The 72,089-nt window shown below is 43.0% G+C and overlaps 1 protein-coding gene across 1 annotated transcript; it reads right to left on the reverse strand.

Annotated features, from left to right (window-relative positions):
- Positions 1-17,239: 17,239 nt before the first annotated feature.
- On the reverse strand, positions 17,240-33,257 carry SOX18 (SRY-box transcription factor 18). Its single transcript, XM_070744432.1, has 2 exons — positions 32,593-33,257; positions 17,240-24,449 (listed from the first exon to the last, which is right to left on the reverse strand). Exons 1-2 carry the CDS (start codon positions 33,071-33,073, stop codon positions 23,584-23,586), a joined length of 1,347 nt encoding a protein of 448 aa, XP_070600533.1. The 5' UTR covers positions 33,074-33,257; the 3' UTR covers positions 17,240-23,583.
- Between the last annotated feature and the right edge of the window lie 38,832 nt (positions 33,258-72,089).

The raw sequence follows: 72,089 nt of genomic DNA on the forward strand, positions 1-72,089 counted from the left end.
AAAATGAGGACCCAGATTGTTGGGGACAATAGGCTGACTCTGTAAACCATCTAGATAAGGCTGTAAAGCTGTTGTCTGTTCTATTCTGTTCTGCTCTGCTCTATTCCATTCCATTCCATTCCATTCCACTCCACTCCATCTCTTCTCTTCTCCTCTCCTCTCCTCTCCTCTCCCCCCTCCCCTCTCCTCTCTTCTTTGGTCCCACCCCACCCCACCCCACCCCTCTATTCTATTCTATTCTATTCTATTCTGTTCTGTTCTATTGTATTCTATTCTACTCTACTCTACTCTACTCTACTCTACTCTAACTCTACTCTACTCTACTCTACTCTACTCTACTCTATTGCCACGGTGGCACAGTGGTTAGAATACAGTATTGCAGACTCTGTAAACCACTTAGACAGCGCTACAATGCACTGTGAAGCAGTATATACATAGGTCTAAGTGCTATTTCTATTGCTATTTTTGCAATGCAATCTCTTTTTGTAATTTTATTCTGGAAATGCAGCATGTTTATATCCCTGAATATGATGCCGGAGGGAGGAAATAGGTAAAGATTAGGAATGGATAATTTTAAGAGCCTTGGTGGCACAGTGGTTAGAGTGCCATACTGCAAGCTTCATCTGCTGCATGCTGGCTGTAGTTCACCAGTTCAAATCTCACCAAGCTCAAGATTGACTCAGCCTTCCGTCCTTTCGGGGTGGGTAAAATGAGGACCCAGATGGTTGGGGGCGATATGCTGATAGTGTAAACTGCTTAGAGAAGGCTGCCTGTAAAGCACTGTGAAGTGGTATATAAGTCTAAGTGCTATTTCTATTGCTACTTAAACCACACAGTTGTTTGGATAATGATATGGGCAGCAGAATGAATGAATGAATGAGTGAGTAAGTGAGTGAGCAAACTGCATTTTGGAGTTCAAATTTTGTTTTAATTCAATCTACCAGGTCTGGGATGCAATATCGAGTTGACCACGTGAGGGCAGCAAAGAGTTCTCATCTGGATTTGCAATTCAGGTAAAGTTCAAGTTTTTAATTGCTGAATTATTCTGGGGCTTCATATCTTGGATTGCTTTACCTGTTTTATTGATCATTCTTGTTGCCCTTTTTTGTACCTTTCCCAGTTCCATTCTATCCTTCTTGAGGTGCAGTGACCAGAACTGTACACAGTACTGCAAAGGTGGTCTCACCATCGATTTGTACAGAGGCAATACAACATTTGCCGGCCTATTTTCGATTCCCTTCCATACAAAAGTATCTCATGACCTCTGATATGGCTTCATGTACCATCTGTGGCATGCGTGCCATGGGTTCACCATCATGGTCCTAGTCTCTTGGTGATTAGCCCAAAGTCACCCCACTGACTTTCATCTAAGGCGGGACTAGAATTCACTCTCTCCTGGCGATTGGCCCAAAGTCACCCAGCTGGTTTTCATGAATAAGGCGGGACTAGAACTCACTCTCTCCTGGTGATTGGCCCAAAGTCACCCAGCCTGCTTTCAGACTTAAGGTGGGACTAGAACTCACTCTCTCCTGGCGATTGGCCCAAAGTCACCCAGCTGGTTTTCATGAATAAGGCGGGACTAGAACTCACAATCTCCTGGCGATTGGCCCAAAATCCCCCAGACTGCTTTCAGACCTAAGGCGGGACTAGAATTCACTCTCTCCTGGCGATTGGCCCAAAATCCCCCAGCCTGCTTTCAGACCTAAGGCGGGACTAGAACTCACTCTCTCCTGGCGATTGGCCCAAAGTCACCCAGCTGGTTTTCATGAATAAGGAGGGATTAGAACTCACAATCTCCTGGCGATTGGCCCAAAGTCACCCAGCCTGCTTTCATATTTAAGGCAGGACTATAACTCCCAGCCTCCCAGTTTCTAGCCTGATCCATTTTCACCACTACACCAAACTGCCTCTGGGATAGAGCCATTTCTCTCCAAAGAAAGATGAAAAGAAAAATTCTTTTTGGACTCCGGATGGATGGCAAAGAGTTAATGCCTCTCCCTTAATGTTCCATTAATGCCAGACTGGCCCCCTTCCTCTTCTCCCTCCCCCGTTACATGCAATTTGCATGTTTAAACCCTGCACCTCAATTGGCAAAAAAAATAAAAAAATTAAAATTAGATCGAGCCACATAATCGAGAGCAGATGGCCGGGTGCAGTGGGCTCTGGCTGCGAGGGCACCCCACGTTTCGGTGTCCGCTCGGCCTTGGGTGGGAGGGGAAAGCAGGCACCCACCATCCCCGAGAGATCCTATTAAAATAATTGAATCTCCTCGTGCAATGCAGCCCACATGTGTGAGCGTGAGGGCTCGTGCGTTTTATTTCCAGCCCTGGCTAAATAGCTGGGAGGTCCTCATCAATTGGGAAGTGTAGGTTTCATGGAAAACCGGCTTTGCCAGATGCCGGAGTAATGGACTTCTAATTGACACGAGAGGAAGGGGAGGAGAAGAGGGTCTTGGGCTGGTGGAAGACTAATGAAGTCTCTACTTTCCCAGCAATTCCAAGCAGGAGGAGTTGTGGGGGGATATGCCAAGGCCACTACTCCCAACCTTCAGGACCGGGGGTCACTGCTCACAGTCACTCATGCCCTCATCACCTCGAGGTTTGACTACTGTACTACTACTCTACATGGGGCTACCTTTGAAAAGTGTTCGGAAACTCCAGATCGTGCAGAATGCAGCTGCGAGAGCAATCATGGGCTTCTCTAAGTATGCCCATGTTACACCAACACTCCGCAGTCTGCATTGGTTGCTGATCAGTTTCTGGTCACAATTCAAAGTGTTGGTTATGACCTATAAAGCCCTTCATGGCATCGGACCAGAATATCTCTGGGACCGCCTTCTGCCGCATGAATACCAGCGACCAGTCAGGTCCCACAGAGTGGGTCTTCTCTGGGTCCCGTCGACTAAACAATGTCGTCTGGCGGGACCCAGGGGAAGAGCCTTCTCTGTGGCGGCCCCGACCCTCTGGAACCAGCTCCCCCCAGAGATTAGGATTGCCCCCACCCTCCTTGCCTTTCGTAAACTTCTTAAAGTCCTTCCTTCCTTCCTTCTTCCTTGCTTGCTTCCTCCCTCCCTCCTTCCTTCCTTCCTTCCTCCTTCCTTGCTTGCTTCCTTCCTTCCTCCTTCCTTCCTCCCTTCCTCCTTCCTTGCTTCTTTGCTTCCTTGCTTCCTTGCTTCCTTGCTTCATTGTTTCCTTCCTTCCTCCTCCCTTCCTTCCTCCCTCCCTCCCTTCCTCCTTCCTTCCTTCCTTCCTCCTTCGTTCCTTCGTTCCTTCGTTCCTTCGTTCCTTCCTCCTTCCTTGCTTCCTTGCTTCTTTGCTTCCTTGCTTCCTTGCTTCTTTGCTTCCTTCTTCCTTCCTTCCTTCCTTCCTTCCTTCCTTCCTTCCTTCCTTCCTCCTTCCTTCCTTGCTTCTTTGCTTCTTTGCTTCCTTGCATCCTTCCTTCCTTCCTTCCTTCCTTCCTTCCTTCCTTCCTTCCTTCCTTCCTTCCTTCCTTCCTTTTAACCAATTATAAAAATTTCCCCATATTTTATAGTAGCCTGAATCCTCCTTCCCTTCTTCTTTTCTTGACAGCATATCCATCTCTGCACAATCCATCGCCTTTTTAATTACCATCCCCTCTCCTGGTATTTTTTCACTTTTCCAATGCTGGGCATACACTGTATGATACTTGCCGCTGGTTTTAATTGTGGAGGAAAAAAAATAAAAAAAATTATACTCGAAAAAAACTCCTTTGGGATAACCACGACCTGGATGACTGAGAATCTCTAGAGACTTTCAACAGAAGACAGTATACAATTCTGAAAGAGTAGTAGATGCTTGGAACAAAGTTCCAGCAGACATGGTTGTTAAGTGCACAGGCACTGAATTTAAACATGCGTGGGATAAACATATATCCATCCTAAGATAAAATACAGGAAATAGTATAAGGGCAGAATAGATGGGCCGTGAGGTCTTTTTCTGCTGTCAATCTTCTATGTTTCTATGTTTCTGGACAAATATCTGTAGTCCTTTCTTGGAAAGATATCTCCGGGACCGCCTTCTGCCGCATGAATCCCAGCGACCGATTAGGTCCCACAGAGTTGGCCTTCTCCGAGTCCCGTTGACTAAACAATGTTGTTTGGCAGGTCCCAGGGGAAGAGCCTTCTCTGTGGCGGCCCCGACCCACTGGAACCAGCTCCCACCCTGAGATTAGAACTGCCCCTACCCTCCTCGTCTTTCGTAAACTCCTTAAAACCCACCTCTGCCATCAGGCATGGGGGAACTGAGATAACTTCCCCAGGCCTATACTGTTTATGTATGGTATGTTGTGTGCATGTTTTTAAATTATGGGTTTCTAATTATTGAATTTGTATTATATATTGTTTTCTGTTGCTGTGAGCTGCCCCGAGTCTGCGGAGAGGGGCGGCATACAAAATAAGTAAGTAAGTAAGTAAGTAAGTAAGTAAGTAAGTAAGTAAGTAAGTAAGTAAGTAAGTAAGTAAGTAAGGAAGGAAGGAAGTAAATAAGTAAGTAAGTAAGTAAGTAAGGAAGTAAGTAAGTAAGTAAGTAAGTAAGTAAGTAAGTAAGTAAACAAGTAAACAAATAAACACACAAACACACAAACACACAAATAACTAACTAACTTAATTAATTAATTAATGAAAAAACAAATTAACAAATTAACAAATTAACAAATTAACAAATTAACAAATTAACAAATTAACAAATTAACAAATTAACAAATTAACAAATTAACAAATCAACAAATCAACAAATCAACAAATCAACAAATTAACAAATTAACAAATTAACAAATTAACAAATTAAAGATACAGTTGGTGTCAAGAGTTTGGAGACCGACGCTCCGGTGGCATCCTCACATGGTCCAGGGTGCCTTTTGGAAACAGAACCCGTTGCACAGCCTCAATGATGAGATCATGTCATGAGCTCCAGAGGGGAGAATGAGAGGCTTTGAGCGAGTGGAAATGTCAGCTACCACACACAAAAGGCTACACGGGAGCAGAACATCCTGTTCCCTAAAGCAAACAGGAAGTGCTGCTCTTCAAACCTGACATAGCATCCTTTATAGGTTAACCAAACCCAGAAGGGAACTCGCAATCTCTCTCCAGGGGCCAATCAAAGCGATTATGAGCTGATTATATCGAAGACACTCGGAGAATATGGTGGAATATTTAATTTAATTCAATTTATTCGACTTCTTTGCCGCCCAATCCCATAGGACAATGTTTCCCAACCTTGGCAACTTGAGGATATTTGGACTTCAACTCCCAGAATTCCCCAACCACGAATGCTGGCTGGGGAATTCTGGGAGTTGAAGTCCAGATATCTTCAAGTTGCCAAGGTTGGGAAACACTGCCATAGGACTCAGGGAGGCTTACAACAATTAAAACAATACAATGATAAAAAAGTAGTCGAACAACTACAGTAAATAAAACTCCATGACCTTAAGAACCCATTATAAAAACCCCAAAATACCAAACAAACATAATTTGGGCACATCTGATGTTAAACTTCACAGCCGCAAGGCCTATCGACAAAGCCAGGTTTTAATAGCTTTTTGAAAAGCCAGTAGAGTGGGAGCAGTGCGAACATCAGAGGGGAGTTGGTTCCATAGAGCCGGGGCAGCCACAGAAAAGGCCCTGTCCTGCGGTCTCACCCACTTACATTGTTTAGTCGACGGGACCAGAAGGAGGCCATTTCTGTGCAATCTAATAGGCCCCTGGGAGGTATATGGCAGGAGATGGTCCCGTACATAGTCTGGTCCTAAGCCATATAGGGCTTTATAGGTGATAACCAACTTTATAGGTCTGCCACACTCTCCTCCTCCCTGTCACTCATGTCTTCTTGGTCAGAGGAGCCTTCATCATCAGATTCCACCGGGGGCAAAACAGGCCTGCAGCATGTGGGTGTCTCCCCCACACCCACAGTCCTTGGGGCAGGAGCTGGGCCAGAGCTAACCACAACAGTTTGTGGGAACAAGGCAACCGAAGGCTCCTTCTTCATCTCCAAGTTAGCAAATATCCAGGGACCGACCAGCGATTCCGTTCCTGGATCGGGAGCTTAACGGGGAGTCCTGAATGGTGGCTGCTAGCACCAACTTTGGCTCAGAGGAAGACCTGACACAAAACAGGTTCACCTCTGGGGTTGGCGCTTAAAAAGTTAAATAGGAAATAAAAGGGTGAGAAAGGTCTTTTTCTGTCTGTAACTTTAGAGAGGTATTTCCAGCTGGGATAGACTGTTCATGGATGGACAAACCAGAATGTGGAATAAAGCCGTTTCCTATGCTTGTTGATGTTTGCGCCTGGCTTTGGTCTTTGCCTGGAAATCTCTGGGGTTGGAAACGGGGACCTCTTTCGTGGTTACGGCCGTCCTCGGTGTAATGGCCGCTTATTTAAGGATGGTTCAAAGTTACAGTGGCCTTGGGAAATCTGTCTTACTATTGGTACTTGTGCTTTTAACCGTTCCATCACACTCACGGTCAAAGGATGGCAATAATATAATATTCCATTTTCTATCATATCCTGTTCTGTCCTATCCTAATTTCTATTCTGTTCTGTTCTGTTCCGTTCCATTCCCTATCCTATCTCCTATGCTATTTTATCCTATATTCTATTATATTCTATTCTGTTTTCTATTCTATTTTTCATTCTATTCTATGCTGCGCTACACTATTCTATTCCTTTCCATTCTGTTCTGTGCCATTCCATTCCATTCCCTGTCCTAACTCATCCTATCCTATCCTATCCTCTATTCCAGTGTTTCCCAACCTTGGCAGCTTGAAGATATCTGGACTTCAATTCCCAGAATTCCCCAGCCAGCATTCGCTGTCTGGGGAATTCTGGGAGTTGAAGTCCAAATATGTTCAAGTTCCCAAGGTTGGGAAACACTGCTCTATTCTATTCTATTCTATTCTATTCTATTCTGTGCTGTGCTGTGCTGAGCTGTGCTGTGCTGTGCTATGCTATGCTATTCTATGCTATGCTATGCTACGCTAAATTATGCTATGCTATGCCATTCCATTCTGTTCCCTTCCCTTCCCTGTCCTATCCCATCCCATCCCATTCCCTATCCTATCCTCTATTCTATTCCATTCCATTCCATTTCATCCCATCCTATCCTATCCTATTCCTATTCCTATTATTCCTATTATTCCTATTATTCCTATTCCCATTCCTATCCTATCCTATCCTAATTCAGATCAAATCCAGAGCCCCATCATTGGCAGTGTTCACAGAACACATGTAACCAGTACAATATTGTTGGCTGCTTAGTGCAATGGTTGGAACCTGATTCATGTTAACTTTGGTGGTTCCCTTTTGTGGTTTCGCCTGATTTGAGAACACGGACTATTTGATTAGTTTAGTATTGTGCAAACCTAGAAAACGAAGCTAATGATTTGTATTCAAGGAGCCCCCACCCCCCTTCTTTCAAGCTGATTCAAGCTGAGCTTTGTATAGAAACATAGAAACCGAGTCGCCCCGAGTCTTCGGAGAGGGGCGGCATACAAATCCAAATAATAAATAAATAAATAAACATAGAAGACTGACAGCAGAAAAAGACCTCATGATCCATCTAGTCTGCCCTTACACTATTTCCTGTATTTTATCTTAGGATGGATCTATGTTTATCCCAGGCATGTTTAAATTCAGGTACTGTGGATTTACCAATGGAAGTTTGTTCCAAGGATCTACTACTCTTTCAGTAAAATAATATTTGCTCATGTTGCTTTTGATCTTTCCCCCAACTAACTTCAGATTGTGTCCCCTTGTTCTTGTGTTCACTTTCCTATTAAAAACACTTCCCTCCTGGACCTTATTTAGCCATTTAACATATTTAAATGTTTCAATCATGTCCCCTCTTTTCCTTCTGTCCTCCAGACTAAGGAAAAGGGGAGATATGATTGAAACATTTAAATAAGTATAATTGCGGATTCCCTGAATCCCTGAATCTCTGGATCATATCCAAGATCATCTTTTAGATACAGAATCCACTGTGTGTGGTGCTCAATGTCCCCAGATTTTATGTCTCTGCTAAGTATTTTTTTCAGGAGCCTTGCCTCCTAAATCTGAAGAATATTTGATTTATGTATTTAATTTTTCTCTTGCCTTATAAGTTACAAAAGGTGATGAAAATACTTATGTCATAGTCATTCCTCCTCCTATTTTCCCTACAGCAACAACCCTGTTGTTCGTTTCAGTCTGAAAGAGTGTTTGGCCTAGATAGCTTTCATGCCTAAGGTGAGACTAGAATTCAGAGTCTCCTGGTGATTGGCTGAAAATCACCCAGCAGCTGGCTTTTATGGCTAAGGCGGGACTAGAACTCCCTGTCTCCTGGTGATAGGCTGAAAATCACCCAGCTGGCTTTCATGGCTAAGGCGGGACTAGAACTCCCTGTCTCCTGGTGATAGGCTGAAAATCACCCAGCTGGCTTTTATGGCTAAGGCGGGACTAGAACTCCCTGTCTCCTGGTGATAGGCTGAAAATCACCCAGCTGGCTTTTATGGCTAAGGCGGGACTAGAACTCCCTGTCTCCTGGTGATTGGCTGAAAATCACCCAGCTGGCTTTCATGGCTAAGGCCGGACTAGAACTCACCATATCCTGGTCATTGGCCTAAAGTCACTCAGACTTTACATGGTTAAGGTGGCATTAGAACTCACCGTCTCCTGGTCTCCTTTGGGTCCAAAGTCACTCAGTTGTCTTCTGTGCCTAAGGTAGGACTAGAACTCCCTGTCTCCTGGTGATTGGCCCAAAGTCACCCAATTGTCTTTTGTGTTGGTAAATCACCCCGTGCCATTGGATGATCTCACCCAGTAGTTTCATGCAGATATTGAAAAGGGGAGGAGAGAGGACCGACCCCTGAGGCACCCCACAAAGGAAGAGTCTAGGGGTCGACCTCTGTCCTTCCACTTATACCTACTGTGATCGTCCGGAGAGATATGGGGAGAACCACTGTAAAACGGTGCCTCCCACTCCCTATCCCTCCAGCCATTGCAGAAGGATACCATGGTCAATGGTATCGAATGCTGCTGAGAAGTCAAGAAGCACCAGGATAGAGAAATGGCCTGGGCATGCCAGAGATCATCCATCAGTGTGACCAGTGTGGTTTCAGTGGTATAACCGGGTCTGAAGCCAGATTGAAATGGGTCCAGAATAGAATAGAATAGAATAGAATAGAATAGAATAGAGGATAGGATAGGATAGTTGTTGTGAGCCACCCCGAGTCTTCGGAGAGGGGCGGCATACAAGTCTAATAAATTCTTATTATTACTATTATAGGATAGGAAAGTAGAATAGAATAGAATAGAACAGAATAGAGGATAGGATGGGATAGGATGGAATGGAATGGAATAGAATAGAATAGAATAGAGGATAGGATAGGATGGAATGGAATGGAATAGAATAGAATGGAATAGAATAGAACAGAGGATAGGATGGAATGGAATGGAATGGAATAGAATAGAATATAGAATGGAATGGAATGGAATAGAATAGAATAGAACAGAGGATAGGATAGGATGGGATGGAATGGAATAGAATGGAATAGAATAGAACAGAGGATAGGATAGGATAGGATGGAATGGAATAGAACAGAACAGAACAGAACAGAGGATAGGATAGGATAGTACCCTTAAAGAATGTTTGGAGACTTCAATTAGTCCAGAATGTAGCCACACAAGCTGTTATGGACGTAATGTTCCCGGCGCTACTGCTGCTCCTCGAAGGGAAACTGCCGTCACCGCTACTGTCTCCGCCGGGGTCAGCTAACTCAGGAGAAGACACTCCCCTTGTTCCTGCCACCCTGAAAGGTGACGCTTTGCTGCTGGGTGCAGAGCGGAGCTTCCAGGAGCCGCTCGCCAGGAGGATTCCCCTCGGCGCATCCAGCCGCAGATGAGGCCCGCGGTGCGGCACTGATCATCCCGCGGGAGGGGGCTCAGCTGCATCAGCCCTTACTTCAATCTCCTGCCTTTGGGGGCATCTTCAGGGCTGAGCCACCCCCTCCCGCCAGGGGCTACCAAGCGGCCTCGGCAACATTCAATGTATAGGACGCACCCAGGTTTTGATGCACTTGTTTGAAGTAAAAATGTGTGTTGTATACACCGAAAAATATGGTAAGTAGGTAGGTAGGTAGATAGTTAGGTAAGTAAGTAAGTATGTAAGTAATTAAGTAAGTAAGTAAGTAAGTAAGTAAGTAAGTAAGTAAGTAAGTAAGTAGTAAGGTAAGTAAATAAGTAAATAGGTAGGTAGGTAAGTAAGTAGGTAAGTAAGAAAGTGCGTAAGTAAGTAAGTACATAGGTAGGTAGGTAGGTAAGTAAGTAAGTACATAGGTAGGTAGGTAAGTAAGCAAGTAAGTAGGTAGGTAGGTAGGTAAGTAAGTAAGTAAGTAGGTAGGTAGGTAGGTAAGTAAGTAAGTAAGTACATAGGTAGGTAGGTAAGTAAGTAAGTAAGTAGGTAGGTAGGTAGATAAGTAAGTAAGTAAGTACATAGGTAGGTAGGTAGGTAGGTAAGTAAGTAGGTAGGTAGGTAGGTAAGTAAGTAAGTAGGTAAGTAAGTAAGTAAGTAATTACATAGGTAGGTAGGTAGGTAGGTAGGTAGGTAAGTAAGTATGTGGGTAGGTAGGTAGGTAAGTAAGTAGGTAAGTAAGTTAGTAAGTAGGTAAGTAAGTAAGTAAGTAGGTAAGTAAGTAGGTAAGTAAGTTAGTAAGTAGGTAGGTAGATAGGTAGGTAAGTAAGTAAGTAAGTAGGTAAGTAAGTAAGTAAGTACATAGTTAGGTAGGTAGGTAGGTAGGTAGGTAAGTAAGTAAGTAAGTAAGTAAGTATGTAGGTAGGTAGGTAAGTAAGTAAGTAGGTAGGTAAGTAAGTTAGTAAGTAGGTAAGTAAGTAAGTAAGTAGGTAAGTAAGTAGGTAAGTAAGTTAGTAGGTAGGTAGGTAGATAGGTAGGTAAGTAAGTAAGTAGGTAAGTAAATAGGTAGGTAAGTAAGCAGGTAAGTAAGTAGGTAGGTAGGTAAGCTAGTTAGTAAGTAAGTAAGTAGGTAGGTAAGTAGGTAAATAAATAAATCTTGTCAAAACTTCTGCTTGGCCCCCAAAATCCAGAGGCACAAAGCAGCCACATGTGGCCAGGAGCCAGGAACCTTCTTTATCCACAGATGAGGGGAGAAGGGGCGTGGCTTCAGAGGCAGAGGGCGGGGCTTCCCAGCATCCCAGAAGGGGAGGTCACCCGGAGCTAGGAGGAAGCAGGCTCATGGGGGGTTTTGTACTTGCTGAACATGACATGGGGCTTCCTTTGAGCCGGGACCCGCTCGGCTGACGGCTGCCTTCCTGTTGGTCGCCGAGAGGGGAAAATGGGCCGCCCTGGGCTTCTCCTTTATAGTTCAGGAAATGATCGCATCGCCCTAACCTGAAAAATAAGGCCGGGGGTTCTTTTCAAGCCCCACTTCCCTGCCTCCCCCCACAATTCATCCTTCCAGATTTGTTCCTGGGGAGCATAATGTCACTGGGACGTTTCCTGCCCCGGCCATATGCGCAGCCCTGCACAGGATGTTTCTCATTTTTTTTCCAAGGCTGGGGGGTGGGGGGAGCGGTAAATCCAATATTTTTGGCACAGGTTGTGAGTGTCCCAAAAGTGGCCTGGAGCCAGACCTCCTGTTTAACGGGTGATGTCACTTTTCCCTTTCATTATTTCTTCCTTTTTTTGTGATTACACTTATTTCTAACGCTTCTCTCTGCTTTTGTTATCGAGCTGGTTCTGTTCACAACCCCAAAGCCGGGTTTGTCACATTAGCTTGCAAGGAAAATCCTCCTCCTTTCTTTCTTTTCTTCTTTTTTCTTCCTTTTTTTCTTTCTTTCTCTTTTTCGTCTACTTCCTTCTTCTTCCTTTCTCACTCTCTCCCTTTCCTTCCTTCCCCTTTCTTTCTTTCTTTTTTCTTTCTTTCCTTTCTTCCTTTCATTTCTATCTTTCTTTTTTCTTCTCTTTTCTTCCTTTCTCACTTGCTTTCTCTTTTTTGTCTACTTCCTTCTTCTTCCTTTCTCACTCTCTCCCTTTCTTTCCTTCCTTCCCCTTTCTTTCTTTCTTTCTTTCCTTTCTTCCTTTCTTTTCTATCTTTCTTCTTCTTTTTTCTTCCTTTCTCACTTCCTTTCTCTTTTTTGTCTACTTCCTTCTTCTTCCTTTCTCACTCTCTCCCTTTCCTTCTTTCTTTCCTTTCCTTTCCCTTTCTTTCTTTCCTTTCATTCTTTCTTTTCTCTCTACTTTCTTCTTCATTTCTTCCTCACTCTCCCTTTCTTTTCCTTTGCTTTCCCTTCCTCCCTCCCTCTTTCCTTTATTTCTCTATTCCTCCCCCCCCCCATCTCTCGGCAAAACATGGTTTGTATGGGGTTAACTTCCAAACAAACAAAAAAAGAGAGTAAAAATTTAATCCTTCCTACCAATCACTTTCATATAAAAGAAAAATAATCTCTTCTGTTGTCGAAGTCTAGGGGTTTTTTTTTACCCCCCCAATAAGAAAGTAAGAGAGGGGGGGAAAAGGATATGTTAAAAATGCAGACTTTTCTGAAAAATCTGTTCCGAATCACCATCATTTGATGAACAGATGCCAATGGCATTTTCCTGCAGTGGACCAAAAATTCCCCCACGAAATACTCAAAAGATAGGCATTGGAATATTTGCCAAAATTATGCTTGATTAATTGAGGAAAGAAAGAAAGACAGGAATAAAGAAAGGGGGAGGAAGGAAAAAGAAAGAATAAAAGAAAGGGAGGAGGGAAGGAGGGAAGGAAGGATCAGAAAATTCTTTCAATATTCTTTAATTGAAAAAGAAAGAAAAAAGAAAAAAGAGAGGGAGGGAAGGAAGGAAAGAAAGAAGGAAGGAAGAGAAAGAAAGAATATTCTACTAGCCAACAATGAATCTGTTTTTTGGCACTGAAGCAGATATATTAGTTTGTACTTTCTGTAAAAAAAATGCAATTACAAGAAAGAATCTGTGACAAAAAGCATCATTTTTCTCTTGAAAATTAATGCCATTTGCTTTGCTAAAAGAAACATTCTACAACTTCACAAACTTCCCTGCAGAACCAAATTCCTGTTTGAATGACATTCCGTTTCTGACGGTTGGCGTTAACATTTTCTTATTTCGAGGGATGATTTTGTAAATTATGTAGGAGACTGATGGTCTCTTTTTTTAAAAAAAAGTCTTGCATTTATCAAGCAGATGTAAACCAGATGCATAAGAATAAATGCTTGATATGTAAAGCAACTCCCCTTTAATGTTATTTCTTTAGCAATAAATTAATAGCGATATAGGTAGTCCTCGTATTACAAGTTACAACCAATACTGGTTCGACAACAGGGCTGAAAAAAAGGGACTTACAATAGGTCCTTGCACTTACAATCTGGGGCAGCATCCTTACAACCATATGATTAGAATTTGGGGCACTTGACAAGTGGCATTTATTCATCTATCTATCTATCTCTCTATCTCTCTATCTCTCTATCTCTCTATCTCTCTATCTCTCTATCTCTCTATCTCTCTATCTCTCTATCTCTCTATCTCTCTATCTCTCTCTATCTATCTATCTCTTTCTCTCTCTCTCTCTCTCTCTATCTATCTATCTATCTAGAATAGAATAGAATAGAATAGAATAGAATAGATTTTTTTATTGGCCAAGTGTGATTGGACACACAAGGAATTTGTCTTGGTGCATATGCTCTCAGCGTACATAAAATAAAATATACATTTGTCAAGAATCATGTGGTGCAACACTTAATGATTGTCATAGGGGTCAAATAAGCAATGAAGAAGCAATATTAATAAAAATCTTAGGATATAAGCAACAAGTTACAGTCATACAGTCAATATGGGAGGAAATGGGTGAAAGGAATGATGAGAAAAACTAGTAGAAGTGCAGATTTAGTATAGATTTAGATAGATTTAGATCTATCTATCTATGTTTATCTCTCTCTCTCTCTCTCCCTCTCTATGTTTATCTATCTATCTATCTATCTATCTATCTATCTATCTATCTATCTATCTATCTATCTATCCATCCATCTATTCAACTTTTTAATGCCACCCTTTTCCTTAGACTCAGGGGACTTACAACATGTTAGCAATAGCACTTTTTAACAGAGCCAGCCTATTGCCCCCACAATCTGGGTCCTCATTTTACCCACCTCGGAAGGATGGAAGGCTGAGTCAACCTTGAGCCAGTGGTGAGATTTGAACTGCTGACCTGCAGATCTAGCAGTCAGCTTTACAATTTACAATGGCCGCACCAGGAATGGGTTGTTAATGGCGCGGTAGGTGACTGTGCGCAGGTTAGCGGTTGGCAGAATGTGCAATTTGCGCACGACCGCTCCAGTGCGAGTTGTTTGGGCATCACCTTTTTTCTTTAATTTTTTGCATCTTTTTTTGTTTCCTGTGCATGCACAGAAGAAGAAAAATCTCGAGAGGACGCTTATGGGCGCGAGAGTTTGGCGATTCTTTTCTTCCGCACATGCACACTGCTCACAGTCACTCATGCCCTCATCACCTCGAGGTTCGACTACTGTAATGCTCTCTACATGGGGCTACCTTTGAAAAGTGTTCGGAAACTTCAGATTGTGCAGAATGCAGCTGCGAGAGCAATCATGGGCTTCCCCAGGTATGCCCATGTTACACCAACACTCTGCAGTCTGCATTGGTTGCTGATCAATTTCCGGTCACAATTCAAAGTGTTGGTTATGACCTATAAAGCCCTTCATGGCATCAGACCAGAATATCTCCGGGACTGCCTTCTGCCGCATGAATCCCAGCGACCGGTTAGGTCCCACAGAGTTGGCCTTCTCCGGGTCCCGTCGACTAAGCAATGTCATTTGGCGGGACCCAGAAGAAGAGCCTTTTCTGTGGAGGCCCCGACCCTCTGGAACCAGCTCCCCCCAGATATCAGAGTTGCCCCCACCCTCCTTGCCTTTCGCAAGCTCCTTAAAACCCACCTCTGTCGTCAGGCTTGGGGGAATTGAAATTTCCCTTCCCTCTAGGCTTATAGAATTTATACATGGTATGCTTGCATGTATGAGTGGTTCTTTAAATTGAGTTTTTTTAGATTGTTTTAATATTAGATTTGTTTACATTGTCTTTTTATATTGTTGTTAGCCTCCCCGAGTCTTCGGAGAGGGGCGGCATACAAATCTAATAAATACAAATACAGAAGCAAAAAACCCACCAAAATCTCACATGTGCAGGTGCCCCATCGTGAGATTACGGTGCATTTTTGCTTCTTGACTCCCCATGCTGCGCGCACAGCACAACGATAACAGGAGGTAGGAGCAATCCGCCAACTGGGTTGCAGCAATTTGCAGGCTCGTGATTGCAACTTCCCAGCAAGCATTTGATAAGGAAATAGGGGAAACTAGATTCACTGAATGACTCTGTGTCTTGCTTAATAACCATCAGCAAAGATATAAAATCAGCCATGATTCAATCGCCATCTGTAATGGGTATAGAGGGTTCTCCAACCTTGGCAACTTTTAAGACTTGCGGACTTCAACTCCCAGAATTCCTGGGAGTTGGCTGAGGAATTCTGGCAGTTGAAGTCCGCAAGTCTTAAAAGTTGCCAAGGTTGGAGACCCCTGGTACAAAGGATCTCCGGCTTGAGCAGGGGGGTTGGACTAGAAGACCTCCAGGGTCCCTTCTAGCTCTAGAGAGCCGAGGTGGTGCAGCAGGTAGAGTGCAGTACTGCAGGCCGACTGCCAGATCTGCAGGTCACCGGTTCAAATCTCACCACTGGCTCAAAGTTGACTCAGCCTTCCATCCTTCCGAGTGGGTAAAATGAGGACCCAGATTGTGGGGGCAATATGCTGGCTCTGTTCAAAAGTGCTATTGCTAACATGTTGTAAGCCACCCTGAGTCTAAGGAGGAGGGCGGTATTAAAAAATCGAATAAATAAATGAATAATTAAATACAGCATTCTGATCTGCCTTGCTTAGCAATGGGAACTCGGATCCACATTGGGATCATAAATCGAGGACTATCAGTGCATTATTCCCAGGGATGCTACAAGGACATTTGCAAGAAGCAACCAACAAAGCCTTGATTTAGAAATGCAGTTTTCTGCAGCCTGTCCCCCACCCCCGGTTATAAAATTAAACCCAGGAACGAGCACACAATGTTGCGATGGCGAACCCACACACGCTTGGCTTAAAACCAGCTTCTTTGACGTCACCTGAATTTCTGTGTCGTGTTAGAAAGACAACACGCATGCAAGCGACTGTATTTGTAACCCGACCCTGAAGACCCCCCAAGCTGCGCACCCTTGGAGAGAAACCTAGTTAAGTCAAAAGCATCTTAAACATAGAAGATTGGTGGCAGAAAAAGTCGTCGTGGTCCCTCTAGTCTGCCCTTATACTATTTCCTATATTTTATCTTAGGATGGATATATGTTTATCCCAGGCATGTTTAAATTCAGTTACTGTGGATTTATCTACCACATCTGCTGGAAGTTTGTTCCAAGCATCTGCTACTCTTTCGGTAAAATAATATTTTTTCACGTCGCTTCTGATCTTTCCCCCAACTAATCTGAGATTGTGTCCCCTTGTTTTTGTGTTCACTTTCCTATTAAAAACACTTCCCTCCTAAACCGTATTTAACTCTTTAACATATTTAAATGTTTCGATCATGTCCCCCCTTTTCCTTCTGTCCTCCAGACTCTACAGATGGAGTTCATGAAGTCTTTCCTGATACGTTTTATACTTAAGACCTTCCACCATTTTTGTAGCCCGTCTTTGGATCCTAGTTCAATTTTATCAATATTTTTTTGTAGGTGAGATCTCCAGAACTGAACACAGTATTTCAAATGTGGTCTCACCACCAGCGCTCCATACAGCGGGATCACTATCTATCTATCTATCTATCTATCTATCTATCTATCTATCTATCTATCTATCTATCTATCTATCTATTCATTCAACTTCTATGCCACCCAATTCCGAAGGACTCAGGGCAGCCTACAACAACAATAAAAATACAATATAAATAGATACAAAGCGATAATAAGAAGTTGAACATTATCTAGAACTAAAACATTATCTAAAACTAAAACCCCATTAAAAAGTTATTTAAAAAAGGGCAGTCTCCTTCTTCCTGCTTGTTATACCTCTAGCTATGCAGCCAAGCATTCTACTCGCTTTCCCTACCGCCCGACCGCACTGTTCTTCGCACAACGGACCCACGGTTGTGTTCAACCGGGGAAAAAAACCACACACCCAGACAGGTTGAGAAGGAACATCACTGTGTTTTATTTCGAGTTTTGCCATGCCGAGAACAAACCTTCCCGTGGAAGTGTGCCAGTCCTTTTCGTATCGTTTGACGAGCGTCTCTCGGCGGGAGAGATTCCCACGAAGCCCAACCTGGAGATTAAACACGGGTCGGCTGCCAGGAAGAAATCTGGAAACACTTGGGAGCAACGTCGTTTTGGGGAAACCGGAACATGTGTTCGCATAACAAGCGCATGAGATTCGTGCGATTAGGAGAAGATGTTCGAATAATTAACCAGGCAACACAAGCACTGGATTCAGTCCGATACTGCAACATGTGTCTCTACGATGCGAGTGGGATCCTTCGAAACACTCGCTGGGAATTTTCGGAGGGCTGCAAAAACATAATTTTCCCCACGAACCCCAAATTCCAGAGGATTTACCCCCACGCAGCTTAAGAGCTGCTGCTTCTTCCGATGAACCTCGGGGTATTTTTTGCTACATAGCGGCTTTTTCAACACTGTGATGATCCTTTTATCGATTACAATACAGAGAGAGAGACAGAAGACGCAGTATAAAATGCCTGAACGACTTAAATATTATTTATAGATAGATATTATTTTTTTAAAAAAAAGAAAAGCTTAGTAAAAAATACAGATTTGTCCAAACCAAAGAGAATGCTCTGATACGGTGAGAAATAAGTGGTATGGGGCAGTCTGAAATTACCCCCGGGGGCCCTTAAATAAACATTGAAAAAGGTTTGTTCTGGATTTTAACCCTCGCATCGTTCAGCTATGAGTTGAGCACATTGTGTGTTTTAAAAGTTCGAAATGTTCGTTTTTTCATGCGTGGTGCAGTTTGTGGTTAACGTTCAAAATGGGGTTATAGTTTCATTTGGACCACAATTATAGTTATAATTAATTATAATTAGGGATGGTTTACACACATAACACCTCACAATTATTGTCTGGCACACTCAGTTCCCACTTCACAGGGAAAATAGCAATAGCATTTAGAAACATAGAAGTCTGACGGCACAGAAAGACCTCATGGTCCATCTAATCTGCCCTTATACTATTTTCTGTATTTTATCTTAGGATGGATATATGTTTATCCCAGGCATGTTTAAATTCAGTTACTGTGGATTTATCTACCACGTCTGCTGGAAGTTTGTTCCAAGGATCTACTACTCTTTCAGTAAAATAATATTTTCCCATGTTGCTTTTGATCTTTCCCCGGCCCCAACTAACTTCATATTGTGTCCCCTTGTTCTTGTGTTCACTTTCCTATTAAAAACACTTCCCTCCTGGACCTTATTTAACCCTTTAATATATTTAAATGTTTCGATCATGTCCCCCCTTTTCCTTCTGTCCTCCAGACTATGCAGATTGAGTTCATTAAGTCTTTCCTGATACGTTTTATGCTTAAGACCTTCCACCATTCTTAGACCTATATATCGCTTCACAGTGCTTTTACAGCTCTCTCTAAGCGGTTTACAGAATCAGCATATTTGCCCCCAACAATCTGGGTCCTCATTTGACCTACCGCGGAAGGATGGAAGGCCGAGTTGACCTTGAGCCAGTGGTGAGATTTGAACTGCTGAACTATACAGCTAGTAGTTAGCTGAAGTAGCCTGCAGTGCTACACTTTAACCACTGCGCCACCCCGGCTCTTATAAAATAAAAATTGGAAAGCTAACATGGTTAGTCAAAAAAAACATCACTCTGGCTTTAAAATAGGATTTAAAGCAGCATTTGTCAACTGTGCCAACTTGAAGGTGCGTGGACTTCATCTCCCAGAATTCCCCAGCCACTGAAAGCCAGCTGGGGAATTCTGGGAGTTGACCTCCACGTACCTTCCAAGTTGCTACACTTCCGAAATATTGCTTTAAAACATCAGCTCCAAATACATGTCCATACACACATGCCTGGCTATCAGCCAAGGGTTCAAATCCACACATCTGAAGCTTTGCAGATGAAGAGTCCTGCCCCAACCACCAAATCTTTTGTGCTAATGTCATTTCAGTGGGATTTTCAAAGAACGAAAATTTGTGGAATACATTCTACACCTGCCTAGAATTGCACTCCGAGGAAAGTGAGAAAGGCCACTTAGAAGGGATTAAAATCAATGCATTTCCTTCCTGTTGCAGAGGGCTGGACTAGATGACCCTCGTGGGTCCCATAATTCTAAAATTCCATGGATTAACAGCCAAGCAAACGGGCATAATCCAGAGAGCCTCTTGCCTTGCCTTTCAACTTTTCCTGCCCCCTGCCCCCGTGTTCTGAAGTTTTTAGTAAAACAGCTCTAGTTTGAAGATCTTTATACTGCTAAAATGTACAACTTGGACAAAAGTAAATACTTTTGCACCTCACAATGTATTACCAAAATTCTAATTCTTGCAAAGTACAAGAAAAAAAAGTTTTCATATACAGTGGTCCCTCTACTCAAGAACTTAATTCGTTCCATGACCAGGTTCTTAAGTAGAAAAGTTTGTAAGTAGAAGCAATTTTTCCCATAGGAATCAATGTAAAAGCAAATAATGCGTGCACACCCATTAGGAAAGAAATAAAAGCTCGGAATTTGGGTGGGAGGAGGAGGAGGAGGAAGAGGAGGAGGAGGACAGTTGATGCCAAAGGAAGAAGGTGAGGTGAGGTTAATCAAAAAAATTCCAAAACTTTAAGGCTTTAAAAAAAAACGGCAGGAAACTGGCCAGGCCTTTGTGCCGCTCTCAAATTTCTTGGGAAATTTTTCTGGGCTCAGGTTCTTAAGTAGAAAATGATTCTTAAAAAGAGGCAAAAAAATCTTGAACACCCGGTTCTTATCTAGAAAAGTTCTTAAGTAGAGGTACCACTGTACTACAAGCATAAATTACTTGCTCATTTCTAAGAGAAGCAAATTTCTTGGGGGGAAAGTAAGCAACACAGCCTACTAAAGTCAGGTTGCATTTAACCCCCCCCCCCTCAATTTTGGCAGTGGACACCTGCATATCCTACTTTGATAGTTCCTTTTAATTATTCTTTTTTTAAAATATAAGCAGTTCTTTCCCGTTTCAACTTTTCCAACTTTCCCTTCGTAATCACTTCCGGCTACCTTCCTTCTCTCTTGGATCTATCTATTATCTATTGGATCCAAATCCAATAAATACATTTTATCCCCTCCGATATTCAGCCTTACGGAACATTCCAACTCTTAATGCGCTTGTGGCAAGAAATTACGCATTCCAGCAATGCGGCACAAGTTTCGCATTTTTTCACATGTTGGTTCCCCTGCGAGAGAATAACCCCGAATTTTGGAAACGTGGCCTTCAAAAACTGCCATACCAGTTTCACCAATGGATTTTGCTCAGCTCCAAGTGCCGCCGTTTCAAAAAATCTAGGCCTTTTTCAACGAATCTTAGCTTTGGGGTGGCGGGGCAGAACATGCTGGGGTTTAGCGCGATTTAGAAACCATGGTTAAAACCCTTGAGAACAAACCTTTTTCAATGATGGGCCAAGGAGCGATGCCTTCTACATAGTGAGAAAGGAATTCAGAAGATACTATTTGCTTTAATAACGAATTGTGTAAATGTGGTTTTCCCGACTTTGGTAACTTTTAAGACATGCGGACAGTGATGGCGAAACTTTTTTCCCTTGGGGGCCGAAAGAGTGTGGGAATATGCTATTGCACATGTGCAAGTGCCCACACCCATAATTCAATGCCTGGGGAGGGCAAAAACAGCTTCCCCCGCACTCCGGAGGCCCTCCGGAGCCGCAAATGGCCTGTTTCCCAAATTCTGGTGGGCCCTAGTGTTTCGCCCTCCCCAGGCCCAAAGGCTTCAATGGAGTCGAGAGGGTAAAACCACCCTCCCCTATCCCCCCGGAGGCTCTCTGGAAGCCAAAAACGCTCTCCCAGAGCCTCTGTGCAAGCCAAAATTCAGTTGGCCGGCACACCCATGCACATTGGAGCTGAGCTATGGCAACTGCTCATGTGCCAGCAAATATGGTTCTGCGTGCCACCTGTGGCACCTGTGCCATAGGTTTGCCATCACTGCATGTGGACTTCAACTCCCAGAATTGAAGTTCACATTGTCTTAAAGTGACTAAGAGTCGAACGCTCTGGTTTAAATGAAGATTATTCGTGAATTAGCTCAATTAGTACCTGTCTGAATTCCTTCCCTACCGGCAAAAACCCAACGACAGGTCCCCCTGTCCAGAATATATAGCACCTTAAAATTGCATTTTCCTTCTGCTTTGAACCATCTCCTTGTGCTACACAGCAATACAGTATATCAGTTCTTCAGCCTTATTTGTTTGTTTGTTTTTTAAAAAAGAAAGCAATGCCATTAATGAGATAAGTCTAAAATACTGCAGGGTTTACAGATCAAAGGAGACATTTGGGGCAACTTAATGCACGGTGGGGAGGCACTTATGGGGTGGGCGGGCTATGATTTAGGCTTCCATGGAGAGGAGAAATTTCCCACCTGTCGGTGCCCAGGTATGTACAGTCCACAATTTACAACCATTTGTTTAACGACCGTTCGAAGTTACCAACTGAGCAACTGCAGGGATTCACTTACGTGGCAAAACTCACTTAGCAAATTTCTCCCTTGGCAAATGAATGTTTCAGCTCCATTGTAGTTGTAAGTTTGAGGACTACTATAACATAAAAAGAGGAGGAGGAAGCTCTTACCGGAGCAAGCCGTGCTGATTTGGCTTTGATCTTTGCAGCAACTGTGGGAAGGAGACCAAGAGGCGATTCACACATCAAAAGGCAAGAAAGTTAGCTTGCCATCCAGGATTTATAGGAAGGCAATGGCGTGTAGAGTCCGGAATTACTACATATCCCAATATTACTACATCTGTAGTTACTGCAGATGCCATCATGAAGTCTTGATCATATTGACACTTGTGTTCAATATTATCTAAAGGTCTCAAAAAGGTCTGATATTTAAAGTTTGTAGTGGGTGAGATGACTTAAGTTTAAGCCATTTCAAAACGGCGAGATACTTTCTGAACAAAATTTGTCCTGAGCTCCTTGTAGGAACTTTACTCCTCAGCTACTCCACAGCCAGCTGGGCCCCTGTCTCCATTTTCCATTGGTCATGACCAGTATTGGGTTTGCACTTAAATGGGAGGGACGCCGTATGGTAGCTATGCGCTCAGCTCTGGGTGACTGGCGGGCGGGCGCATTTGTCAGAGTGAGATTTGCCTTCTGCACATGCACAGGAACTAAAATTTTGCGAGAGGCTGCATGCGTGTGAGAGATTTCTGCAATTTTTGGCAATTTTTTGCTTTCGTGCATGCACAGAAGCAAAAAAATGCTGAAATCTCGCCTGTCCATGCGTCTTTTTTGCAAGATTTGCTTCCTGCACATGTGCAGAAGTTAAATTTTATCTGACACACATGCATGCACGCTGGTCAGCCAGAAATGTGCGCACATCAGGACCGGTAGCGCCGGTAAGTTGGAACCCCCGCCTGCTCACGGCTGGTGCAAAGAGCAAATTCACCTCTTCCTCGTTGGAGCAAAGTATTAGCATCCCCCTGGCCTTCTTTTGATCTCACCGCTTCCTAAGGACGTAGGTAATCCTTGACTTACAACCACAACGGAAGCCAAGATTTCCATTGCTCAACAACAAGGCAGCGGTCAAAACCAACCACGCCCGATTTTTACGGCCTTCTTTTTGTCCCCGGCGGCTGCGAATCGCTGCAGCTGTTTTAAGCCAGGGTTCTCCAACCTTGGCAACTTTACGACCTGTGGACTTTAACTCCCAGAATTCCTCAGCCATTCTGGGAGTTGAAGTCCACAAGTCATAAAGTTGCCAAGGTTGGAGACCCCTGGTTTAAGCAAATTGGATGGTCATTCAAAAAATCTGACTCTCCCCCATTGGCTTTACTGTCTGGGGCTGGCGGGGGAGGGAGGTTGCAAACAGCGATCAGGGGACCCCTGGGACCTTGCAACCCTTGTAAACAATGCCTGTTGCCAAGCAATTGCATGACGGTGGGAATGCCACCACAGTCCTAAGTGTGAGGACTGGTCGCGAGTCGTGGGTTCTTTTTCAGTGCCATTAGGACAGTGGATAAATGAGTGGTTGTATTTTTTGGTGCCATTGGGACGTTGGCTAAATGAGTGGTTGTATTTTTCGGTGCCATTGGGACGTTGGCTAAATGAGTGGTTGTAACTCGAGGACTACTTTTACGCCTGCGTCCCCTTTCTCCTCTCCAATTAACACCGGGTTCACTGTCTTAGCTTTGCCCAAGGAATCCAGGGAAATCCGATGGGGACCTTTTGGAGCATGTCCCTTCCCTCGAATTTCCCAGCATCCTTGAGAAGAGGGGACGACAGTTTTCTCCCACCTGCCCCAAACCTCTCCCTTAATTCAACGTTTACCCAGTGATACAGGCGCTGTAATAAACAGCGCTGCTCGCATCGGATAAGGCCGAGATAAGGCTGCTGTCCTCACAGCTCCGGGGAGTCACTTTGGACATCGAAACATGGTAGGCAAAGCCGGAAGGATCCGGACGAGTCCTGCTCATATTCAAATACTGGTCGAACTCGTTGCGGTCCACTTCTGTCCACAGCTCGTTCGGGTTCAAGTGCTCCACGCCCTCCAGCTGGTGCGATTCGGGAGGAGGGGACAGCTGGCCCAGGTGGACCGAGAGCCCGTTGGAGGCTCCCGCAGCACAGATCTGGTTGTAGTACATCCCAGACGGGTGGGGAGTCCTCATGGCTTCGGCCAGGTGGGAAGGCGGGTTGGGGGGATACCCCATGACCATGTTCCTCGCCAGGTTTTTTTCGGGGGAAAACTCCATCGGCGGTGGAGGAGGAGGAGGGTGGTGGTACCCACGAAAGGACATCACGTTGCAGTCGTCCTGCATGTGCGGCGGGAAAAAGGCCGGCTCCGCCTGTTCTAGGACGTCCAGAGGAGACATCTCCGGGGTCGGCAGGCCGTAGTTCTCCATCTCCGACCCCATCGAGCGCAGTTCTCGGAAGTGGTTCAGTGGCGGAGGCTGGGAGTGGCCGATGCCGCCACCTCGGCCGCCGCGGCCCATGGCGAAACTCTCGCCGCAGGCCTGTGGCAGGTTGTGGAGAAGGATGCTCGGTTCCATCCTCTTGATTTTCTTGGCCTGCTTCTTCCGGCGGGGCCGGTACTTGTAATTGGGGTGGTCCTGCAGGTGCTGTATCCTGAGCAGCTCAGCCTCCTCCACGAAGGGGCGCTTGTCGTTGGTGCTCAGGGCTTTCCACGCCTGGCCTGGGGGGGATCCGAAAGAGAAAAGAAAAGGCATGATTAAAACATACGATGAACGGTTGCAGGAATCGGGTAGGTCTAGTTTAATTAAAAGAAGGACTTAGGGGTGGCAGGATAGCAGCATCCCAATATTTGAGGGGGCTGCCATAAAGAAGAGGGGGTCAAACTATTCTCCAAACCAGAAGAAGGCATAACAAGAAACAATGGATGGAAACTTATCAAAGAGTGACCCAACCTAGTCGTAAGGAGAAATGTCCTGACTGTAACAACAATTAATAAATACTGTATTTTAAAAATTAATAAATTAATTAATTCATAAAAAAAATTAATTAATTAATAAACAAGAATTCCATTTTGCCTCCAGAAGTTGTGGGTGCTCCATCAGTTGGATGTTTTCAAGAAGATGTTGGATAACCATTTGTCTGAATTGGTGGTAATAATAATAATAATAATAATAATAATAATAATAATAATAATAATAATGTGCTGAAATCTCCGGGACCAACAGACATGGTTGGTAAATGCACAGGCACTGAATTGAAACATGCGTGGGATAAACATATATCCATCCTAAGATAAAATACAGGAAATAGTATAAGGGCAGAATAGATGGGCCGTGAGGTCTTTTTCTGCTGTCAATCTTCTATGTTTCTATGTTTCTGGACAAATATCTGTAGTCCTTTCTTGGAAAGATATCTCCGGGACCGCCTTCTGCCGCACGAATCCCAGCGACCAATTAGGTCCCACAGAGTGGGCCTTCTCCGGGTCCCGTCGACTAAACAATGTCGGCTGGCAGGACCAGGGGAAGAGCCTTCTCTGTAGCGGCCCCATCCCTCTGGAATCAACTCCCTCCAGAGATTCGAACAGCCGCCCGCCCTCCTTGCCTTCCGTAAAATGCTGAAGACCCACCTTTGTCGCCAGGCGTGGGGATAATTACCACCTTCTCACCCTTTTTATTATATTTTCAGCCTTACTGTATGATGGATTAGGTTGAATGTGTATGATTGTATAGTTAGGGATTTTGCTATGTATTAATGTTTTTTAAATTGATTTAACTTTCTACTATTGGATTTGTAATGCATTGTATCACTGTTATCTTGTGAGCCGCCCCGAGTCTCCGGAGAGGGGCGGCATACAAATCTAATAAACTATAAAAAACTATTTAAAAAACTATAAATTGACCACGCTAAGGGCGCTAGCTAGATGAATACCTGGTAGGTAGATTTTTCCTCCCCCAAAACTAAAGTGTGTCTTATACTCCGAAAAATATGATTTATTTATTTATTTATTTATTTATTTATTTATTTATTTATTTATTTATTTATTTATTTATTTATTTATTTATTTATTTATTTATTTATTATCTATCTATCTATCTATCTATCTATTTATCTATCTATCTATCTATTTATTAGATTTGTATGCCGCCCCTCTCCGAAGACTCGGGGCGGCTAACAACAATACAGAAAACAATGTAACAAATCAAATATTAAAAAATAATCTTAAAAAACCCAATTTAAGAGACCAACAAGCATACCATGTATAAATTCTATAAGCCTAGAGGGAAGGGAAAAAAATTCAATTCCCCCATGCCTGACGACAGAGGTGGGTTTTAAGGAGCTTGCGAAAGGCAAGGAGGGTGGGGGCAACTCTGATATCTGGGGGGAGCTGGTTCAAGAGGGTCGGGGCCGCCACAGAGAAGGCTCTTTTCCTGGGTCCCGCCAAATGACATTGTTTAGTCGACGGGACCCGGAGAAGGCCAGCTCTGTGGGACCTAACCGGTCACTGGGATTCGTGCGGCAGAAGGCAGTCCCGGAGATAAATCTCAGCAGAGATGGGCAAAGGTATGGGCCTCCCAAAATAATGATCAAGTCACGATGGTAGCTGCAACCATGCGGGACTTAAAAAGAAATACAACATGGCATCAAATGCCTACCAAAAATGAGACAAGGCTGCAATAGAGTGGTGGCACCAGGCCGCCAGCCATCTCAACTTTTTTTGGGGGTGGGGGCTTTCTCTCCACGGGGATCCCCAAATACTGACGCAGAACAGCGAAGAGTTTTCACACTTGGTTAAGGTTTTGCATTGGGGTCTAGCAAACCCAGAAAGTCCTTGACTTATAACAGTTTGTTTAGTGACCGTTTCAAGTGACAACAGGGCACTGAAATAAAGTGAATTGGGACCATTTTTCACACTGTCGCCGCATCCCCACGGACGAACAAAATTCGGTCACTTGGCCACTGGCTCGTATTTATGTCGATTATAATGTCCTGGATTCAGGCAATCGCCTTTCACGACCGTCCTTGAAAGCGAAGTCCGTGGAAAAACCAGATTCACATAACAGCTATGTTACTAATTTAACAACAGCAGTGATTCACTTAACAAAAGTGGCGAGAAAGGCCGTAAAAACAAGGCAAAACTCACTTAACAAATGTTTCCCTGAGCCATAGAAATTTGGGGGCTGAATTTTGGTCCATGGGTCAAGGACTAGCAAAAATGATGGTTTTGAGGAGCATGTCAGAAACTAATAGAAACATAGAAACATAGAAGACTGACGGCAGAAAAAGACCTCCTGGTCCATCTGGTCTGCCCTTATACTATTTCCTGTATTTTATCTTAGGATGGATCTATGTTTATCCCAGGCATGTTTAAATTCAGTTACTGTGGATTTACCAACCACGTCTGCTGGAAGTTTATTCCAAGGATCTACTACTCTTTCAGTAAAATAATATTTTCTCAAGTTGCTTCTGATCTTTCCCCCAACTAACCTCAGATTGTGCCCCCTTGTTCTTGTGTTCACTTTCCTATTAAAAACACTTCCCTCCTGAACCTTATTTAACCCTTTAACATATTTAAATGTTTCGATCTAATATGTTTAAGGATCCCTTTACAGATTGCAATATTGTTCTAATTTAGATGCACAGAGTTAAATTGTGATCCCAGAACATCTCATCCGCGGAATCTCTCCCTCTGTCTTCAAGGAACGATAATAGTTTTGAGACGTGTTCACAATTCCTAAAAACACTTGCTGCACCTTGAATTTAGATATGGAGATGTCTTTTAAAAACAGAGGTCTCCAACTTTGGAAACTTTAAAACCTGTGGACTTCAACTCCTAGAATTCCGCTGAGGAATTCTAGGAGTTGAAGTATACAAGTCTTAAAGTTGCCAAGGTTGGAGAGTCCAGTTTTAAAAGACCGTCTGCTAGTTTTTCCAATAAGGATGCTTAAAGAGAGGCAGTTTGGTTTAGCGGTGAAGGTACCAGGTGAGAAAAAAGAAGGTTACGGTGAATTCTAGTCATAGAAACATAGAAGATTGACGGCAGAAAAAGACCTCATGGTCCATCTAGTCTGCCCTTATACCATTTCCGGTATTTAATCTTAGGATGAATATATGTTTATCCCAGGCATGTTTAAATTCAATTACTGTGGATTTACCCACCACGCCTGCTGGAAGTTTGTTCCAAGCATGTACAGTACTCCTCTTTCAGTAAAATAATATTTTCTCATGTCGCTTTTGATCTTTCCCCCAACTAACTTCAGATTGTGTCCCCTTGTTCTTGGGTTCACTTTCCTATTAAAAACACTTCCCTCCTGGACCTTATTTAACCCTTTCACATATTTAAATGTTTCGATCATGTCCCCCCTTTTCCTTCTGTCCTCCAGACTATGCAGATTGAGTTCATGAAGTCTTTCCTGGTATGTTTGATGCTTCAGACCTTCCACCATTTTTGTAGCCCATCTTTGAACCCGTTCAATTTTATCCATATCTTTTTGTAGGTGAGGTCTCCAGAACTGAACACAGTATTTCCAATGTGGTCTCGCCAGTGCTCTATATAGCGGGATCACAATCTCCGTCTTCCTGCTTGTTATACCTCTAGCTATGCAGCCAAGCATCCTACTCGCTTTCCTTACCGCCTGACCGCACAATTCACCCATGTAGTCCCGTTTTAGGCCTCTCCGAGTCTTCGGAGAGGGGCGGCATAAAAATCTAATAAATTATTATTATTATTATTATTATGAAAACTGGCTAGATGACTTTGGACCTATCACCAGGAGAGTGTAAGTTCTAGTCCAACTTTATGTATGCAACCCAGTTGGGTGACTTTGGACCAATTGCCAGGAGACGGTGAGTTCTGGTTCTGCCTTACGCAAGAGAGCTGGCTGGATGACCATGGGCCAGTTATTCTTTCTCAACTCAAATCCATTTCAAGGGTTGTTGTGGAGGGGGAAAAACTCCAGTGCCCTTATTCCATCACCCCAAACATTGCATTCAAAAAAAATTATGCTTGTTTCACACAACCGTAACTTAGCAGATTCTGGAACGGGCAACTGATTTTTTAAAGGTGCACAACTTCCAAATTGTGACTCACTACATCAAAGGGCGCATTGTTTAGGGAACATTTTCCAGAAACCGTGAGACTGCAATTTGGACATTTTTCAAACCTTACAAGTGAGCCAAGTTCCACTTTAAAGAGAGAGAGAGAGGGGGGGGAAAAAAATAAGATACTCTACAGCGAGTTAATTTCACTTACAATTCCTCCAAGCATTTCAAGAACAAGAAATGGCTCAGAGACAATAAACATTGGAGCGTAAAAATATTTCTTTTACAAAAAGCTCTTAAATTCATTTTCCATATTGTGTCGTGCTTAACAGCAAAAGCCAAATTAAGTTGTCTAAAGTGGCTACAATGCAGATACGAGTTGAGAAATGGCTCTTTTCCACAATTGGGTCCATAAACAGTGTTGGTGAAGTAAAGAGATGAAAACATGGATAAAGTTATGTATAGCAGGGAGAACGGAGAATATGTCCACCCCGGATTGTCCAAGAACACTGAATCATGGGAGATTTCACTGCTCTTCACACTGAGATATTAAACTGTGAAACTCATGGCCACAAGATAGTTAACCTGGAAGAAGTAAAACCCAGGAGGTTTCAGCCATCTATAGCAATTAATAAATATAATTAATAAATATAATTAAGCAATTAATAAATATAATTAAGGTAATGGGTTTTAGTTACAGTTTTTAATTATTAGATTTGTATATGTATTGTTCCATTGTTGTGAGCTGCCCTAAGTCTTCGAAGAGGGGCAGCATACAAATCTAATAAATTATTATTATTATTATTATTATTATTATTATTATTATTATTATTATATCGATCCTTTTTTTTCTTAGTAATCTTCTAGGACAGGAAGAAAAAGCCTCTCTATTTTTATTTGAAAGTGTGAACATAGTCCATTTGTTGAAGACTGGGGGAAATGATACCCAATCCAGAATGGGGCATATAGATAGATAAATAAATAATAGAATTGTTGATATTCAGGCAATATCAACATTTAATAAATTATGGTCCACCAGATGTTTAGACTGGATTTGACCTAGTTACTCTCCGATCAAGTCCTTCCCAAGGACAGGTAGATGTTTTGTTTGAGGCTGAATAATAATAATAATAATAATAATAATAATAATAATAATAATAATCATCATCATCATCATCATAATAATAATAATAATAATCTTGGTTAATACCTAGGATGCTGTCAGAAATCTGTACCAACCATCAGCGCCAGTCAATGGCATTTGTAATACATTTTAAAATGTTCAGTTGACTGAGTTTTTAATTAATGAAAGAAATGATGATATTATTATTATTATGACTATATATAAATAGTGTCAATCAATAGACAATTCAATACTGTTTTAACTCACACTACTGGCCAGTTAAAGACTTTTTTGCTGTAATTACTGCAACATACGAAGCTTGATTAGACTTAACCTCATCACATATTTCCCCGCTGTGACTTAGCGTGTTATATGAAATCCGCCCGCTTGGATAGTTTATAATAATTAATAATTATTATTTTATTATTTTAAGTCTAATCAAGCTTTGTATGTTGCAGTAATTACAGCAAAAAAAGTATTTAACTGGCCAGTAGTGTGAGTTAAAACAGTATTAAATTGTCTATTGATTGACACTATTTATATATAGTCATAATAATAATAATAATTTATTAGATTTGTATGCCGCCCCTCTCCGAGAACTCGGGGCGAACACAGAGCGAACGTTCAACCAGTATCTTAGTTAAGGGGGTTGGTTCCTGAGCACCAAAGCAAGGCTTTCATAAATGCCATTTTCCCTCGAGACACAAATATTTGAGTATTGATAATGTTACCTAGTTGGGTAACAAAACGTCTGCAAGAAATCAAGCTCAAGGAGCATCAAAGGACTTCCCATTTCAACCCTGAGCTACAAATATTCTCCTAAATCCTAAATATTTGCTACTTTATTCAGCATCAAATATTTGGCAGTTGTTTCCAGATGCGGCGGTTCAATAGAAGGGTTGGAAATAACCTTAGCGGTCGTCTAATCATCCCAAATAATGCAGTTAAGGGTTGTTTTTTTTTTTTTTTAATCTAATAGAATAGAATAGAATGAATAGAATTTTATTGGCCAAGTGTGATTGGACACACAAGGAATTTGTCTTGGTGCAGATGCTCTCAGCGTACATAAAAGAAAAAGAGACATTTGTCAAGAATCATGTAGATTTTGGAGTTTCAATTAAAACCTCTTCTGTCCCGTCTCAATTGATTCCCTAAAATTATTATAAAGATGCAAAATGTTCCTAAGTAGGTTGAGCTCAGAAAAATTAAGATGAAACACTGAGATGTGATCGGATCCTGCTCGAATCTTGAGTCAGCAGGGATAACATCCCTCCCTTGATCAGAAATGCTGGGTTTCACCCTAAGTGGCAGAGGGTGGTCTAGATCAGTGTTTTTCAACCAGTGTGCCGTGGCACATTAGTGTGCCGTGGGACATGGTCAGGTGTGCCGCGAAGCTCAGAGAGAGAAAGAAAGCAAGAGAGAGAGAAAGAAAGAGAAAGAAAGCAAGAGAGAGAGAGAAAGAAAGCAAGAGAGAGAGAAAGAGAACAAGAGAAAGAAAGCAAGAGAGAGAGAGAAAGAGAGGGAGGGAAGGAGAGAGAGAGAAAGAAAGACATAGAGGTAGGGAGGGAGAGAGAAAGAGCAAAAAAGAGAGGAAGGAAGGAAGGAAGGAAGAGAAAGAGGGATGGAGAGAGAGAGAAAGAAAGAGGAAGGAAGGGAGAGAAAGAGGGAGAGAGAAATAGAGCGAAAGGGAGGAAGAGAGAGAATTTTTTTGTCCAAACTTTTTTTAGCACACCCCCCCGCCCCACTCAATGTGCCCCAGGGTTTCGTAAATATAAAAAATGTGCCGCGGCTCAAAAAAGGTTGAAAATCACTGGTCTTACAATTCTTCCTTCGAACACACTTGAATAAAAGTGGGGGAAATCAACCCAAATAAGCCCCTTTGGCCAATGCTTCTGGAACTTGGCAAACTTTTAAGACTTATTTTATTAATTTTTATCGATTCTATTTGTTTTGTCAAGTACATATTGGTGGTGTTACAAAGATATAATAATATTCCTATACATGATAGTCTGGGATCTCTCTCTCTCTCTGTGTTTGTGTGTGTGTGTGAGTCTTCTCTCTCTGTGTGTGTGTCTATCTGTGTGTGTCTCTCTATCAATGCCTGTATGTCCAGAAGGCAGCCGAGATAGGAGCCCCCCCCTCCCTTGATGCCATCCCGCGAGTGGATATGCGCGTGTTTCTGCGACCCGGGTGGGTGGGTGGATGGGAGCAGAGAGGGGGGAATCCCCTTTTCTTTTTCTTCTTCCTTCCTTTCTCCCTTCCCTCTCTCCCTCTTCCCTTCCCTCCCTTCCTACACGGGGACGCGCGTGTATCTACCGAGCGGGCCGCGGGAAGAGGACCTCCCCGCGTGTCCGTGTGCCACGGGTGGGCGGGCGGAGAAGAAGAAGGAAGGATGGCGAGGCAGGGAACCTCCACCCACCCTACCCCGCGTGGATCTACCAAGAGGGAAGCAGGAAGAGGAATTCCCCGCGTGTCCGTGTGCCACGGGTGGGCGGGCGGTGGAGAAGAAGGGAGGATGGCGGAGCGGGGAACCTCCACCCACCCTACCGCGCGTGGGTCTGCCAAGAGGGCAGCGGGAGGAGGACCTCCCCGCGTGTCCGTGTGCCACGGGTGGGTGAGAAGAACAAGGGACAAGGGACCACGCACCCTCGCAGGACAAGGGACCACGCACCCTCCTCCCTTCCCTCCCTCCCGCCCTTACCGAGCATCTTGCTGAGGACGGCGTTGTGCAGGTCCGGGTTCTGCTGGGCCAGCCGCTTCCTCTCGTCCTTGGCCCACACCATGAAGGCGTTCATCGGGCGGCGGATGCGCGAATCCTCGCCAGGGCCCCCGCTGCCACCGCTACCTCCAGCACCGCCACCGTTGCCGCCACCGCCGCTCTTGCCATTGCCATAGCCGTAGCCGGCCGGAGCCGCGGCGTCGGGGCTGGGCGCGGGGCTGGGCGCGGCGGAGGGAGCCGAGGGGGCGCCTCCTCCTCCTCCCGGGCAGAAGCCGAAGGCGGCGTCGGGGCTGGGCGGAGGGCTGCGGCGCGTCGGCGGGTAAGCGAGGCCCGGATCAGGCGCGTCTGCTGGGGCGGCGGGCGGCGGTGGCTGGGCGGCAGCCGCGACGGCTCCCCATGAAAAGTCGCCTCGGGGGGCTTGCGGGGTCTCCTCTGCACAGAAGCGGCGCTCAGGTCTCTGCATTCCAGCTAGACGGAGCTCTGGGGGACCGAGCGCGAGGCCGAACGGGGACGAGAAACGCGGGGACCGACGGGGCGGGCGAAACCGACGGGCGGAGAAGCGCGGAGCGAGCGGGAGGGCGGGCGGTGGGCGCGGTTCCTGTTCTGGACGGCGGGGGAGCGTTTGGCGTCCTCCGGCCGAGGGAGGACCAGCGGGCTGGAAGGATGCTCGCCGTCCAGGGGCCCCGTTATAAAGGCTCGCGGGGCGGAGGAGGGAGCAGGGACGGAGTGGGAGGGGGCGCAGAAGAAGAAGAAGAAGAAGGGGGGCGTCCGGGATTGGAAAAGCGAAGCCAGCGGCGTTTCCTTTGGGTATTTTCCAAGGAAATGGGCGGGACGGGTGGAGGGGAGGGGGGGAAAGGGGCTCTCTTCCTCGAACCTACATTCCCCCCCCTTCCACCCCCGCCCTCCCATACACACACACACACACGCTGGAAGCGGCAGCAGAAAGCGGCTCGCGCAATCCGCTCCGGACGAGCACGGGAGGGTTGCGGGGCGAAATGGGGCGGGGGGAGTAGAGCACCCGGTGGAGATCGCGCCTGGACGCGATGGGGGGACAGCTGGTGGGGTGGCGGTGGGGAGGGTCGCTTCCTTCCTTCCTTCCTTCCCCTCTCTTTCCTTCCCTTTTTGCTCCCTTCCTTCCACCTCAAAATATTCTTTCTTTCTTTCTTTCTTTCTTTCCCTCGCTCTCGCTCTCCCTTTCGTTCTCTCTTTCTCAAAATGACCTTCCTTCCTTCCTTCTTTCCTACCTACCTACCTACCTACCTACCTACTCCTCTCTTTCCTTCCTTCCCTTTTTTGCTTCCTTTTTTCCACATCAAAAACCAGTCCCTCCCTCCCTCCCTCCTCCCTTCCTTCCTTCCTTCATCCTACCTTTCTACGTACCTACCTACTTACCTACCTACCTTCTCCTCTTTTCTTCCTTCTTTTCTTCCTTCCTTCCACGTCAATCTTTCTTTCTTTTTTCTTTCTCCTTCTTTGGTCCTTCCTTACTACTTTCACCTCTCTTTCCTTCCTTCCATTATTTGCTTCCTTTTTTCCACATCAAAACCTGTCCTTCCTTCCTCCTCCCTCTCTCCTTCCTTCCTTCCTTCCATTCTTCCTTCCTTCCTACCTACCTTCTCTCTTTCCTCCCTTTTTTTGCTTTTTTCTACTTCAAAATGATTTTCCTTCCTTCCTTCCTTCCTTCCTTCCTTCTTCCTTCCTACTTTCCTACCTACTTACCTACCTACCTTCTCTCTTTCCATCCTTCCCTTTTTTGCTTCTTTTTTCCAGACCAAAACTCCCTCCCTCCCTCCCTTCCTTCTGTTTCCTTCCTTCCTTTGTTCCTTCGTTTGTTCCTTCCTTCCTTCCACCCATCCATCCATCATCTCTCTCCTTCTACTTTTCCCTTTCCCCCTGCCAACATATTTTAGCAAGCTTTGATATCCTTTTCCTGCCATCCGCCCCACTATCTTCTTCGGAAAGCTAAAGAAAGGACTGAAACTTTTTTTTCACATGGTGCCTTGCCCTGGCTTTGCTGGGAACAGTTTTTGGAAAGGGGAGGTTTGCACTGGGCATGCGGTAGGATTCAAAGCCCCTTAGCGAGAAAGAAGGGAAAAGAGAAAAATAAAGAAAAGGAAAAGAAACCCAGCCGAGGGAGAGGAGGATGGGTCCGTTTGGAAAGAATAACATTTCTCCTGTGGAAGATAATGTGGGTGGTAAACTTATGGAGCTGATTGCCACAAGATTTGAATTTGGGATGTCTGCCAAAGGGGGCTGCTGATATTCGTGGGAGGCTTTTAGCCCTGGAGAGTCAATATTTCCTCTAGGTTGGGGACAGCTTGCTTCAAGACTGGCGGTTTTAAAGGAAAGAATGAATAACCTGCTTGAGCAAGGGGTTGGACTAGGACAGTGTTTCCCAACCTTGGCAACTTGAAGATATCTGGACTTCAACTCCCAGAATTCCCCAGCCAGCATTTGCTGGCTGGGGAATTCTGGGACTTGAAGTCCAAATATCTTCAAGTTGCCAAGGTTGGGAAACACTGGACTAGAAGACCTCCAAGGTCCCTTCCAATTCTGTTATTCCATTCCGTTCTGAATTGCTGCCAACCTGCCTTCCATTGAGGACCTGTAGATTGCATGAGTCAAAAAGAGGGCGGTGAAAATATTCACTGACCCCTCGCATCCTGGACATAAATTGTTTCAACTCCTACTCTCAAAATGTCGCTACAGAACACTGCACACCAAGACAACTAGACACAAGAACAGTTTTTCCCCGAACACCATCACTTTGCTAAACAAATACTGTCCTCAACACTCTCAAACTATTTACTAAGTCTGCACTACTATTACTTGTAGTTTTTTCTCATTGTTCCCATCTCCTCCCACTTATAACTGTATGACAGTAACTTGTTGCTTGTATCCTTATGATTTTTATTAATATTGTTTCCGGATTGCTTATTTGACCTCTATGACAATCATTAAGTGTTGGACCTCATGATTTATATTGATACTGATTGTTCTGCCGGCGTATTTCAAATGCCTGTAATTACAGGGTAATTAGTCCAGGAAGACACACACCACACGATAAAAGAAAAACCCAAAAGTTTTTATAAACAGAAAAACAGAAACAGCTCCCTTTTTAAATGTCAAAGGAATTTTCTGGTACACACAAGGCACAGGTTAAATGCAGTCCAATTGCTCACCCAATAACTGGGAAATTGAGTCCAATTCTAAAGCCCAGAGAGTCCACACACAATCTTGAACAGCACAACATCTTGACGAAACAATGAATCAGATAAACTGCCACAAGACTAAACCAGCACGCTGTTCTTTTTATCCGTAGCACTGATTACAGCAGCCCCACCCAACCACAGGTGGCCTAATTTTCTCTTGTAATAATCCTTCAGTTGTTGTCTCCTATGCATCACTCTACGCACGCGTGGATGAGTAATTAATTTTTGTTCAGAATCCAAGGATGATACAGATGATTGATCTCCTCCTGGGCTGTCTGCCAAACTCCCCTCTTCCCTGTCAAGCTTCCTTGGTCAGAGGAGACTTCGTCGGCAGAGTCCATCGGGAGCAAAACAGGCCTGCGGCATGTGGATGTTTCCCCCACATCCACCTGCACATTCCTTGGGGCAGGAGCTGGGCCAGAGCTAACCACAACACCTTCCCTCTTTTCTCCCTTCACCTTTCTACTTCCTCTTTTTCCTTCTTTCCTGCAGGGTTGTTGTGATGGCGCATCATGAAAGCAATATATGTCCTTATCCTCTTGTATATCTTAACCTCTTGTATATCCATTAGCTCTCTTCTTTCATCCTATTGTCCTCTTATGTAATTTCTTTATGTATATACCTTAACACACTAATTTATATTTGAGCTCATACAAGTATATGAATTGAAATTATGTCAACACATCTGTATAAGTTTACGTTTAGATAGAGATCATATAGAATAGAATTTTATTGACCAAGTGTGATTGGACACACGAGGAATTTGCCTTGGTGCAGATGCTCTCAACGTACATAAAAGAAAATGATACATTTGTCAAGAATCATGTGGTACAACCCTTAATGATTGGCATAGGGGTCAAATAAGCAATGAAGAAACAATCAATATTAATAAAAATCTTAGGATACAAGCAAAAAGTTACAGTCATACAGTCCTAAGTGGGAGGAAAAGGATAGGAATGATGAGAAAAACTAGTAGAATAGAAGTGCAGATTTAGTAAAAAGTCTGAAAGTGTTGTTTAGCATATTTCATTATGTATAGCCCCTGTACATTTTTCCCTTCCTCCCCTCCCCTCTATTTAAAATTCAATAAATCTTTTTTTTAAATAAAAAATAAAAAGAAAGCAATATACAGTATGTGCTGCCTCCTAGAAGCAAAGTGGGCCATCCTTCTGAAATTTGGGAAGCAAAAGTCCAACCATCCTCATCCTCACAATCCATTAAGGAAAGAGGACGCAAAAAGGAAGAATTTATTCTACCATTGGTTAGAAAATAGAAAAAATTCTTGCTAAGTACATTGTGAACACTTAAGTATGTAAAAAAAAATTACCTGATGAAAGCTGAATAGAGCAAATAAGATAAAGTTATGAACTATCAAGTTAGACTATTATTTGTTTTCCATGTTACTTATATGTTTTGCTTCTATTTTTTTTCTGTGTTATCTAAAAGAGATAAATCGATTTCTGACAATAACTATAACTGGGCTAAAGAAAATATACACAGTTTTGGAAGAATAAATAGACTGGACCTGTACTCGCCTACATTTTAACATGTGTTTTTGATGTATTGTGTTTTGTATTGTCTTTTTTTTCTTTCTGTATTATAAATTGTAAATAATTTTTTTTCTAAAAAAACAAAAAAAAACAACAACCCCTGACCGTTCCAGCATCAGTCCCATGATCGAAATTCAGACGCTTGGCAATGGACTCACGTTTATGACCGTTGTAATGTCCCAGTGTCATATAATCCCCCTTTAGAAACAGAAGTCTGACGGCAGAAAAAGACCTCATGGTCCATCTAGTCTGCCCTTATACTATTTTCTGTATTTTATCTTACAATGGATATATGTTTATCCCAGGCATGTTTAAATTCAGTTACTGTGGATTTATCTACTACGTCTGCTGGAAGTTTGTTCCAAGGATCTACTACTCTTTCAGTCAAATAATATTTTCTCACGTTGCTTTTGATCTTTCCCCCAACTAACTTCAGATTGTGTCCCCTTGTTCTTGTGTTCACTTTCCTATTAAAAACACTTCCCTCCTGACCTTATTTAACCCTTTAATATATTTAAATGTTTCGATCATGTCCCCCCTTTTCCTTCTGTCCTCCAGACTATACAGATTGAGTTCATTAAATCTTTCCTGATACGTTTTATGCTTAAGACCTTCCACCATTCTTGTAGCCCGTCTTTGGACCCGTTCAATTTTGTCAATATCTTTTTGTAGGTGAGGTCTCCAGAACTGAACACAGTATTCCAAATGTGGTCTCACCAGCATTCTATATAGCGGGATCATAATCTCCCTCTTCCTGCTTGTTATACCTCTAGCTATGCAGCCAAGCATCCTACTTGCTTTCCCTACCGCCTGACTGCACTGTTTTGTGTGAACCCCTTTCTGTGAACCTCTGACAAACAAAATCAATGGGGGTGCAGGATTCACTTAACGTGTATTAACTGAACAACTGCAGTGATTTGCTTCATAACTCTGGCAAGGTAGGTCGTAAAATGTAACAAAACTCACTTAACTGTCTCGTTTAGAAACCAGAATTCTGAATCATAATGACTAAATCTTAAATGTTATCCAACTGTTACAGGGATCTAACATATATCAATTCAAAAGGGGAGGAAAATCTAAATAATCTATCATAAATGTCCCAATTAGCCTGTTGTGGTTAGCTCTGGCCAGCTCCTGCCCCAAGCAATGTGGAGGTGGATGTGGGGGAGACATCCACATGCCGCAGGCCTGTTTTGCTTTCAGTACAATCTGTCTCCTCTGACCAAGGAAGTCTGAGTGACAGGGAAGAGGGGAGTTTGGCAGACAGCCCAGGAGGAGATCAATCATCTGTATCATCCCTGGATTCTGAACAAGGATTAATGACACATCCACGCATGCGTAGAGTGATGCATAGGAGACAACAACTGAAGGATTATTACAAGAGAAAATGAAGCCACCTGTGGTTGGGTTTGGCTGCTGTAATTAGTGCTACAGATAAAAGTGCAGCCTGGTGTGTTAGCCTCATGGCAGTTTATCTGATTCATTGTTTTATCAAGATCGTGTTTTTTTGTTGTTCAGGATTGTGTGTGTGGACTCTCTGGACTTTAGAATTGGACTCAATTTCCCAGTTATTGGGTGAGGAATTGGATTGCATTTCACCTGTGCCTTGTGTGTACCAGAAAATCCCTTTGACATTTAAAAAGGGTGCTGTTTCTCTTTTTCTGTTTATAAAGACTTTTGGGCTTTCCTTTTATCATGTGGTGTGTGTCTTCCTGGACTAATTACCCTGTAATTACGGGTGGTTGAAACACACCAGCAGAACAAAGCCCAATTAATAATAATTCCTTTAAGTAAATAGATAAAAAATAAAAAAAATAAAAAAGAAGAAGAGAAGAAGAAAAAATAAAAATAAAAAAGGGGGGAAAGAAGGAAAAGCAAACCCCCTTTTTCCCTCTTCTTCCATGTATCTCTCTTACTCTGAAATCAATTAAATCATCATACCCCATTTATCACTGTAAGCCGAGTGGAATCATCAGGCCCTACTCTAATATGTCATTGTAAACCCAGTGAAATCATCATGCCCTATTCTAAAAAACATTGTAAACCCAGTGGAATCATCTTGCCCTACTCTATGGACCACTGGTGAGACCACATTTTGAATACTGTGTCCAGTTCTGGAGACCTCACCTACAAAAAGAGATTGACAAAATTGGACGGGTCCAAAGATGGGCTACAAGAATGGTGGAAGGTCTTAAGCATCAAACTTATCAGGAAAGACTTCATGAACTCAATCTGTATAGTCTGGAGGACAGAAGGAAAAGGGGGGACGTGATCGAAACATTTAAATATGCTAAAGGGTTAAATAAGGTTCAGGAGGGAAGTGTTTTTAATAGGAAAGTGAACCCAAGAACAAGGGGGCACAAGCTAAGGTTAGTTGGGAGAAAGATCAGAAGCAATGTGAGAAAATATTATTTTACTGAAAGGGTAGTAGATGCTTGGAACAAACTTCCAGCAAATGTGGTTGGCAAATCCACAGGAACTGAATTTAAAGGTGCCTGGGATAAACATAGATCCATCCTATTACAATATACAGGAAATAGTAGAAGGGCAGACTAGATGGACCTTGAGGTCTTTTTCTGCCATCATTCTTCTAGGTTTCTATATTTCCTATGTAAATAAGCAAATAAATTAATTAACACTGCAACCCAGCAGGGTGATGCGCCCTCGTATTACAAAATGCAGGAAATAGTATAAGGGCAGACTAGATGGACCAGGAGGTCTTTTCCTGCCTTCAATCCTCTAATCTTCTAATTGTAGTCACAAGTCAAAGACTAGCGGGGGCTTTGGATTGCTTGATGTTCTCCAAGCTTCATTGTTTTCTTGAAGATGTTTCATCACCCAACTAGGGGACATCATCAGTGTGACAGGGCAGTGGGGTTTGTTTTTCATTTATTGTTTATGTGAGTGCCCTTTGCAGCCTGTGCCACTAGCGACCTTCCCAGATGGCTTCCAGCCTGTCGTTTGGGGAACTGTGGTGCAAAGCTCTGAAACAATTTTTTTAAAAGCATCTGTCGATTGCAAAGGAAGATGAAACACATTCCTTTACTCCAGATCAAGACACTATTGTCCAGAGACAAAAAACAGATCCCAACCAATGTTCGCCATTGTGTATCAGCGCTAGGATTATTTTATGACCTTATTTATTTGTATTCCACCTTTATTATTTATTATTTTTACAAAGAAGGCGGGGAACTTAATCCAACTGCAACTTCCTGCACCTATTTTCTCCACAGGGATAACCCTCTTCCTGTAGGAGGAGTTGGGCCAAGAGAGATGGATTGGCCCAAAGTTAGCCAATCAGCTTTCATGCCTATGGCAGGACTAGAACTCACTGTCTCCTGGCGATTGGCCCAAAGTCACCCAACCGACTTCCATGCCTAAGGCGGGACTAGAACTCACTGTCTCCTGGCGATTGGCCCAAAGTCACCCAACCGGCTTCCTTGCCTAAGGTGGGACTAGAACTCACTGTCTCCTGGCGATTGGCCCAAAGTCACCCAGTCAGCTTTCATGCCTAAAATGGGACTAGAACTCTGTCTCCTGGTGATTGGTCCAAAGTCACCCAGTCAGTTATCATGCCTAAGGCGGGACTAGAACTCACTGTCTCCTGGTGATTGGTCCAAAGTCACCCAGTCAGTTATCATGCCTAAGGCGGGACTAGAACTCACTGTCTCCTGGTGATTGGTCCAAAGTCACCCAGTCAGTTATCATGCCTAAGGCGGGACTAGAACTCACTGTCTCCTGGTGATTGGCCCAAAGTCACCCAGTCAGTTATCATGCCTAAGGCGGGACTAGAACTCACTGTCTCCTGGTGATTCGCCCAAAGTCACCCAGTCAGTTATCATGCCTAAGGCGGGACTAGAACTCACTGTCTCCTGGTGATTCGTCCAAAGTCACCCAGTCAGTTATCATGCCTAAGGCGGGACTAGAACTCACTGTCTCCTGGTGATTGGCCCAAAGTCACCCAGTCAGTTATCATGCCTAAGGCGGGACTAGAACTCACTGTCTCCTAGTGATTGGCCCAAAGTCACCCAGTCAGTTATCATGCCTAAGGCGGGACTAGAACTCACTGTCTCCTGGTGATTCGCCCAAAGTCACCCAGTCAGTTATCATGCCTAAGGCGGGACTAGAACTCACTGTCTCCTGGTGATTGGCCCAAAGTCACCCAGTCAGTTATCATGCCTAAGGCGGGACTACAACTCACTGTCTCCTGGTGATTGGTCCAAAGTCACCCAGCTGGCTTTCATGCTTAAGGCAGGACTAGAACTCCCAGTCTCGTGATTGGTTCAGGGACACCACACTACCTTTCATGCTTACAATGATACTGGAACTCACCGTTTCCTGCTGATTGGTTCATAGTCCCTCCGCTGGCTTTCATGCCTATGGCAAGACTAGAACTCACTGTCTCCTGGTGATTCGTCCAAAGTCACCCAGTCAGTTATCATGCCTAAGGCGGGACTAGAACTCACTGTCTCCTGGTGATTGGTCCAAAGTCACCCAGTCAGTTATCATGCCTAAGGCGGGACTAGAACTCACTGTCTCCTAGTGATTGGCCCAAAGTCACCCAGTCAGTTATCATGCCTAAGGCGGGACTAGAACTCACTGTCTCCTGGTGATTCGCCCAAAGTCACCCAGTCAGTTATCATGCCTAAGGCGGGACTAGAACTCACTGTCTCCTGGTGATTGGCCCAAAGTCACCCAGTCAGTTATCATGCCTAAGGCGGGACTACAACTCACTGTCTCCTGGTGATTGGTCCAAAGTCACCCAGCTGGCTTTCATGCTTAAGGCAGGACTAGAACTCCCAGTCTCGTGATTGGTTCAGGGATACCACACTACCTTTCATGCTTACAATGATACTGGAACTCACCGTTTCCTGCTGATTGGTTCATAGTCCCTCCGCTGGCTTTCATACCTATGGCAAGACTAGAACTCCCACTCCCCCACTCTCTAGTGCTTCAGACTTGAGGCCCAACCTATAATGGCAGGTTGAAGTCAATGCCAATGAAGTTTAAGAATGACTGACACCCACCTGGCTGTAGCATCGAACGGAAGGCCATGACGCAACCTGTCAATGCTACAATAGCGGCAGGCCCATCTGTTTCTTACACGTTGCTTTCATGTTGCTCTTGCGTAGCCCCCTCCCCACAACAAAGGAAGATGTGTGTGTGTTTGTGTTTTAAACTTTCAGAACAATTCCTTTAGTTAACCAGTGTTTTCCATGTATGTAGATGTAGCCAATTAATCAGTTGCCTTTATTTCTTAATATGGGGAACCGGCTTACAAATGGTCTCAAGGTGGGTTGGTTTTATTTCTTGCATCGTGGTGACGTTAGTCGAATTTCCTTCGTTCGCATGAAGCTCCTTTCATGCGGCACCTGGGAATGCCTCTGCGGGGTGCCCAAGTAGCTGCGGTTTAATGGTTAACCACCATTACTCAATGGTTTATTGAGTAAACCACCTTGGGCTAAACTCATGTTCCAGTTACCCAGAACAAAAACACAACAAACAAAGAAGTCATGTTATTGCTCCATTTCCAACTACTCCAGCCATCAGTCGGATCTGATTTTATGTATTTATTCATCATTCACTCATTCATTCATTCATTCATTCACTCATTCATTCATTCATTCATTCATTCATTCATTCATTCTTCATTCATTCATTCATTCTTCATTTATTCATTCATTCTTCATTTATTCATTCATTTATTCATTCTTCATTCATTCATTCTTTCTTCATTCATTCATTCATTTATTCATTCTTCATTCATTCATTCATTCATTCTTCATTCATTCATTCATTCATTCTTTATTCATTCATTCTTTATTTATTTATTTATTTATTCATTCATTCTTTCTTCATTCATTCTTCATTCATTCATTCATTCTTTATTCATTCATTCATTCATTCATTCATTATTTATTTATTTATTTATTATTTATTCATTAATTCATTCATTCATTACTTATTTACTTATTTATTTATTCATTCATTCATTCTTCTTTCTTTCTTTCTTTATTCATTCATTCAAATTTAAATAATTAGAATCATTATTTATTTATTTATTCATTCATTCATTCATTTAAATGAATGAATTTAAATACATTTATTTAAATTTAAATAAATAATTCACCCAACTCCTTCTGGACTCTGGGGAAGTCACTGATACAGCTGCATTTAACCCTCTTTCTGACTTAATCCACCATCACAGCAAATTAATTCAATTCATGGTGGGTGGGTGATGAGCATTCCTGGACCTTTGGCATTGGAATCTGTCCTTTCTAGTTGGGGCCTCAAGTCTGAAGCAATAGAAAGTGAGTGAGTGTAAATTCTAATCCCACCTAAGGCACGAAAGCCGTCTGGGTGACTTTGGGCCAATCACCAGGAGACGGTGAGTTCCAGTCCCGCCTTAGGCATAGAAGCCGGCTGGATGATTCCACTCATTTTATGACCTTTCTTATGACAGTTGTTAAGTGAATCAGTACAGTTGTCAAGTTAATAACATGGTTGTTAAGTGAATCCCCTCCCCTGCTATTCTCTTCTCTCTTCTCTTCTCTTCTCTTCTCTTCTCTTCTATTCTTTGTTTCTTCTCTTCTCTTCTCTCTTCTCTTCTCTTCTTTGTTTCTTCTCTTCTCTCTTCTATTCTATTCTTTGTTTCTTCTCTTCTCTATTCTATTCTATTCTATTCTATTCTTTGTTTCTTCTCTCCTCTCCCCCTGCCCCCAACTCTGCATTCCACTCCGAGACCCGATGTTTGCAAACAACTCCCCTCCTTTCACTCCAAGTTTGAAATCTGAAGCTCTGCTTTGGCTGATGTCAGGGCACTGGGTTGTGCAACAAACCCTTGGTGGGAGATTGCACGCACGCTATGGTTTGGGTGTGTGTATGTGTGTGTGTTGTGTGTGTTATGTCTGGAACTGATTTTTGGAAATGCCAGTCTAGATTTAACCCTAAACAAAGCCAACACTCCCTTTCCCCAGTCAAAAACCTCCTCCACCAACAGACCCAGCCTGAAATGTAGAATCATAGAGTCTTAGGACTGGAAGGGATCTTGGAGGTCTTCTAGTTCAAACCCCCCCCCTATACAAGGGCTAGGCAAAGTTGGCTCTTCTGTGACTTGTGGACTTCAACTCCCAGAATTCCCGAGCCAATCATTCTAGCTCAGGAATTCTGGGAGTTGAAGTCCACATGTCATAGAAGAGCCAACTTTGCCTAGCCCTGCCCAATACAGAGAAAGAGACCTTAATGCCATTATGGTCAAATGGTTGTCTGGTCTTTTCCTGAAAACTTCCAGTGATGGAGCATCCATTGTCTGTTCTCATTGTTATGGATTTTTTTTCTTAGATCCTGGTTAGGTCTCCTTCTAAGGAGCTTCTACCTGTGGCTTCTTGTCCTGCCATCAGGCTGAAGCCATCATTTGATCTGGAGATTTTTGGCCTGCCACATATTATGCATTAGACCCATGATGGCGAATCTATGGCACACGTGCCACAAGTGGCACATGGAGCCATATCAGAGGGCACTTTTCCGGCCCTGTTTCCTCCCAGGAGATTCCTATAGAGGCCCCACGGAGGCTTCTCCCCGCATTTTCAGGCCCTGTTTCCTCCTAGGAGATTCCTATAGAGGCCCCACGGAGGCTTCCCCCTGGATTTTCAGGCCCTGTTTGCTCCCAGGAGATTCCTATAGAGGCCCCACGGAGGCTTCCCCCTGCATTTTCAGGCCCTGTTTCCTCCCAGGAGATTCCTATAGAGGCCCCATGGGGGCTTCTCCCCGCATTTTCAGGCCCTGTTTCCTCCCAGGAGATTCCTATAGAGGCCCCACAGAGGCTTCCCCCTACATTTTCAGGCCCTGTTTCCTCCCAGTAGATTCCTAAAGGGGCCCCACAGAGGCTTCCCCCTGCGTTTTCAAGCCCTGTTTCCTCCCAGTAGATTCCTAAAGAGGCCCCACGGAGGCTTCCCCCTGCATTTTCAGGCCCTGTTTCCTCCCAGGAGATTCCTATAGAAGCCCCACGGAGGCTTCTCCCCGCATTTTCAGGCCCTGTTTCCTCCCAGGAGATTCCTATAGAGGCCCCACAGAGGCTCCCCCCTGCATTTTCAGGCCCTGTTTCCTCCCAGCAGATTCCTAAAGAGGCCCCACGGAGGCTTCTCCTTGCCTTTTCAGGCCCTGTTTCCTCCCAGGAGATTCCTAGAGAGGCCCCACAGAGGCTTCTCCCCGGCTTTTCTGGCCCTGTTTCCTCCCAGGAGATTCCTAGAGAGACCCCACGGAGGCTTCTCCCTGGCTCTTCAGGCCCTATTTCTTCCCAGGAGATTCCTAGAGAGGCCCCACGGTGGCTTCTCCCTGCCTTTTCTGGTTACAGTTTCGGAGGCTCGGGTTTGTAAGTGGAAAATGGTTCTTGAGAAGAGGCAAAAAAATCATGAACACCCGGTTCTAATCTATAAAAGTTCATAAGTAAAGGCGTTCGTAGGTAGAGGCACTACTGTACATTGTTTTATTATATGTTGTAAGCTGTCCCTAGTCCTCGGAGAGGGGCGGCATAAAAGTCCAATAGATAGATAGATAGATAGATAGATAGATAGATAGATAGATAGATAGATAGATAGATAGATAGACAGACAGACAGACAGACAGACAGATGATATAGATCTATCCTAGTCTCCCTTAATTTTCAAATTCAGCAAAAAACATGTGACACATATAGATAGAATTGTTGGCTATCAATAAAATTAACTGCCTTGGAAATGGCCCTGGGTTGGGCCGAGAGGCAAAAAAGGAGCTGTGATGTTCCTTCAATATACCAGGGTGATTCGACACAAAATGTAACCCTTCCCTGGTACAGAGCTGAAGGGATTGGATACTGTAGCCTAGAGGTTAATTCTCTGTCTTACAAGGCATAAGTTGCAGGTTCAAGTCCCAGTGAGGGTATGACTGATGAGGCCAAAACAAGGCTGAAATAGATCTATCCTAGTCTCCCTTAATTTTCAAATTCAGCAAAAAACATGTGACATATATATATATATATATATATATATATATATATATATATATATATATTTGTTTTCGTAGATTTTCACGGGTACAGGTATGACGGTCTTGGTATATTCAGGTTTCTTCCCGTGTAGGATTTGGAAATTTCTGGCGATGTTTCGATGAGGTCCCACTCACCATCTTCAGGCTGGTGTTTCTGTCCTTGTACTAAGGCGAACACTACGAGACCTAAGCTGCCTTCCTTCTATAAATGCTGGTGGCTGGGTGTGTTTTGATGGCTCAGCAATTGCCTGCTGTGTAGAAACTTCCTGGTGAGTCAGTGGGGTAACCATTAACTAATCAGCATACTTCAGCCATATCAACGACCCCAGATGTTACCCCACTAACTCACCAGGAAGTTTCTACACAGCAGGCAATTGCTGAGCCATCAAAACACACCCAGCCACCAGTATTTATAGAAGGAAGGCAGCTTAGGTCTCGCAGTGTTCGCCTTAGAACAAGGACAGACACACCAGCCTGAAGATGGTGAGTGGGACCTCATCGAAACGTCGCCAGAAATTTCCAAATCCTACACGGGAAGAAACCCGAATATACCAAGACCGTCATACCTGTACCCGTGAAAATCTACAAAAACACACACACACATATGTGTGTGTGTGTGTGTGTGTGTGTGTGTGTGTATATATATAGATGGGCCTTTAGACTCTTGCAGAAGGCGGGCAGGGTGGGGGCAGTGCGAATCTCTCCAGGAAGTTGATTCCAAAGTACTGTAAAATGATGTATAAATTGTATAAATATAACAATAATATATGTCCTCTAAAATGTTGTAGGCCTGATCAAAAGGAATGCTATGATCTGTAAAATGTGAAAAATCAATAAAAACACATTTTAAAAAAAAGAATTTTGACAGCACGTGAAGTCTGGAAAATATAACATCAAAGTTTAAAAGGAGACAAGTAGGAGATACCAGAATTGTGAGTGTTCTCATTAAGTACGTTGTATGGATGTCACAACCATAGTTCCCTCTAAGCTGAGCAGTGAGCAATCGCTCACTTAAAAATCATCACCAACTCAGAGTTTTCCAAACCTGCCCAGAAGCCGAGAGGGAAAGAGTGAGAGGGAAGGAGAGAGAGAGGAAGAGAGGAAGAGAGAGAAACAGATAGAAAAAAGAGAGGAAGGAAAAGAGAAAGAAAAAGAATGGGAGTAAGGAAGAGAGAAAGAAAATCAAAATCTAGTTTGAAACTAGCTCAACTATTTAAGTGGCATTTTGATATTGATAGAGTTGCCCTATTATGAGCTCACTGTTATAGACACACAGCACAGTATTTTATTTTGAAATTCTCTGAAGCAAAACAGGGTGGGTTTTTAGTTTGTTTGTTTGTTTGTTTGTTTGTTTATTTATTTATTTATTTATTATTTCTGTGCCACCCAGTCCCGAAGGGACTGCCGCTCAGACACTATACTTTTCCGCCCACCCCCCCCCAAAAAATTAGGGGGAACACTGGTCACAACTGTAATTTATTTACCTCCACTGAGATTATTTTGTTAACTTCTTTTCTCCTCCCTTCCTCTTCTCTGCATTTATATGCACACACGTTTCTTTAATAAAATCAAATGATGCTTTTTAGTGGCAATAGAAGATTGGTTTGGAAGATTGCTGGCAGTTGGGAATAGCTGGGTCTCTATGATTAAAACCATCTAAAAGAGGCCTTGAGGACTAGAAAGTCTGAAAACCTGTTTTAGATTGTAGGACATGGTGGTGATTATGGAGGAGAGGAAGGAGAAGTAGGATGACAAGCCACTACCGATGTTGATGTGCGCGCACCAAATCTCACTCCGATGTGCCTGGCGGGCACCCAGAGCTGCTCAATATCACCATTAGGAAGACTTATGGTATAGTGAGAAGGAGGAGCAGGGCAAGAAGGAAGAGAAGGAGAAGGGGGAGAAGAAAATCTAAATAATAAATAAATAATAAATAAATAAATAAAAATAAGAGGAAGAGGAAGAAGGAAGAGAAGGAGGGGGGAAGAAGGAGGAGGAAGTGGAAGAAGAAGAAGAGGAGAAGGAGAAGGAGGAGAAGGAGAAGGAGAAGAAGAAGAGGAGGAGGAGGAGGAGGAGGAGGAGGAAGAGGAGGTGGAGGAGAGAAGAAGAAGAAGAAGAAGAAGAAGAAGAAGAAGAAGAAGAAGAAGAAGAAGAAGAAGAAGAGAACAGAGAAAGAGAGGGAGAAATATTGGGAGAGAGGGAAAAAGGGAGAGACAGAGACATAGAGAAAGAGAAAGGGAGAAAGAGGAAGGAAGAATTGGTTGAGGTCCACAGTAAAGCTATCTAAGAGGAAGAAGAAGAAGAAGAAGAAGAAGAAGAAGAAGAAGAAGAAGAAGAAGAAGAAGAGGAGGAGGAGGAGGAGGAGGAAGAAGAGGAAGAAGAAGAAGAAGAAGAGGAGGAGGAGGAGGAGGAGAACAGAGAAAGAGAGGGAGAAATATTGGGAGAGAGGGAAAAAGGGAGAGACAGACACATAGAGAAAGAGAAAGAGGAAGGAAGAATTGGTTGAGGTCCACAGTAAAGCTATCTAAGAGGAAGAAGAAGAAGAAGAAGAAGAAGAAGAAGAAGAAGAAGAAGAAGAAGAAGAAGAGGAGGAGGAGGAGGAGGAGGAGGAGGAGGAGGAGGAGGAGAACAGAAAAAGAGAGGGAGAAATATTGGGGGAGAAAGGGGAAAAGGGAGTGACAGAGACATAGAGAAAGAGGAAGGGAGAAAGAGGAAGGAAGAATTGGTTGAGGAGAAGAAGAGGGAGATAGGAGGAGGAGGAGGAGGAGAGGGAAGGAGAAGGGGAAGAAAAAGGAGGAGGAGGAAGGAGGAGGAAGAAGAAGAAGAAAGAAAGAAAGAAAGAAAGGAGAAGAAAGGGAGGGAGATGGATATAGAAAGTGAGGCAGAAACAGAGAAGGAGAAGAGAATTGCCAAAGTACTCAGAAGTTAATCTAGCATTGTTTTGCTTCTCTTCATTCTCCTCGGGCGCTCAGAGTCTCCCCCCCTCCCTTCTATCAGCGCATGATTTCCTCTGGACGTGGTTTCTGCTGACCACAGGACAAGGTGAAGTAAATATAGAAAGCTGCCGATTGGAAGCCTGTGGGGTCCGGTGGCCCTGACAGGAGGCTCCATGGGAAAAGGTTTATCTTGCTCTTCGGCTGCTCATTTTAATCTCAGCTGAAGGTTGAAGGCGCATAAAAGCAGGATATCTCCCCCTGCCTCCCCCACTTCCCCACTCTACTTTCTTTGGGTTGCAAAGTTAGAAAATAGGGGAGGCCTGAATTTATTTATTTATTTATTTATTCATTCATTCATTCATTCATTCATTCATTCATTTATTTATTCATTCATTCATTCATTCATTTATTGGATTTGTATGCTGCCCCTCTCCGCAGACTCGGGGCGGCTAACAACAATGGTAAAAGACAATATGTAACAATCCAATTTAATAAAACAATTAAAAACCCTTATTATAAAAAACCAAACATAAACACAAACATACCATGCATAACTTGTAATGGCCTAGGGGGAAGAAATATCTTAACTCCCCCATGCCTGGCGACAAAGGTGGGTCTTGAGTAATTTGCGAAAGACAAGGAGGGTGGGGGCCGTTCTAATCTCTGGGGGGAGTTGACTCCAGAGGGCCGGGGCCACCACAGAGAAGGCTCTTCCCCTGGGCCTCGCCAAACGACATTGTTTGATCGACGAGACCCCGAGAAGGCCAACTCTGTGGGACCTTATCGGCCGCTGGGATTCGTGCGGTAGAAGGAGTTTCCGGATGTATTCTGGATGAATCCTGGCGGTCACCCTGTGGCAGAGGTGGGCTCCTACCGGTGCGCTCCAGTGCGCAGCAAAGGCCTGCCGTTTTCGGCGCTACTGGTGCACTTTCTGAGGCTGTTGCAGGTGGATGTGCGCCCTGCAGGTGCATGTACGCCCATCGGCGTGAGATTTAGCTTCTGCGCATACACAGCTAGCAAAATCTTGTGAGAGAAGGCACTTGGGATTGAAATTTCGATGATTTTCGACCATATTTTTGCTTTTGTGCATGCGTAGAAACAAAAAATCAGAGAAAATCACTGAAATCTCACTCACCCAAACATCTTCACACAAGATTTCACTTGCTGCACATGCACAAAAGACAAATCTCTCACGGGAGCCCGCATGCGCACATCAGGGGTGCGCACTTGTACAAATATCCCAAAAACCACTATCGAAATATAGCATCTTACAGTTCCGGTAGCAAGCCATCAGTGCCAGTGCGATAGTCCAGTAGTGGCCCACCGATTGTGCAATTGGCGGACATCAAGTCCAGTGCTGTCTTTGCTGGTCCTTGCACAGCGCCATGGTTTTTTTAATTAATTTTCCATGTTTTCTCAATCTGTAGAGTCTGGAGGACAGAAGGGAAAGGGGGGACATGATCGAAACTTTTAAATATGTTCAAGGGTTAAATGAGGTTCTGGAGGGAAGTGTTTTTAATAGGAAAGTGAATACAAGGACAAGGGGACACAATCTGAGGTTAGTTGGGGGAAAGGTCAGAAGCAACGTGAGAAAATATTATTTGACTGAAAGGGTAGTAGATGCTTGGAACAAACTTTCAGCAGACATGGTTGGTCAATCCACAGGAACTGAATCTAAACATGCCTGGGATAAACATAGATCCATCCTAAGATAAAATAGAGGAAATAGTATAAGGGCAGAATACGACTTTAGTAATTGAGTTGTTGAAGCATGGAATTCACTACCGGACTCTGTAGTATCATCCCCTAACCCCCAACACTTTACCTTTACACTATCCACGGTTGACCTCACCAAGTTCCTAAGAGGTCAGTAAGGGGCGTACATAAGTGCACCAGAGTGCCTTCCATCTCCTGCCCTATTGTCTCTCCTATATCTCCTATATCTTCTCTTCTATCCCTATATCTTTTTCTGCTATTCTCTCATAGTTCTCTCCTCTATTCTCCCTTTAAAACATTCTACCTGATTATATCCTCTATAACCCTCATTGTGTATTATTGTGTATTGGACAAAGCAAATAAATAAAAATAAATAAATAAAAATAAACATGCCAATGACAGTAGGTTCTGACTTAGAGGAGGAGGAGGAAGACCTGGAACCTTTGCTAGGTGCCCACTTTAGAAGGCTAAAAAAACGACTAGAATAAGTTGGGATTTGGGGCCATGGCTGTTTCGTTTTACCTGGATGCTGATAAGCAGAGGTTCACGACTCGCAGAGTGGACAGCAGTAATTAATAAATAATAAATTTTGGGAGACTGGGACTAAGGACTATCGTCACAATTGGATGACTTATTCAAGACAGAAGTACTAGGAAATTAGAATCGGTGGCTCGGTGCCAAAACTGACATCTGATTTCATTTCATTTCAATTTTTTTTTAAATTAGAGCATCAAGTTAGCTCTGGCGTTAATAGTTCACATTCTCACAGATGATTAACGCAATTAAAACAAAGTCTTCTTGTGCTTGATTTCAGGACACAACTCCGGAGGGCTGTGGAATTAAAAAAATGAATGTCGTTCTGTGTTTCATGCGTATTCGTTTATTTCAAATCAGTGTCTTGGAAAAGTAGAAGATTGATGGCAAAAAAAGACCTCGTGGTCCATCTAGTCTGCCCTTATACTATTTCCTGCATTTTATCTTAGGATGGATCTAGGTTTATCCCAGGCATGTTTAAATTCAGTTCCTGTGGATTTACCAACCACATCTGCTGGAAGTTTGTTCCAAGCATCTACTAACTCTTTCGGTCAAATAATATTTTCTTGCGTTGCTTCTGATCTTTCCTCCAACTAACCTCAGATTGTGCCCCCTTGTTCTTGTGTTCACTTATTAAAAACACTTCCCTCCTGAATCTTATTTAAGCCTTTAACATATTTAAATGTTGTGATCATGTCCCCCCTTTCCCTTCTGTCCTCCAGACTATACAGATTGAGTTCATTAAGTCTTTCCTGATAAGATTTGTACTTAAGACCTTCCACCATTTTTTGTAGCCCGTCTTTGGACCCATTCAATTTTATCAATATCTTTTTGTAGGTGAGGTCTCCAGAACTGAACACAGTACTCCAAATGTGGTCACACCAGCGCTCTGTTGTAAAAGTGTCAATAAAGTGTCAATCACTTTATTATTTATTTATTGATTAGATTTTTATGCCACCCTCCTCCTGAGACTCAAGGTGGCTTACAACTTCCTATCTTTTTTTTAAAAAAAAATCACAATAGTGGACAATCAAAATGCACTATAGGCCATCCTTTTTTAGTGACTGCTTCGTTTAGCGACTATCCACAATTGCGAGAGCGATGCAACTGTAAGTTAACCACCATTCCTTGCATCAATCACCTTTGCAGGTCTGAAAAGCAAAGGGAAGCTTAAGTCAGATCAGGAATACAGCTTTGGTTTCACTTAGTGACCACTGCTTATCGACTGAGTTGCTGGTTTCCACAGGGATCACTAAATGAGACTGAATTCAGTTACAAATGGTAATAGAAATGTACATCAAAAAAATAAAAGAAGCAATGAATTAACAAAATACAGTGGTATCTCTACTTACAAACTTAATTCTTTCCGTGACCAAGTTCTTAAGTAGAAAAGTTTGCAAGAAGAAGCAATTTTTCCCATAGGAATCGATGTAAAAGCAAATAATACATGCACTTGGGGAAACCACAGGGAGGGTGGAGACCCTGTTTCCTCCCAGGAGATTCCTAGAGGGGCTCCACGGAGGCTTCTCCCTACCTTTTCTGGCCCTGTTTCCTCTCAGGAGATGCCTAGACAGGCCCCACGGAGGTTTCTCCGTGCCTTTTCCAGTTACAGTTTCGGAGGCTCAGGTTTGTAAGTGGAAAATGGTTCTTGAGAACAGGCAAAAAAAGCTCAAACACCTGGTTCTTATCTAGAAAAGTTCTTAGGTAGAGGTAACACTGCAATTGTTTTCCTGTCTTCCTTTCAGTCCTGGTATTTCTGAGTGGTGTTCCATCCCCTTGCAAGTACTATCCACTTCCTGAGGTCAGATGCCACCAGTTTTTAGGTTGATGTATTATACACTACTCAAAAAAATAAAAAAAAAATAAAGGGAAAACTTAAACAACACAATATAAACTCCAAGTAAATCAAACTTCTGTGAAATCAAACTGTCCATTTAGGAAACAACACTGATTGACAATTCAATTTCATGTGCTGTTGTGCACATTCAACTTTGTACAGAACAAAGTATTCAATGAGAATATTTCATTCATTCAGATCTAGGATGTGTTCTTGGAGTGTTCCCTTTATTTTTTTTGAGCAGTATATATTTAATATACTACCTTTTAACACCTTTCAAACCAATGCCAACCTTTGGCACAGCTTGAGAGAATAATCATTTATTTTGTTTAATTCATTGGTTCGATTTTTATCCAAACTTTATAACTTTATAGGTATCTCAAGGTGTTGACATATAATACGCATCCTTCATGTTAAGGTAGGACTAGAATTCATTATCTCCAGGTGATTGGTTCAAAGTCATTAAATTGGCTTTCATGCTTATAGTGGGTCTAGAACTCACAGTCCTTTCTGGTGATTGGTTCTGGGTCGAAATAATAATAATAATAATAATAATAATAATAATAATAATAATAATAATAATAATAATGAGGAGGATGATAATGATAATGATAATGATAATGATAATGATAATGATAATGATAATGATAATGATAATGATAATGATAATGATAATGATAATGATAATGATAATGATAATGATAATGATAATTTATTAGATTTGTATATATAAATAAATAAATATCTCATTTAATAATGGTCTTATATGGCAACAGAAAACATGGGCTATATTATGACCGTAGGCCAAGGACTACCTGTAATTCTCTTATATTCCACCTGAATGCTAATTTTTGGGTGGCATCTTCCAACATTTGCTCCCCCCTCACCCCCCCCCCCGATTTCCGTAGTCAGTTTCCCAGGCGCTGGGATGGAGTTTGCCCTGCCTTAGTAGTATTGCCACATCTGGCAGCCTTACTTTTAGACCATCAGGGCTGGAACAGATGTTTTCCACCGGCTGATAACACTGTGTGTGTGTTAAGACATGAAATCTGAGCATGTGGTAATTCCACCGTTGGTGAGAACAATTGTGTGGGGCCAGATTGTGGCAATAAGGGTCTCATCCCCCCCACCCACCCATTGGCGGTCTTCTTTTTTTTCAGATTGTCACCCAAAAATTTGTCTCATCTGTAGTGAGAATGGCCAACCCACTTCGTTTGGGAGGCTGCACAGCTGCCAGTTAGTTTGAACGGTTCCAATTGCAGTGATGGGAAGGCAAGAGAAGGGGAGGGCTAACCCCACATGGAAACCAGCTGGTTTCCATGATTTGGGGCCAACCACCAGGAGACTGTGAGTTCTAGTCCTGCCTTAGCCATTGAATGCAATGAAATTCAAGGGTGAAAAAAGGAAGGTTCTACATTTAGGCAAGAAAAATAAAATGCACAGGTACAGTATAGGTGGTACCTTGCTCAAAAGTAGCAACTGTGAGAGGGAGCTTGGAGTCTTAGTGGACAATGCAGAATGTGGCCGCGAGAGCTATCGTGGGGCTTCCCAGATTCACCTACGTTTCACCAACACTCCGTGGCCTGCACTGGCTGCTGATCAGTTTCCGGTCACAATTCAAAGTGTTGGTAATGACCTTTAAAGCCCTACATGGCATCGGACCAGAATACATCCAGAACCGCCTTCTACCGCACGAATCCCAGTGGCTGATAAGGTCCCACAGAGTTGGCCTCTCTCTCTCCGGGTCCCGTCGACTAAACAATGTCATTTGGCTGGCCCTAGGGGAAGAGCCTTCTCTGCGGTGGCCCCAGCCCTCTGGAATCACCTCCCCACCCCAGAGATTAGAACTGCGCCCATCCTCCTTGTCTTTCGCAAATTACTTAAGATCCACCTGTATCACCAGGCATGGGGGAACTGAGACACCTCCCCCAGGCTTTTTATATTTTATGTTTGGTATGTGTGTGCTGCATGGTTTTAAATGATGGGGTTTTATATGTTTTTAATGTTAGATTTGTTTCATTGTAAAATTGTTTTATTATTGTTGTGAGCCACCCCGAATCTTTGGAGAGGGGCGGCATACAAATCTAATAAATAATAATAATAATAATAATAATAATAATAATTATTATTATTATTATTATTATTATTATTATTATTATTATTATTGTTGTTGTTGTTATTGTTGTTATTATTATTATTATTGTTGTTGTTGTTGTTGTTGTTGTTGTTATTATTATTATTATTATTATTATTATTATTATTATTATTATTAAATGAGAGCTAGCCATGTGCAGCAGCTGCCAAAAAAGCCAACACAGTTCTAGGCTGCATTAACAGAAGGATAGACTCAAGATCATGTGAAGTGTTAATACCACTTTACAAAGCCTTGGTAAGGCCACACTTGGAAGACTGCATTCAGTTTTAGTCGCCACAATGCAAAAAGGATGTTGAGACTCTAGAAAGAGTGCAGAGAAGAGCAACAAAGACGATTAGGGGATTGGAGACTAAAACTTATGAAGAACAGATGCAGGAACTGGGTATGTCTGAAAAGAAGGACCAGGGAGACAGTTGTCCAATATCTGAGGGGTTGCCACAAAGAAGAAGGAGTCAATGAATTCTCCACAGCACCAGAGGGTAGGACAAAAAGCAACGGATGGTGGAAGGAGGAGGAGGACTAGGTCGAGGAAGATGAAAGATGAGGAGACAGGGGAGGAAGAGGAGGAGGAGAACTGGGGGCGGGGTTCTTGGTGCTCTCTGAGCTTCATAGGGTTTTTGCAGACATTTCATTATCCAATTAGGTAACATAATCAGTGCTTACAAAGCAGTGGAGGACGAGGAGGAGGGGGTTGACAACAACAACTGTGGGGTCCTTAATGTTCTCTGAGCTTGGTGGTTTTTCTTGCAGACCCTTCAATACCAAACTAAGTAACACCATCAGTTAGCTGTTCACCCCAGTGCGTATCGTCAGTTATTAAAGTCAGGATCGGCAGTTACCGAGAGGGGAGGGGACAAGGATCAGCAGCCGAGGAGGAGGACCCCCGTGCCGGGCTGCCACCCTCGGCTTCTGCCAAGTGAGGGACGGGCGAAGGCATCCTTGCCCTGATTGCCATCTCGTTGTTTACCAACTTTTAATCAAACGTGTTGCTTTAGCGTGGGAGGATTACGGCTGTGTTTGTTTTCCTAAGTCAGCTTCTCAGAGCCGAGTAGCCAAATCAATGCACGAGTAAACAAACGTCTGAGAGATCCAAGGGTGGATTTAAAGTGTTTTGGTTTTTTTAAAAAGGGACTGGAATAACTTGCCCTCGTTCCACCTTGCAAGAACAAGAAGTGGGGAAAAATCCACTTTTTCAGCCTGCGAAATCAGGATACGCTGCCTGAGCTCCTGGCTTTCTTTCTTTCTTTCTTTCTTTCTTTCTTTCTTTCTTTCTTCATTTATTCATTTATTCATTCATTCATTCATTCATTTATTTATTTATTTATATTGTCAAACAATTATAGGGTGATAATTTGCACCTATAAAACTTTAGATAAGTAATGATAAAAAGTAGACAATAGGACAGGGACAGTAGGCACAGTGGTGCGCTTATGCACGCCCTTTAAAGACCTCTTAGAAAGGAGGAGATAGTCTAAGGTTAAAGGTTTTGGGGTTAGGAGTAGAAACCACAGAATCAGGTAGTGCATTCCAGGCGTTGATGACTCTGTTGCTGAACTCGTATTTTTTGCAGTCAATTTTGGAGCGGTTGGAGAGAGTAAGGGAGGGAGAGAAAATTGAATGAAGGAGGGAGAGAAAGAAAGAGTAAGAAGCAGAAAGGATAGAGAAAAAGGAAGAGAAAGGGAGGGGGAGAAAGGAAAGAGGGAGGAAGGGGGGGAGAGAAAATTGAATGCAGGAGGGAGAGAAAGAAAGAGTAAGAAGTAGAAAGGATAGAGAAAAAGGAAGAGAGGGAGGGAGAGAAAGGAAAGAGAGAAAGGGAGGGAGAGAAAATTGAATGAAGGAGGGAGAGAAAGAAAGAGTAAGAAGTAGAAAGGATAGAGATAAAGGAAGAGAAAGAGGGGGAGAAAGGAAAGAGGGAGGGAGGCAGGAGAGAAAATTGAATGAAGGAGGGAGAGAAAGAAAGAGTAAGAAGTAGAAAGGATAGAGAAAAAGGAAGAGAAAGGGAGGGAGAGAAAGGAAAGAGGGAGGAAGGGGGGAGAGAAAATTGAATGAAGGAGGGAGAGAAAGAAAGAGTAAGAAGTAGAAAGGATAGGAGAAAAAGGAAGAGAAAGGGAGGGAGAGAAAGGAAAGAGAGAGAAAGGGAGAGAAAGGGGGGGGAGAGAAAATTGAATGAAGGAGGGAGAGAAAGAAAGAGTAAGAAGTAGAAAGGATAGAGAAAAAGGAAGAGAAAGGGAGGGGGAAAAGGGAAAGAGGGAGGAAGGGGGAGAGAAAGAAGATATGAAGGAGGGAGAAAAAGAAAGAGAGATAGGAAGGAAAGAGGGAGAGAAAGGAATGAGAGAGAAAGGGAGGGAGAGAAAGGGAATGAAAGAGGGAGAAGGGGTGAGAGATAGAAAGGATAGACAGAAAGGGAGAGAAAGGAAAGAGAGAAAGGGGAGGGAGAGGAAGGAAAGAGATGAGAGAGGAAGGAGGAGACAGAAAGAGAGGAAGGAAAGAAGAGAGAAAGAAAGAGGGATGGAGAGAGAAAGGAAGGAAGAGAGAGAAAGAGGAGGGAGAGAGAAATAGAGCGGAAGGGAGGAAGAGAGATTTTTTTGTCCAAACTTTTTTTTAGCCCCCCCCCCCCCATGTTCCCCAGGATTTTGAAAATATGAAAAATGTGCCGCGGCTCCAAAAAGGTTGGGAAACACTGGTCTAAACCAGGAATTTCAAGTCTGGCGGAGTAAGGTATTTTGTTGTGAGAAGAGGAGTGAAGGACTCTTCTTGTGAAATATTTCTGGACTCTCTCAATTGTGTTGATGTCAGATATGCAATGTGGGTTCCATACAGGCCAGCTGTATTCTAGGATTGGTCTGACGAATGTTTTGTAAGCTCTTGTTAGCAGTTCAAAATTACCAGAGAAGAAGCTGCGAAGGATTAGGTTAACAACTCTTAAAGCCTTTTTGGCAATGTTGTTGCAGTGGCCTCTAGGACTTAGGTCATTGGATATGAGTACTCCAAGGTCTTTGACAGATTGAGGGTTATCAATACCGTAAGTTCAATTCCTCCAAGTTTATATTTAGTATTCTGATTCTTTTTACCAATGTGTAAGACAGAGCATTTAGTGGTGGAGATTTGAAGTTGCCAGGTTTTAGACCATTCTGCTACGTGGTCAAGGTCTTTTTGAAGGGTAGCAGCATTGTCGGTGGTATTAAATAGTTTGACATCATCTGCAAAGAGAACGCAATTGCTAGTGATGCAATCGCAAAGATCGTTTATGTATAGTATGAATAGTGTGGGTCCTAAAACACTACCTTGAGGGACACCACTGTTAACAGGAGCAGGAAAGGAAGTGGGACTTCCTATTTTGACCACTTATTGTCTGTTAGATAGGAATGCTGTTAACCAATTGTGTAGTAGTCCAGGCTTGCTAAGATCCTCTGTGTGTGGATCCAATAAAGGAGGATATTTGTAGATTGGGATTGAAATTGAGAGCTCCTTAGTGTTCTCAATTGGTTCTTTGCTTGCAGACGTTTCACCACCTAACTAGATAATATCATCAGGAATATCAGGGAATGCCATTAACCATTGAAGATGTTACCTAGCTGGGTCATGGAATGTCTGCAGGGAAACCACAGAGGTCAGAGAGCACCAAGTACCAACTGTGTGTGTGTGAGAGAGAGAGAGAGAGAGGAAGGAAGGAAGGAAGGAAGGAAGGAAGGAAGGAAGGAAGGAAAGAAGGAAGGAAGGAAGGAAAAGAAGAGACATGGGCAGGTGAAAAGAGAGAGAGAGAGAAAGAGAGAAAGAAAGAAAAAGAAAGAAGGAAAGAAAGAAAGAAGAAAGAAAGAAAGAAAGAAAGGAAGGAAGGAAGGAAGGAAGGAAGGAAGGAAGAGATACAGGCAGGTGAAGAGAGAGAGAGAGAGGAAGGAAGGAAGAAAAGAAATGTGCAGGTGAAAATAGAGAAAGAGAGAAAGAAAGAAAGAAAGAAAGAAAGAAGAGGCAGGTGAAGAGAGAGGGGGAAAGGACAAAAGGAAGGAAGGAAGGGAGAGAAAGAAAGAAAGAAAGAAAGAAAGAAAGAAGAGACATGGGCAGGTGAAGAGAGAGAGAGGAAGGAAGGAAGGAAGAAAGAGACACAGGCAGGTGAAGAGAGTGAGAGAGAGGAAGGAAGGAAGGAAAGAAGAGACATGTGCAGGTAAAAAGACAGAAAGAAAGAAAGACAGAAAGAAAGAAAGACAGAAAGAAAGAAAGAAAGACAGAAAGAAAGAAAGACAGACAGAAAGAAAGAAAGACAGACAGACAGAAAGAAAGAAAGAAAGAAAGAAAGAAAGAAAGAAAGAAAGAAAGAAGAGACATGGGCAGGTGAAGAGAGAGAGAGGAAGGAAGGACGAAAGAAAGAAAGAAAGAAAGAAAGAAGAGACATGGGCAGGTGAAGAGAGGGAGAGGAAGGAAGGAAGGAAGGACGAAAGAAAGAAAGAAAGAAAGAAAGAAAGAAAGAAAGAAAGAAAGAAAGAAAGAAAGGAAAGAGAGACCCGGGCAGGTGGGCCAGCCAAAGAAGCCGCAGCAGACGCAGCGGGGGGAACGGCGGGGGGGGCAGGCGAGGGGGGCGGGGGATGTCCTGGCGCGCTGCCTCCCCCCCCTCCCTCCCTCCGCCGCTTGGCTTTCATTGTATTCGCAGCGTCGCCCCAGAGAGAGGAAATGTTGGCTATTTCTGGGCCGCGATAAGATCGTTGCAAAAGCCATCTGGTGACCTCTCCCATCACCCGCCGCAGCAGCGCTGGCGTCTGGCACGGCTGGAGCGCGGCCCAAGCAAGAGACGCCGGGCTCGTTGGAAGCGTGGGTCTCCCCTCCAACAACCCCCACCCCCCGTCCCATCTCTCTCCCCCCCCTCCTCCACCCCCCCCCTTTGTCTCCACCCGGTTTCTCTTTATAGCCTCTTGGGCCAGGGCCACACCTTGCAAGAAGGAAACGGGGCTTGGAGATGCTGGACGCCACTGCTGGCAGCTCTTGGATAAACACAAGGGGACCGAAGGATGGGGAGGGTCGGAGCCAGGCTGGTCCTCCCCCCTTCGAGACACAAACAAGACTAGACTTTCAATCCTGGGCCTAGAAAGCTTAGAACTAAGACACCTTAAACACGATCTAAGTATTGCCCACAAGATCATATGCTGCAATGTTCTACCTGTCAATGACTACTTCAGCTTCAATCGCAACTACACAAGAGCACGCAACAGATTCAAACTTAATATTAACCGCTCCAAACTTGACTGTAAAAAATATGACTTCAGCAACCGAGTTGTCGAAGCGTGGAACTCATTACCTGACTCAGTAGTGTCAACCTCTAACCACCAACATTTTTCCCTTAGACTCTCCACGATTGACCTCTCCAGGTTCCTTCGAGGTCAGTAATGGGCGTGCATAAGTGCACCAGTGTGCCTTCCGTCCCCTGTCCAATTGTCTCTCCTTATCTCATTTATCTTTTCTTCCTTTCAAATATGTTCATCTATACTTTTATATCTTTTCTCCTATTCTTTTCTTTATTTATATTACTACATATCTATTCTCTTCAATGTGTATTATGTATTGGACTAACTGAATGAATGAATGAATGAATGGATGAATGAATGAATGAATGAATGAATGAATGAATGAATGAATGAATGAATACATAAATAAATAAGATCTAAGTATTGCCCACAAGATCATATGCTACAATGTCCTGCCTGTCGGCGACTACTTCAGCTTCAACCACAACAACACAAGAGCACACAACAGATTTAAACTTAATATTAACCGCTCCAAACTTGACTGTAAAAAATATGACTTCAGTAACCGAGTTGTCGAAGCGTGGAACTCATTACCAGACTTTCTTTCTTTCTTTCTTTCTTTCTTTCTTTCTTTCTTTCTTTCTTTCTTTCTTTCTTTCTTTCCTTACTTACTTACTTACTTACTTACTTATTTATTAGATTTGTATGCCGCCCCTCTCCGTAGACTCCATAGTGTCATCCCCAACCCCCCAACACTTTACCCTTAGATTATCCACGGTTGACCTATCCAGATTCCTAAGAGGTCAGTAAGGGGCGAGTACAAGTGCACTAGAGTGCCTTCCGTCCCCTGTCCTATTGCTCTCCTATATCTTCTATTCCTTTCTTCTATTCCTATATCTCTTCTTCTATTCTTTCATTGATATGTTCTATTACTATATCTTCTTTTCTATTCTTTCTTAGATACATTTTACTATGAGTATCTCCTCTATAACCTTCATCATGTATTTTACTATGTGTATATAGTATCTGCGGAGAGGGGCGGCATACAAATCTAAATAAACATAAACATAAACATATATACCCACTAAAACCCTCATTGTGTATTGGAATAAGTAAGTAAGTAAGTATGTAAGTATGTAAGTAAGTAAGTAAGTAAGTAAGTAAGTAAGTAAGTAAGTAAAGTAAGTAAGTGAGTAAGTAAATAAGAAAGAAAGAAAGAAAGAAAGAAAGAAATAAAGAAAGAAAGAAAGAAAGAAAGAAAGAAAGAAAGAAAGACCTACCGGCCCCACCACCACCACCGCAACACCACTAAGCATTGTAGTCCAAGTACAGTGATGCCTCTACCTAAGAACACCTCTTCTTCAGAACATTTCTAGATAAGAACCAGGTGTTCAAGATTTTTTTGCCTCTTTGCAAGAACCATTTTCTACGTAAGAACTGGAGTCTGGTAAAATTTCCCAGGAAATTTGAGAGCGGCATGAAGGCCCGGCCAGTTTCCTGCCATTCCGTTTTTAATCCCAGCATATCTTGGGCTTTTCTGGGCTGTCAGAGGAGCCTTTCGGTGGCGTTTAAGGAAGCTTTGGCAGTCCAGAGCGAACGGAGCGTTTTCCTTTTTCTGGGCGCTTGGAGAGAGAATAAACCACTGTGGTGACCAGTGTTACCTCTAATTTTTTGGGGGGGTGGGCGGAAAAGTATAGTGTCTGAGCGGCAGTCCCTTTGGGACTGGGCGGCACAGAAATAATAAACAAACAAACAAACAAACAAATAAATAAAAAACCCACCCTGTTTTGCCTCAGAGAATTTCAAAATAAAATACTGTGCTGTGTGTCTATAACAGTGAGCTCATAATAGGGCAACTCTATCAATATCAAAATGCCACTTAAATAGTTGAGCTAGTTTCAAACTAGATTTTGATTTTCTTTCTCTCTTCCTTACTCCCATTCTTTTTCTTTCTCTTTTCCTTCCTCTCTTTTTTCTATCTGTTTCTCTCTCTTCCTCTCTCTCTCCTTCCCTCTCACTCTTTCCCTCTCGGCTTCTGGGCAGGTTTGGAAAACTCTGAGTTGATGATGATTTTTAAGTGAGCGATTGCTCACTGCTCAGCTTAGAGGGAACTATGGTGGTGACTCCCTCGTGCTGCCTTCCACATGCCTGGTGTGAGGTTGCCTCCCAGAGCATCTGGTCGTGGAAAGGCAAAAGGGGGTGCTTCACCCTGGCTGGATCAATTCGGCTTCAGCCAAACCGAGGAATCACCACAGTGAAGGAAAGGCGCCGACTGCAAAGCGAGTGAGCGAGAGGAGAGGGCAGCCCTTCAGCATGGGAAGGAAGAGGAAGCAGGAAGCAACAGCAACCGCCTTTCAGTCAAAGGAGCAGGAGGTTCCCCCCTCTCGCCCGCCTGGGTTTCTCTCTCTGGCGCAGTGTATGGGAGGCAGCCTCGCACCAGGTGTATGGGAAGTGCGTGCTCATCCTCGCCTCCTCGGAGTCCCTCTCTTTTTATTTCTAAGCCTTAAAGTTTTGTATTTTTTTTATTCCCCTCACCTCACCTTCCTTTGGCAGCAACTGTCCTCCTCCTCTTCTTCTTCCTCCTCCTCCCACCCAAATTCTGAACTTTTATTTCTTTCCTAATGGGATTGCACACATTATTTGCTTTTACATTGATTCCTATGGGAAAAATTGCTTCTACTTAAGAACGTTTCTACTTAAGAACCTGGTCACGGAATGAATTAAGTTCGTAAGTAGAAGTACCACTGTACAACGTGAGGAAATATTATTTCACTGAAAGTGTAGTAGATGCTTGGAACAAACTTCCAGCAGACGTGGTTGGTAAATCCACAGTAACTGAATTTAAACATGCCTGGGAGAAACATAGATCCATCCTAAGATAAAACACAGGAAATAGTATAAGGGCAGACTAGATGGACCATGAAGTCTTTTTCTGCCGTCAGTCTTCTATGTTTCTATGTTTCTATATTGTTCATTTTTACATTTGTATATTTACGACATGCTATCACTTATTATTTTTTTGCGTTTCTTTTTTGGATCCAATTGTGCCAGGCCATCCAAATAGCACAGTAATCTGAGTCCTTTTGATCGTTCAGTTCCATAGACAAATGGTCCATTCATAGATTTTCCCCCCAATTATCTCCTTGTTGCTGGGGATCTGTGGATTTTTCCATTATTTTGCATAGGCTATTCTTGCAGCCGTTATAATGTGTAACATCAAATACTTGACATTTTTCTCATATGGATTTCTAATAATGCCTAATAGAAAGAACTCTGGTGTACATTCAATTTCTACATTTATTATTTTTTGTAAACACTTCCTAAGGGGTTAGGGGTTAGTGATTTCTGACAGTCTCAAAATGGGTGAGCAGTGTGGTCGGGCGGTAGGAAAAGCAAGCAGGATGCTTGGCTGCATAGCTAGAGGTATAACAAGCAGGAAGAGGGAGATTGTGATCCCCTTATATAGAGCGCTGGTGAGACCACATTTGGAATGTTCAGTTCTGGAGACCTCACCTACAAAACGATATTGACAAAATTGAACGGGTCCAAAGACGGGCTACAAGAATGGTGGAAGGTCTTAAGCATAAAACTTATCAAGAAAGACTTCATGAACTCCATCTGTATAGTCTGGAGGACAGAAGGAAAAGGGGGACATGATCGAAACATTTAAATATGTTAAAGGGTTAAATAAAGATGGGCTACAAAAATGGTGGAAGGTCTTAAGCATAAAACTTATCAAGAAAGACTTCATGAACTCCATCTGTATAGTCTGGAGGACAGAAGAAAAGGGGGGACATGATTGAAACATTTAAATATGTGAAAGGATTAAATAATATTCAGGAGGGAAGTGTTTTTAATAGGAAAGTGAACACAAGAACAAGGGGGCACAATCTGAGGTCAGTTGGGGGAAAGATCAGAAGCAACGTGAGAAAATATTATTTGACTGAAAGAGTCCTAGATGCTTGGTTTTATGCTTAAGACCTTCCACCATTCTTGTAGCCCGTTTTTGGACCTGTTCAATTTTATCAATCTCTTTTTGTAGGTGAGGTCTCCAGAACTGGACACAGTATTCCAAATGTGGTCTCACCAGCGCTCTATACAGCGGGATCACCATCTCCCTCTTCCTGCTTGTTATACCTCTAGCAATGCAGCTCAGCTGCATTACTAACTATCTGCAACTATCTGCATTACCGTGTTCTATGAAATCCTCCAAAAAAAAAAATCACCCTTAAATTTGACAACTCTACTGGAATGGGGCTATTGATTTTAGTTTGGGCTTCTAACACAAAGCCAAAATTACAGTACAAAACAATTATGCAGAACCTCTTCAATACGGCCATTTAAAGCCGTTGAGATGAAGTCTCTTGACAGTTATATTGCCATGTATTAAACTTCCCCTTAATTAATTACAGGCATTAAGAAGAGAGGACAATTTGGCTTGGAGAAATATTTGCAAGGATGGAAACCTCTTTCTATTCCACCTCCCACTAAGTCATTGGAAGAAGCCAACTCTCTCTCTCTCTCTCTCTCTTAAGCAAAGACGCTTACTAAGTGAAAAACAAAAATTCAAATTGACATCCGTCTGTGAACTAATGTGACGATGGCGAAAGCAATGTAAATATGTATTTTGATCCAGAGAAGAAAAAGGCACGGTTGTTTTGCTGAAATGCGATGGGTATAAACAGATGCGGCGTGTGAGTCTCCGTGTGTTTTAACTCTTGAAATCCGTTGCATTGTTTTCTCCCTCGTGTTTAACTTTTGAAAACTGAACTCTTAGCAACATGGACTACTTCCCCTCCAATCTGGGTCAAAAAGAGGCAGTTTGATATACAGTGTTCCCTCGATTTTTGCGGGTTCGAACTTCGCGAATAGCCTATACCACGGTTTTTAAAAAAATATTAATTAAAAAATACTCCACGGTTTTTGTTCTATACCATGGTTTTTCCTGCCCGATGACGTCCTACGTCATTACCAAACTAATAATTTTTGCAAATAAATAACAAACAAAAAAATTATTGTTAATAAATAATATGTTTATAAATATCAGGATCACTAAGTGTCTTATTCAATGGTGAGTACCAGTATAATAATAGTGAGTAAATGGTGGTTAAGGGAATGGGAAATTGGTAATTTAGGGGTTTAAAGTATTAAGGGATGGCTTGTGATACTGTTCGTAGCCAAAAATGGTGTATTTACTTCCGCATCTCTACTTCGCGGAAATTCGACTTTCGTGGGCGGTCTCGGAACGCATCTCCCGCGAAAATCGAGGGAACACTGTAATTATTGTTGTAAGCTGTCCTGAGTCCTTCTAAATTGGGCGGCATGCAAATGTAAATCGATAGATGATAGATAGATAGATAGATAGATAGATAGATAGATAGATAGATAGAAAAAGAAAAAGAAGAAAGAAAGAAAGAAAGAAAGAAAGAAAGAAAGAAAGAAAGAAAGAAAGAAAGAAAGAAAGAAAGAAAGAAAGAAAGAAAGAAAGAAAGAAAAGGCATCAGGCTAGCAATCAGGAGAGCGTGAATTCTAGTTCTGCCTTAACCGGAACAGGGTTAGATATGGCGCTCCCTATTTTAACAACTTGTTGTGTATTTGATAGGAATGTAGTTATCCAACTATGGAGGGATCCTGAGATGCTGTAGGATTTGAGTTTGAGAAGTAGTTTGCCATGAACGACTGAGTCGAAGGCTTTGCAGAAGTCAGTATAAATTGCATCTATTGATTTGCCCTGATTGAGATGTGTAGTCCACATGTTTTTGCAGTGAAGGAGTTGCAGGTTGCAAGATAATTTTTTTTTTTAAACAAAATTGTTTGTTAGAGAGTAGGTTGTTAGTTTCTAGGTGGAGAGTAATTGATTGGTTTATGATTGATTCCATGACTTTGCATGTGACACAACAAAGTGAGATTGGTCTGCAGTTTTCAACTAGACTGGGATCTCCTTTTTTGAAGATAGGGATGACCATTGCTTTCAACCATATTTTTGGTAGTGAACTGGACCTGAATGATTTTTTAAAGATTATGCTTAATGATTCAGCTATAGCTGTGGATTATTTTTTTTTTAGGAAATATGCACATAAACCCATACGTACACTGGAGTCCTGGTTTCCGGGGTTGGTGTGGGTGGGTTTTGGCAGGAAAAAATGGAATTTGGGAGATTAAATCCAGTCCTTCATTCTCATTTCCAATAGCTGGTAGCCAAAAAGGAAAAATAAATAAAAAGGATTCTTAAAAGGAGAATTTTGTACGGTCGCTCATAACATGAGCTAAGGGGTAGATCTGCAGCCTGCAGCTAAATAATTTATTTTATTTTATTTATTTATTTTACTTGCCATACAAATATAGTATTGTATTGTAGTATGTTTAACATAATATAAGTATAATGTAGAGATAGAAAAAATAAAAAGCCCTTCATGGCATCGGACCAGAATATCTCCGGGACCGCTTTCTGCCGCATGAATCCCAGCAACCGATTAGGTCCCACAGAGTTGGCCTTCTCCGGGTCCCGTCGACTAAACAATGTCGTTTGGCGGGTCCCAGGGGAAGAGCCTTCTCTGTGGCAGCCCCGACTCTCTGGAACCAGCTCCACCCGGAGATTAGAACTGCCCCCACCCTCCTTGCCTTTCGTAAATTCCTTAAAACCCACCTTTGCCGCCAGGCATGGGGGAATTGAGATATCTCCCCCGGGCCTATACAATTTATGTATGGTATGTTTGTGTGTATGTCTGCTTAATAACAGGGTTTTAAAATGTTTTTAAATTATTAGATTTGATTTGTTATGAATTGTTTTATTGCTTTTGTGAGCCGCCCCGAGTCTACGGAGAGGGGTGGCATACAAATCTAATAAATAAAAATTAATTAATTAATTAAATTAAAAAAGACATTAGGACAGGGATGGTAGGCATGAAGAAAAGGGGAGAGGTCTATGTAAGGTTGAAGGCTTTGGGATTGGGGGAAGAAACAACAGAGTCCAGTAGTGAATTCCAGATGTTGACCACTCTATTGCTGAAATCATATTTTCTGCAGTCTAGTTTGGAGCGATTTACATTTAGTTTGTATCTATTACGTGCTCTTGTGTTGTTGTTGTCAAAGGTGAAGTAGTCGCCAACAGGGAGTACATTGTGATGTATGATTTTGTGAACAACAGTTAAATCAGTTCAGAGGTGGCGTAGCTGTAAATTTTCTAAACATAGTCATTGAAGCCTGGAGGAGTAAGATAATTTGTTGCGTGAGGAGGAGTGGAGGACTTTATTTGTTTGTTTGTTTGTTTGTCCAATACACAATACATATGGAAGAGAATGGACATGAAGTAATATATATAAAGATAATATGTAAAAATAGAGGAGAAGATATATGAAAGGAAGAAAATATATATGATATATGAGATAAAGGAAAGACAATTGGACAGGGGACAAAAGGCACACTAGTGCACATATGTACGCCCCTTACTGACCTCTTAGGAACCTGGAGAGGTCAAGTCTAAGGGAGAAATGTTGGGGGTTAGGGGTTGACACAATTGAGTCCGGTAATGAGTTCCACGCTTCGACAACTCGGTTGCTAAAGTCATATTTTTTACAGTCAAGTTTGGAGCGTTTAATATTAAGTTTGAATCTGTTGCGTGCTCTTGTGTTGTTGCGGTTGAAGCTGAAGTAGTCATTGACCGGTAGGACGTTGCAGCATATGATCTTGTGAAGTATTTCTGGACTCCTTCAATTGTATTAATGTCTGCTAGACAACTAGACACAAGAACAGTTTTTCCCGAACGCCATCACTCTACTAAACAAATAATTCCGTCAACACTGTCAGACTATCTACTAAATCTGCACTTCTATTCTACTAGTTTTTCTCATCATTCCTATCACCCATTTCATCCCATGTTGACTGTATGACTGTAACTTGTGGCTTATATCCTAAGATTTTTATTAATATTGCTTCTTCATTGCTTATTGACCCCTATGACAATCATTAAGTGTTGTACCACATGATTCTTGACAAATGTATATTTTATTTTATGTATGCTGAGAGCACATGCACCAAGACAAATTCCTTGTGTGTCCAATCACACTTGGCCAATAAAAATTCTATTCTATTCTATTCTATTCTATTCTATTCTATTCTATTCTATGCAGTGTGGATTCCATACAGGTGAGCTGTATTCAAGAATTGGTCTGACGAATGTTTTGTATGCTCTGGTTAGCAAATCAGTGTTTCTAAAGAAGAAACACTGACCACTGGTCATCATCAGTGCCAGTTTGTTGAGCGATGGCAAATTTCCACTACGGATTCTAAAGTACTGGTCCAAACTGGGGGCAACCCACCACTGATGGGGCTCCTCTGAACAATGGGAGATTTGGACTCTGCTCAAATTTGCTTTCTGTCGCTTTCTGGATCGTCTTTTTTGCTGTTTATTACCCCACTGGAGTCAAGATTTACTGCAGCCCTTCCTTTCCCAAGGACAATACTGCGCTCCGCCAACCATTTCCAGATGCCCAGAAGCCTGTTTTATTTTCTTCTTTTCTGGGGTTTTATTTTTTTTTGGTGGGGTGTGCTTGTCGGTCGGTTTTAGCATTAAGGAATTGCCTCGACGCAATGCAGCTGTCTTGCCAAGAGCCCGAACGGAGTCCCTTGACTGGCGAGAGAAAGGCGTTTGGTAGAGGTTCCACTTACACAGAATTTACTCTTTGGACTAACCAGAGTTTCATGTTCCTGGTTAAGTGAGTTTCTTCTGGAGCTGGCAAGGAGAACGGAGGTTGTCTCGAGAAGGGCGGGATAGAAAGCTAAACAAATAATATTTGGATTTGTGTCAATGTTTATTTATATGTTGCGTTTGTATTTTTTTTTAAATGTATAAAGTTCAATAAAAATTACTTTAAAAAAAGAAATCTAATAAATGAATAAATACATAAATAAAATAAGGACTCTTTGAGTCCTCCAACTCTCTGTTGAAGGATAGAAACATAGAAGATTGACGGCAGAAAAAGAACTCATGGTCCATCTAGTCTGCCCTTATACTATTTCCTGTATTTATTTATTTATTTATTATTATTATTATTATTATTATTATTATTATTATTATTATTATTTATTAGATTTGTATGCCGCCCCTCTCCGCAGACTTAGGATGGATCTATGAGCGACCTTCTGGGAGTTAGGGTCCACACATATTGATGGATGAATTCTGCGAGGTGAAGTCCACACATATCAATGGGAGTTGAAGTCCATTCATACTGGTGAGGAAATTCTAGGATTTTAAGTCCACATATAGCAATGAGGGAATTCTGGGAATTGAAGTCCACACATATTGGTGAGGGAATTCTGGGATTTAAAATCCACATATGTTGTGGTTAGCTCTGGCCCAGCTCCTGCCCCAAGGACTGTGGCTGTGGGGGAGACATCCACATGCTGCAGGCCTGTTTTGCCCCCGGTGGAATCTGCTGATGAAGGCTCCCCTGACCAAGAAGACATGAGTGACAGGGAGGAGGAGAGTGGGGCAGACAGCTCAGAATGAGATCAATTATCTAGCTCCTCTTTGGATTCAGAACAAGAGTTAATGATACAGCCACGCATGCGGAGAGCGATGCATAGGCAACAACAACTGAGATATTATTATCAAAGAAAATGAGGCCACCTGTGGTTGGGTGGGGCTGTGGTCATTAGTGAGGCTGCTATAAATAGTAGCCTGTGGGTTTGGCCATTGTGGAGGATTATCTGATCGTTGTATTTCGTGACTGCTTTACTGACTTTGACCTTTTGTGTGCTGATTTTTCCCTGCTTTGAAACTAAACCAGAGCAAAGTGTGTTTCACTTTGTGAAAGAAGGAGGACTGTGAATTGCCTCACAGCTGCAAGCTAAGTATCTCAGAACTGATAAGGGACTTGTACAAATTACCAGTTTGTTTGGAGACGAGTGCTCTTTGCTATACCAAAAGAGGGCTTGGTTTATGTGAATTTTCATTATAAAGAACATTGTTTTGAATTTTCAAACGTGTGTGTGTCTGAAATTGTATCTGTGCATTTTTGGGAGGATTCTACCAGGGAGCTCGACAGAACAACATATAGCATTGAAGGAATTCTGAGACTTGAAGTCTACACATATTGATGAGGGAATTCTGGGATTTAAAGACCACATATAGCAATGAGGGAATTCTTGGATTTAAAGTCCACAGATATCACTGAGGGAATTCTGGGAGTTAAGTGAATCAGTACAGTTGTCAAGTTAATAACATGGTTGTTAAGTGAATCCCCTCCCCTGCTATTCTCTTCTCTCTTCTCTTCTCTTCTCTTCTCTTCTCTTCTATTCTTTGTTTCTTCTCTTCTCTTCTCTCTTCTCTTCTCTTCTTTGTTTCTTCTCTTCTCTCTTCTATTCTATTCTTTGTTTCTTCTCTTCTCTATTCTATTCTATTCTATTCTATTCTTTGTTTCTTCTCTCCTCTCCCCCTGCCCCCAACTCTGCATTCCACTCCGAGACCCGATGTTTGCAAACAACTCCCCTCCTTTCACTCCAAGTTTGAAATCTGAAGCTCTGCTTTGGCTGATGTCAGGGCACTGGGTTGTGCAACAAACCCTTGGTGGGAGATTGCACGCACGCTATGGTTTGGGTGTGTGTATGTGTGTGTGTTGTGTGTGTTATGTCTGGAACTGATTTTTGGAAATGCCAGTCTAGATTTAACCCTAAACAAAGCCAACACTCCCTTTCCCCAGTCAAAAACCTCCTCCACCAACAGACCCAGCCTGAAATGTAGAATCATAGAGTCTTAGGACTGGAAGGGATCTTGGAGGTCTTCTAGTTCAAACCCCCCCCCTATACAAGGGCTAGGCAAAGTTGGCTCTTCTGTGACTTGTGGACTTCAACTCCCAGAATTCCCGAGCCAATCATTCTAGCTCAGGAATTCTGGGAGTTGAAGTCCACATGTCATAGAAGAGCCAACTTTGCCTAGCCCTGCCCAATACAGAGAAAGAGACCTTAATGCCATTATGGTCAAATGGTTGTCTGGTCTTTTCCTGAAAACTTCCAGTGATGGAGCATCCATTGTCTGTTCTCATTGTTATGGATTTTTTTTCTTAGATCCTGGTTAGGTCTCCTTCTAAGGAGCTTCTACCTGTGGCTTCTTGTCCTGCCATCAGGCTGAAGCCATCATTTGATCTGGAGATTTTTGGCCTGCCACATATTATGCATTAGACCCATGATGGCGAATCTATGGCACACGTGCCACAAGTGGCACATGGAGCCATATCAGAGGGCACTTTTCCGGCCCTGTTTCCTCCCAGGAGATTCCTATAGA

This window comes from Erythrolamprus reginae, chromosome 3, assembly GCF_031021105.1.
Source record: "Erythrolamprus reginae isolate rEryReg1 chromosome 3, rEryReg1.hap1, whole genome shotgun sequence".
In the NCBI taxonomy this organism is placed as follows: Eukaryota; Metazoa; Chordata; class Lepidosauria; order Squamata; family Dipsadidae; genus Erythrolamprus; species Erythrolamprus reginae.

Bases quoted from the DNA above. Each gene is read 5' to 3' on its own strand.
- SOX18 (XM_070744432.1), bottom strand. From the start codon at position 33,073: ATGCAGAGACCTGAGCGCCGCTTCTGTGCAGAGGAGACCCCGCAAGCC. The intron at 24,450-32,592 runs GTAAGGGCGGGA...GATCCCCCCCAG, and splicing joins CGTCCTCAGCAAGATGCTCG to GCCAGGCGTGGAAAGCCCTG.